Consider the following 70,891-nt stretch of genomic DNA (forward strand, 5'->3'; position numbering starts at 1 on the left):
CTGGACTTCAAGACAATCTCCTTTCGAGGGAACCTGAAGCTCTCCTGCAGCACCAGCTGCAGCCCTCTTGACAACCATGTAGAACTGTGTGATCATGTGGCGATATGTAATACGATATGATAAGCAGTAAAGATAAGAAGAAAATAGGCGGCTCCACGGATCAAAGCCAGCCAGCCCCTCACATGTGAGACAACACCTACTCTCAGCTGCTGGAAAGGCCGGTATTAAAAGATTTTACCTGTAATCACAGCACTTGTGGGAGGCTGAGGAAGGAAGACTGATTTATAGTTCAAGGCCAGCCTGGGCTACTTAGGAAGAACAGGACTCAAAAAAAAAAAAAAAAGATAAAAAAAAGAAAAGAAAAAAGTCACTCAGCAGGGGAGTGAGGGGCAGATGTGGGGGGGACAGTTGGGGTGACTGTTAGTTAGGATCATGCTTCCATCTGTTTCCATGGCTGGGCAGATATAAGGCTGACGACCAAGGACGCCTCAGAGCCAGCCAGCCAGAAAGCAGCCAGGAGCAGGGCAGCTATGTACATGTTAGAGATGATGTTTTCCTTTGACTTGGTTCTGAGACCTTTGGCCCAGTTTTCCCGAAGCAGGCAGAGGCCTCGATAAGCTGAGGCGGAGCTTCCGGAGGCTGGAGTCCTGGAGACTTATAAAGCCCAGCCCACAAGTGCTGGGCATCTCTCCCAAGGTCCCCGGACTGCTACTGGCTCTCTGCTGATACCCAAGAGATGCAGCGGCTTTTGGCTCCAGCCAGGAGGGTCCTCCAAGTGAGAAGAGTGTTGCAGGAAGCTTCGCTCACACCTGCTCACCCGCTCTCAGCAGCCCAGCAGAGGTGAGTCGCCTGCGTTGAGGGTCAGACAAGCAGGCAGAGGACCTGTCGGAGAAAAGTCACTAGAATCCCGGGCAAAAGCTGGTGAGGCTTGCACTGAGCCCTAAACACACAAGTTGGCTTCAAATGAGCTCTGTTGCCTCTGTACTAGACAGCGCTTGCCAGCTGTTGAGCTGGAAGTATCCAAACCAAAGTCTCTGATGCAGGTTGTTTAGGAAAAACAGCATCCTTTCCTCTGCCAGCTGCACAGGGATCCCGCGGCTGCAACTGGATCCCCCAACTGCAACCAGATCCCACAGCTGCAACCTTAGTTCAACTGCTCACTTTAGCTCAGGGCAGCAAGACCTAAAACGTACCAAAAAGAGGAAGCTGTGTTTCTCCATGCTTCAGTTTTATGAGATGAAATATAGAAGGTGGGTGTGTGTGTGGGGGGGTGGGGATGTGCATGTCCTTATGCAAGAACACTCATGCCTCGATTCTTTGTAAACACCCTTTAGTCTGGTCCAAGTACTTGTGGTTGCCCAGAACTAACGGGATACAGCTGTGCTTCGTGCTTTGGGTTCCCAGCTGCCCCTGAATTATTTTCTCCTTTGCTCACTGCCCACTGAGATCATAGTCCCAAGGCTTCCCTTCACTTACACTCATGAACACGAAATATTTGGGAAAGCCCTTTGCTCTTGTGTCTTCCCTTGCCTGCTCTCCAGGAAGCCTGGTATAGGTGTGGAGGAGAGGGGACAGACAATGCCCTTCACCTTTTTTCTTTTCTTTATGACTCAGCCATCATCTCCACTCTCCCACCCCTTGCAAAACTACTGGATTTCAATAGAATATTCCAGTTCAGAATCTAGCTTGTTTCTGCATGAGGAAGTGGTAGACATGATTTACTAATTTCAGGTCTGAACAATGGTGATCATTCCATGCCCCCCCCCCACTTTTTGAGAAAGGATCTCTCTATGTGGCCTTGACTGACCTAAAAACTCACTATGTAAACCTTGACTGATCTAGAACTCAATATGTAGAAGAGGCTGGTCTTGAACTCATGCAGATACATCTTCCCGTGCCTCCAGAGCACTGGGATTATAGGTGTGTGCCACCAGCCACCACACCTGGCACAGACTTTCCCTAAGCAACAGTGGACCACTACCCAAGCCTCCTTCCTCATCAACGCTCTGTGGCTTCCTTGGTTCATGCTCTGGAATCCTTGTTCACATTTCCCTTTTGGTGGCCTCATGGTTAACCCCAGTGCTGGCTGCCTGAACTACTAATGCCTTTGTAGGTCATCTTTGCTGTAGCTCACCTCTAATCCAACCAGCATCGGTTTTAAGTCCACCCCAGAATAATCGCCACCCCCAGCATCCGCTTCCCTGCCCTGATATTAAACGCCCAGGTCTTCATGTTTCTCACTCATAACCACTACACACCCTCCTCTGTGAAGGCTTCCTAGCCTGCTCACACAGCCCCACTGTGGCCACTGCCCTTTCACCCCCTCCAGTCCTTCACTGACAAAACGCCACTCATCTGTCACTGACCTTGGGAGCTGTGAGGTAGCTCCTCGGGTAAAGGTGCCAAATCAGAGGACTTAAGTTCAGTCCCCGGAATGTTCATGGCAGAAGAAGAGAACAAACTCCCGAAATTTGTCTTTGGACTCTCACACATGTGCTGTGGCACATGTAACACCCCCCCCACACACACAACATTTGAAAAACGTAAACAAAGGAAACAAGGTTGACCTCAGATTTAGCTTCTTCCATGAAGCTTTTCTTATTTTGCCTCTCCAGAGAATCTCTAATTCCCTTGCCCTACATGATATTTCCTGTATCCCTTTCATGGTCCTCATCCCCCTCGAGTCTTGGCAACTGAACTACAGCCATGCTCCTTCCTGCCATGTCCTCTTCTCTGTGTAACGCCTTCAAACAACACCACCCTTCTCTGCACAATGGGTGCTGACCATGGATGCCGACCATGGGTGCCGAGCATGGGATAGTTAGCTGTGAACCCACAGGGAAGCAGGAAGGATGAAGTGAATTAGAGCTTGGTGCGGATTCTTGTGTTAGGCAGCAAGAACAAGCAACTTTAAATTCAACGCAGTTATCATCCTTGGAGAAAGCACAGGATGGGGACTCTTAACCAAGTGCCCGGATGCTCCTGGAAGCCTTTGTGCAGTACTTTAATCTCCAAGACCCTGAAATCCACGTCCAGAAAAACCTCTTCCAAGAAGATAAGGATAGTTCCTAGTTCTCTGAACTCCCTGGATCTTGTCTTTATGAGAAGCGAGGCAGGCAGTCAGCCCAGATAAGGCAGAAAAGAGACACGAACCTGAAGGGAAAGTAGCCACGCTGGCAGCACCAAACACTAGCTAACCATTAGCTCTTGGTCCTGGGGACGCTCCCCCATAAATATTTGAAAGTTCAAACTCCAGTTATTTGGAGGGCACCAAATAATTAAGTTAGCTCCTGCCCTCTTCCTGTCAGAGACCAATGAAGGGAATCGCTCTGCTTTGGTATCTCTTGACTGTAGGATGCTCTTTTGTCTCACTGGGGTCCTTAAAAGTGACTCCTTGTGGGAGAATTTGGGGACCACAGAGGTGCAGGTAGGGAGGAGCACTCAATAAGAGTCAGAGCCTCTGTGGTACAGAGAAAGCTTTGTAAGCCAGGTGCCCAAGGCGACAACTAGACAGTATTCCTAACACTGGGGAATCACTTCACTGGAGTTTATAGTGAAGAAGGGCACTGGCTTCAGATCCTGTAGGAAGGGCGCTTGCAGCTCAGAAGGGAAACTGCACATTTTCACCAGAGGAGGGACACAGGAAAGAAAAAAAAAATCTCTCCTCCCTCTTCTACTGACCCCCCACCCCCATTCTCTCTGATCTCAATTTAAATTGCACTTTTGATCCTCAGTGCTCCCACGGGTTGGCCTGCTCCACTCCACAAGGAGCTATAAAATGTCTGCCCCTCTGTGGGCACAAAGGGTGTCTGCCTTAGTCTCTGGTAAGTCAGCTTTGCGTGGGGAGTGTCTGATGAATACTGAAAAGTCCCAATCAGAAGAAAACAGACAGACTGGAAGTTAGGGAAAAACTTCCTTTACAAGTAGGAAAATAACCTGGGTGTACTGGCCCACATTTGCAACCTCAGCACTCCAGAGGCTGAGGCAAGAAGGTCATGAGTTCAAGGCCAGCTTGGGCTACGTGGTGAGACTTTGTCTCAAAACAAAACAAACACAGCAACAAGTGGGAAAAGAATCTGTGTGTTCATGTGTGGTAGAAAAGAGGAGAGAGGAAGACAGCGAGAGAGGTACACTGTAAAGACCGTCAAGGTTTCTAGATTATTCCAAGAGCTTTTACCATATGTGAAAATAAAACATCAGGATCACAACAGCTCGAATGGATGGAGACGGTAACAGAGCCGACCTCAGAATGGGATTGCGCCTTTCTCCAGGTAGTTGGGTGTACTATTTTTAATAGGTACACAATAACTGTTCATACTTACAGGGGTGGTGTGACATTTAAGCATTCATGTGCGCACGCGCACACATACACACACACACACACACACACACACACACACACACACACACAATCTTGCAATGACCAGATCAGGGCAATTGACTTATTTATCTTTACAGACTTTTACTATCTCTTTGTGTTGTGAGCATTCAAAATCTTCCCTACTTACTACTTTGAAATAATTAATTACTGTCAATCATAATGATCCTGCTTGTATCATAGGGCATTCAAAATTACTTCTGGGACTGGAGAGATGGTTCAGTGGTTAAGAGCACTGGCTGCTCTTCCAGAGGCTCAGGCTACAATTCCCAGCATCCACATGGCAGCTCACAGCTGCCTGTAACTTCAGTTCCAGTTCCAGTGACTTCAATACCCTCATACAGACATATATATAGGCAAAACACCAATGCACATAAAATACAAATAAATAAATTATTTTTTGTTTGTTTGTTTGTTTGTTTTTTTGAGACAGGGTTTCTCTGTGGCTTTGGAGCCTGTCCTGGAACTAGCTCTGTAGACCAGGCTGGTCTCGAACTCACAGAGATCCGCCTGCCTCTGCCTCCCGAGTGCTGGGATTAAAGGCGTGTGCCACCATCGCCCGGCTATAAATAAATTATTTTAAAAAAAGAAAGTTACTTCTGGGTGAGGATGTGGTTCAGTGAGTTTGCCTCAAATGTCCCATATTTATGTCCCAGCACCATGGAATAAATCAAAACAAAAACTGAAACTTATTTCTCCCATGCAGCTGCACCCCTGTGCACGGCAGCCATGCTCTCCCTGCCTCTCCTTTTCCTTACCCTGCCCCAGGCTTTTGTATCAGTGTTCTAGTCTCTACTGCTTTGAGGCTGGTGTCTTAGCTACCACCTGTGAGCAAGAACATGCACTATTTGACTTTCTCTGCCAAATGTATGTCCCATCCATGTCACTGCAGCAGCAGAATTTAATCTTCATGGCTTAATCATATTCCAGCATGCATATATGTTTGTGTGCACGTTCATCTGTCAGCAGACAGCACAAAGGATTCTCTATTGTGGTTCTTGTCAATAGTTATGCAATAAGTGTGCAAGTGTCTAGTGTGTGTGACATGAAAGATGTTTGTTCAGTTCAGTTTCTTTGGGTATGTACCTGGTATTAAGATTCTTGTTGTTGGGGGAGCCTTACTAGACCTGGATAGAGATGGGCGGTCCTTGGGCTTCCCACAGGTCAGGGAACCCTGATTGCTCTTCGAGCTGATGAGGGAGGGAAACTTGATCGGGGGAGGGGGAGGGAAATGGGAGGTGGTGGCGGGGAAGAGGCATAAATCCTTAATAAATAAATAAATTTAAAAAAGAAAAAAAAAGATTCTTGGATCAGGTGGTAGTTCTCTTCTGTGTTTTGGTTGTAAAACTGTACAGTTTCTGTGTGGCTGTATCAATTCACACTCCCATCATCTCTGTATGAAAGGTTTTTCTTTTTAAAAAAAATTGTGTGTGCGTGTAAGACACACGAGAAGGTGTGTGTACCATGGCACACATGTGGAGGTCCGAAGGCAACTCCCAGGGCTTGGCCTGTGGGTTACTGCCGAGACTGAGCACAGCCTGTCTTCACGGGAGAGGCAGAAAGGCACCTTCCCCCACCCACCGAGCCATCTCGCCCGCCCTGAGAGTTTCCTTTCTCTGCAGCCCTCCCTGCATTGGCTGCTCATTTCCTTATAGAGCCATTTTCACTGCGGCGAGGCTCCATCTTGGACCTTTGCTCTGCATCTCCTTGCTGAGGTGTGATGTTGCGTGTGTTTGCACCTGTTTTCTAGCTGTACATCCTTTCTCGAAAAATGTGACTCAGGTGTTGGCCTATTTAAAAACAGAAATATTTGGATTTTTGTTGTCAGGTTGTTTCAGTCCCTGATATGTCCCGAGAGTTGCACCCTTCAAATGAACAGATTGCAAGGATTCCCTCCCATAGGAGGTTGTCTTTAGTCTCATATCATTCCTTGTGCTGTTCAGAAGCATGTTCCATTTTAAATAATCACATTTGCCTTGCTCCGGGACAGGGGTTCTTAAAAAGTATTTGAAGGACTAGCGAGATGGCTTGGCAGGTAAAGCTGATATGTCTGATGACCTGAGTTCCATTCCCAAAGCCCACATTGCAGAAGGAGAGGACACTCACAGTTGCCCTTTGATGCCCACACACATACATAAGTCAATACGTAAATAAATAGATAGGTCAGTAATATAAAAGCAGGGAAAGTGAAGGGAAGGATCATGAATTTGAGTTTGATCTAAGCAACCTAGTGACTCCAGTCCAGGCTCCATAGTGAAATCACGTCTCAAACAAATCAAATCAAAACAAGACGAATCTTTACCCACCTAGATTAGCATGTGTCCTGCATTTTCTTCCAGTAGATTTATGATTCAGGACTCTCACCCATTTTCAATTTATTTTTGTATGGAGAAAGTCAGGGCTCAGTTCTACTGTGGGTAGATAGCTCGCTTTCTCAGCAGCACTCATGGAGAAGTTCATTTCTTCAAGGTGTATTCTTGACACCTTGGCAAAAACTCAGCTGGCTAGGAAAGTGTGGGTTTATTGATTCTGAGTTCTTTACTCTGCTCTGTTGGTCTATGTGTCTGTTTTTATTTCAGGGCTGTGTAGTTTGAACTATTATATCTTTTTAGTGTGTGGTTGTTGCTTTGTTTGAGAAGGGTTCTGCTATATAAGAACTGGCCGACCTGAACCTTGCTCGGTAGCCTAGGCTGGGTTCCTACACACAACCTCCTGTCTCAGCTGCCCATGTACTTGGATGGTGGATGTGCACTTCAATGCCCAGGTTTGTACCTTTTGAAGTCAAGTCTCCTAACACCTAACACCTTTGTTCATGTATATACAGATATATACATATATATAGTAGGAGTATTCTTTTTTCTTTTTTAAACATTTGTGAGTGTGTGAGTTTAAATGCTCACATGTACATGTGTGAACACATGTGTGTGTGCATGTGCATGCACGCACACACTCGCACGTACCTTATAAAGAGGTCAGAGGTCAACACTGGGTGTCTTCCACACTCTCCATTTCAGTTTTGGAGACAGCATCATTCCCTGAACATGGAGCTTTCTGATTGACTAGACTAACTGGATCATGGGCCCCAGTGCTGCTCCCGTACTCAACATGCTTAATTAATTGATTAATTAAGCTAACGGCCTATCAGGGTGATTTATTATTTCAAGGACTACTATTTCATTGTTCCTTTCATTGCTTTATTTTCTAGTTTGTTTATTTCTGCTCTGCTGCTTGTTATTTCTTTCCTTCTAGTACGTTTGAGTTGGTTCTTACTTTTCTTGTTCCTTGTATTGCATCATTAAGTTGTTTATTGCATTGCATCATTAAGTTGTTTATTCGTAATCTATTTGTTTGGCACAGACATGTTGCCATATGCTTCCTTCCAAGGGTTGGTTTTGCTGTGTCTCGCGGGCTTTGGAATGTAACAGTTTCACCTGCATTGAGATTGTTGTCCAGAAACAGCAGCTGTTGGTGGAATGTGCTGCCAACGTGTTTCATTCGCTTGGTCTACAGCCCAGGTGAACTCTATTGTTCCTTTGTTGACTGTCTGTCTCAATGATCTATCTTATCTATTGATGAAAGTGGTGGTGGTAAAATTCCAAGTTATATATTAGGATCTGTTTTTCCAGTTCTATCTGATGTCTTGCTTTATAGAATCCATGCCCCTGCACTGAATGTATATGTATTTACAAGTATTTCCTCTTGCTGACTTTATCTATTATTTATTTATTTATTTATCTATTTATTCCTCTTGCTGTCCATTTATTATTAGACAGCAACCTTCTTCATCTCTTTCTGTAGACTTTATTACAGTCTATCTTATCTGACATGAGCATAAGTACTCCTGTTAGCATTGGGGGTTCTTCTTATGTATCTTCTCCATCCTGGCACTATTGGCTTATGTGTATCTTCAGTAGTAATAAGTTTACTGTAGAGAGTGTATCAATAGGACTTGGTTGTAGTCCAAAGCCAATTTATATCTTTTAGATGGGATATTGGAGTGTCTTTTATTTTTTTTATACATGTTTTGCTGGTCATTTGTATGGCCTGTGATCCTTCCTTTTCTTGTTCATCAATGTGGTTTGATGGTTTTCTATTCTGATAGATTTCTCTTTCTCCTTTTACATATATCCACTCTGCTATTGTGTTCTACATTTTCAGATGTCTTCATAGTTTGGTCATTTTTTGTCACCTCAGTATAGAATTTCCATAAACGTTCTTTTAGAAGTTATTGGTCAGTGATGAATTCCCTGCTTTTTCTTATCTTGCTAAGACTTCATTTCTTCATCTCTGAAGAATAGCTTTGCTGCATATAATATTCTTGGTTGGCAGTTCTTTTCTTTCAGAACTTTGAATATCACCCCATTCTCTACAATCCTGAATGGTATCTGCTGTTGATCTAATGGACAGTTCTTTATATATAACTTGAGTTATTTCTTTTGTTGTTTTGGAATTTCTATCTTACACTTTTCTATTTATTTATTTACTATGTGCGTACACATGTATATGTGTATGCTATGGCCGTGTCTGTGCCGCAGTGTGTGGAGATTAGAGGACAGTCTGAAGGAGTTGTTTCTCTCCTTCCACTATGTAGATCCTAGGTCTTGAATTCAGGTCACTGGGTTGACAGCAAGTGTTCCTACTTGCTGAGCCACTTTGGCAGGCCTGTCTTAACTCAGCTGTGCTTTGCTAAGTCTCATAGGCTTCCTTTATGCATTTTCATCTCTTCTTTTTTTCATTGGATTAATTTTTAAAAAGCATGCCTTCTTTATGCTCAGAAGCTGTCTCTTTTGCCTACTCAGTTGTATTTTTATGACAGTTATTACTATTCTCCGAGCTGAAGAACATAATAACTGCCACTCCCTATGACCAAGCGTTCAAATATATGAGCCTATGTGGGCAATTCTTATTCAAACCACCACCCCTGCAATCCCAATACCTAGGAGGTAGAGTCAGGAGAATCCAGAAAAACTAGCCTGCCTGGCGTAAAGTGAGAGACCCTGACTCACAAATCTCAAATCCAAAACAACAACAAAAGACACACATGTAAACAAAACAAAACAAGCTCTTAGAAGTTAAAATAATAAACAGAAGCCGGGCGGTGGTGGCGCACGCCTTTAATCCCAGCACTCGGGAGGCAGAGGCAGGCGGATCTCAGTGAGTTCGAGACCAGCCTGGTCTACAAGAGCTAGTTCCAGGACAGGCTCCAAAGCCACAGAGAAACCCTGTCTCAAAAAACCAAAATAATAATAATAATAATAATAATAATAATAATAATAAACAGAGAAAAGGTATAAAGGCTTTTGTATTTGTTACTCTTCCTTTTGCTATGACAGGATATCCTAACAGAAGCAACTTAAGGGAGGAAGCAGTTATTTTGGTTCACATTTTTAGGGTTCAGTTTATCATGGTGGGGAGATCACAGTGACAGGAGCTTGAGACAGTCAGGAGTCAGAGGACACGGAGTAGTTACGCTCAGCTTGCTTCTTCCTCTTCATACAGCCTAGGACCCAACCCAGGGTGAAGTGCCACACTCCTCCAGGGTGGGCTGTTGGAGCCTGCTCCAACAAAGGCAGCTAGGGTACATGGAAGTGGTGTGAGGTTGAGGAAATGGCAGATTGAAAGAAATTGAGACAGAAAACATAGGATAGATTTGGGAGGTTGGTTTGATAAATACCAACCAGCCCAGAGTTTATTTTAGAACTTGCTCTTACACCAGTTAAAGGCAGAAGGCAGAACAAAGAGCGGTACAGTCAGTCAACCCCCCCACACCCTACCCCCACCCCCGCGCACTGTCCTTAGAGAAAGCTCACGCAGTTTTTTATCTGGACGTGCCTTGGGCTGGTACTTACCAGCCTGTGTCTTGTTAGATAATGTGTTCCTTTTTATGGGCAAAATGCTCTTTCCCATGGGCTTAATCAAAATGTTTTTTACAGTTCTCAAGGAGAGTGAAACAAGCAAGCTTGAACTCAATGACTTATAAGTCAGAAATAGACTCCAGATGGAAACTGAGTCACATGTGGGTTACTACAGTGGGCCTTCCCATCTCAATTAAACCATCAAGATAATCCCTCATAGGCAGGCCTGAAAGCTAACCTACTCTCAAAGATGGAGGCTTGTCTCCTAGGCAATCCCAGATCCTAAGGACTTGATCATCAACACTGACGTTACACTCTGGGAGTCTAGACTGCCATTCAAAGAGCGTGGAATGTGATTAGGATTTAGGATAAGTTAAAGGATGAAAGGGTCAAGTCAACAGATACAACTACTAAATTTTCACTCCCTTGCTAACACAGCTTTAAAACATACCAAAACATGAATGAAATAATTACCCCATTGCTTTCGCGGCAACTGTCGAAAGGCCATTAGTGGATTTACAGCTGTTATTTTAACCACAGGTTTTTCACAATCCCTCCTGCTCCCCTGGCTAAAACAGACACTTGGCCGAAAGACGTGGGCATCCTTGCCCTGGAGGTCTACTTTCCAGCCCAATACGTGGACCAGACTGACCTGGAGAAGTTCAACAATGTGGAAGCAGGGAAGTACACAGTGGGCTTGGGCCAGACCCGAATGGGCTTCTGCTCGGTCCAGGAGGACATCAACTCCCTGTGTCTGACAGTGGTGCAGAGGCTGATGGAGCGCACGAAGCTGCCGTGGGATGCTGTGGGCCGCCTGGAAGTGGGCACGGAGACCATCATTGACAAATCCAAGGCTGTGAAGACAGTGCTCATGGAACTCTTCCAGGATTCAGGCAACACTGACATCGAAGGCATAGATACCACCAACGCCTGCTATGGTGGTACTGCCTCCCTTTTCAATGCTGCCAACTGGATGGAGTCCAGCTACTGGGATGGTATGTGTTTCTGGGACATTACAGAAGTTGGGTTCTTAGAGTAGAGGCTGAACGCTATGTTCTGCTTGTTAGCTCTCCAGAGGGCTTTATCCTGGGAAGGAAGGGAAAGGCAATTTATTTCTACAGCTGCTGCTATTGCCCAACAAAAACAGTGAGAACAACCAGGTAGATGTTCACGCGGCGGTTCATTTATTCTGTGCATTATCCCGTGGCGTGAGTCCTGTACCTGATCATAGAGGAGAAAATGAAATGATTGGTGTCTTACTGTTTCAGTTGCTTGTCTCGTGTCTGAGTTTCAGAGATTTTAGCTAATTGCCATCATGGCAGGAAGCACGGCAGCATGCAAACAGACATGGTGCTGCAGTTTAGCTGAGAGTTCTCCATCCAGATCTATAGGCAAGAAGAGACTTGGGGCTTAGCTGGAGCTTTTGTAACCTCAAAGTTCACCCCCAAAGACTCTCTCCTCCCAAAAGGTCATATCTCCTAATCCTTTCAAATAGTGCCACGCCCTGGTGACTAAGCATGCAAATACATGGACCTATAGGGTCATTCTTAGTCAAACCTACACATTAACCTCCCAGAGCCTCCAAGCTCTTGTTTGCCTTTCTGCCTTTCAGGGCTGAGGGAAGGACTGAATGAAGTACTGACTGGGGTGTGAGGGGCCTTGGCGGTCTCCGTAGTTACTGAGTTCGAAACTAGGCCAAAAAGCACTGAAAAATAAAGTGAATACTAATTACAAAATTAATTTTAAGGTCCTGATGTGGTGATGGGTCCTAGGAAATATACAGCCCAATATTCTTTGCTTTAAGTAAAGAGACCAGGACTGCAGAGAGGGCTCAATGGTTAAAGTACTTGCTTTCAGGGCAAGCACGAGGACTGGAGTTTGGATCCTGGATCCCAAGTTAAAGCTGGGCGAGCGAAAAGAGAATGAGAGTATAAAAATGAGGGGGCTGGCAAGACGACTCTTTAGGTGAGGGTGCTCGCTGCCAAGCCTGGTGATCTGAGTTAGCTCCAGGCTCCACGAGGTGGAAGGAGAGAACTCTATCAAGTTGTCCTTTTATTTCCTTTTGGCGTGACTTTTATAAAGGAAGGAAAATAGATTTTTGAAGAACTTAATCATTAAAAAAAAGTTGGCATTAAAAGGCACACACTGAAATGAACCAGACTCAAAGGCTATTCAACTCAATGGAGTTCTCTGTAGTTAGAAGAGCCACTCGGAACAGCCTCTGTAGATTTTATACTTCCACAGTTGAAAGTATGCTTATGCATGTATCCACCACCAAAACCAGAAACTCCACGAGAGAGTTAGAACTAAAAAAAGAATTTGCTTTGTAACTCATGACCAGCACCTGCCTTCAGTCCTTCTTCATCTGCCGCAGAAAAATCGTTTTGTATGCTGTGAATCTTTTTGCACATTTGTTTGCATATAGACCAATCTTATTAACTAAATTCCACATCTGAGAGAAAACCTGAAAAGGTTTGCATCCCGATAAACCTCTCTACCAATGCAATAATCCAAATCAGACTAAATCAAACCAAATTAGAAAAAGCCCAGGTTTAATGGATGCCAGCGCATCTGGGTTGGCATTCTAGCCCCAGAGAGGAGATGGGGAAGGAAGACTGGGAAACCGCGTGCTAGTTCTCTGTGGGGACAGTTTAAATACCCTGTGGGAGTGGTCTTGAGCAACTCTGGGAGCAACTTTGGCAGGGGGTCACCATTTGGCAGGCTTTCTTGGAGGTGGAGTCTGGACTGAGGCAACTCCCAGGGGAGGGGCTAGGGATGAAACTTTTCACCCAAACATCCCAGACTCTTTGGATTTATTGATGCCAGGGGTTGGGGGTGACACTTTCAATCAAACAAAAACGTGTCTTTTTCTTCCTGAAATTGCGTGGCCTTGCTTAATATTATACATTTTAAGTCCATCCGCTTTCTTGCAAACGTTGTGATTTTGTTTTTCTTTTAGGCTGAACAATGTCCTATTTTATATATAAAAATTTCCTTTATCCACTCAGCTCTTGAGGAATATTAGGATGATTCCTCTTCTTTGCCACAGAGAATAATGCAGCAGTAGACATGGGGTGCAGATACCTCTGTGGAAGGGTGTGGGGTTCTCTGGGTATACGGTCAGGAGCGGAACAGTTAGGTGATATGCTAGTTCTGTGTTTACTTTTTGAGAAATCTCCAAACTTATTCCCACAGCAGCTATATTCATTTGAAGCCCTGCCAATACTGAATAAGAGTTCCTCTCTCTCCGTGATGTCTCCAGCATTTATTGGTAGATTTATTGATGATGGGCATTATGACTGGGGTGCTAAGGTGGCATCTCAAAGCCGACCTGATGGCTAGGAATATCAAACACTTGAAACAACAAGTGGTCACTTGTGCTCCTTTTTCACCTTTTTGAAAAGTGTCTATTCCATTTATGTGCTCAGTTGTGGACTGGGGCTTAATTTCCTTGGTATTTAATTTCGGCATTTTTTTTTTTTTGGTAAATTCTTGATAGTGGCCTACTGTCTGGAGCTTAGCTGGTAAAGACCTTCTTCCAGGCTGTGTGAATATTTTAGGTCATTTTTCTGTTACACAGCTTGTCTTTTTTAAATGAGACTTTTGTAATGAAGGGAAATAGATTTTTTTCTTGGTTATACATATTGTAAATACTCTGGTTTGTCTTTTGATTTTGTCTCTCCCTAGAGATTTGGTTTTTATGGTTAAATTTAAAGGTCTTTTCCTTAATGATATGTAAGTGCTTTTCTATAGTTTTTGAAATTTTCATATTGAGAATGAAAAAAATAGATACATACAAAAATGTTATTTTATTCTCCAGTGGCCCACATGTACAGTGTGAGGGAAAACCCTAATACTTTCTCTTAGGGTTGTTACAAGTAGTGAGAGGAGGCCCTGGGACTTGAAGGAATCTGAGTTGGCCTCCTGGTCCTCAAAACTTCATCCTACAGTTTAATATCTTAAGTTCTGTGGGCCTCGGTTTCTTCCTTCTTTGAGGAGGCCGTGGCTAGGTTGTGACTCAGTGGAAGAGCGCTTGCTTGCCTAGCATGCTCAAAGGCTTGGCTCAACCCGCAGCAGTGCCTGGGGAGAGGGTCTGATTGATATGGCTTAGGAGTCAGTCAGAACAGGGTTTGAGTTTCAAATTCCACATCCCCTAGGTCGGTGGTTCTCAACCTTCCTACGGCTGTGACCCTTTAATACAGTTCCTCATGTTGTGATGACTCCAACATGGTAATTTTTGTTGCTATTTTATAACTGTAATTTTGCTATGCTGTTATGAATCATAATGTAAATATCTGTGTTTTCCAATGGTCTTAGGTGACCCCTGTGAAAGGATCATTCGTTCACAAAGGGGGCATGACCCACAGGTGGAGAACCACGGCATTAGTTGAACACTCCAGATAAGTTTCTTAGGAGGCCGTGTCTTCAGACATGTTAGCCTAGCCTCCTCCCTCCTGATGCCTTGTCCTTCTATGGTTTAGCAGACACATGAATATGTAGGTGCTCTAAGTTGGTTGGTACAAACCTAAACTGTCCCCACACGTGCCAATCAACAGAGCTTTAAGCAACTTTGGAAATGGTATCCTGACCAGACATGGTGGCTCTAATTTGTCATCAGCCACTTCCCGATGCAGGAGGATCTTGAATTTGATCCAACCTGGCGTATGCCATGAGACCATGTCTCCAAAACACTCCAAACAGGTATGGAGAACGAATGGCTGAGCAGTTAAGAGCGCTTGTTATTGCAGAGGACCTGGGTTCAGTTCCCCATTCCCGCATGGAGGCTCACAACTACCCGTAACCACAGTTTCAGAGTGTTCAACCACTTCTTCTGACCTCTATGGGGACCAGACATACACGTGGTGCAGACACATGCATGCAGGCAAAACACTTATACACATAGACTAAATAAATCTAAAAAATAAAGCTTAAACTCTAAAAATAGAAACAAAATTTTGAAAAAAATAAATAATCCTGGGGACCAGCAATATGGTTCGGTGGGTAAAGGGGCTTGCTGCCAAGCCTCATGACCTGCGTTCCTTCGCCAGCACCCATGCAGCGAGGCCTGACTTCACAAGTTTTTCTCTGACTCCCACGTGGTTTTTGTTCTGTCTTCTTGTATGCATGTGAACGTGCATTCACTTAAAAACTACATCGAAAGTCTGGAGGTGGTAGCTCACACCTTTAATCCCAGCACTTGGGAGGCAGAGGCAGGTGGATCACTGTGAACTTGAGGCCAGCCTGGTCTACAAATAGAATGCCAGAACTGTCACACAGAGAAACCCAATCTTGAAAAACCAAAAAAAAGCATAAAAAAGTTTTAAATGTAATATATATATATATATATATATATATATATATATATATAATTCTGAGTGAGTTAGGATTCCATAGTGAGACTGTAGGGGCACTAAGCACTGAATTTATATTTCAAATACAAATGGATTGTGGGTTTTACTAGAGTTTATGTGTACTATTTATCTTTTTTTTTTAAGGTCTGGTTCCATTTATTTCCAGAATACAAAACTGTGCTCGGCACACAGCTGACCTTCTCTACTCCAGGTTTGGCAGTGATGTCTGAAGGTCTGTTTTTGCAGGTCGCTATGCCCTGGTGGTCTGTGGTGATATTGCGGTCTACCCAAATGGTAACGCCCGGCCGACAGGTGGCGCTGGAGCTGTGGCGATGCTGATTGGGCCCAAGGCTCCTCTAGTGCTGGAGCAAGGTTCGTAATTAACATTCCCAAGAGGCTGCAGGTGGTACGGTGGTACGTTCACATCAAAGATCCTAATCCCAAACTGTCGCGTGCACTCCTCAGGGTCGGGGGATGGTGGTGGCTCTCCTCTCAAAGTCTGCTTAAGGGGGAGAGAGAGAAGCCAGAATCTGTGGTTTCATCATGCCTGGGGGTGGTGGGTGGGGCGGACAGTGTATGGAGTGGGCCTGCCAAATGCGGGTTCGGAACCGTAGGGATCCATGGTGAAACTAGCGGTGAAAGACGACATTCAGCCATAAAGTCTGGTTTGGAGAATTCTGGCATAGGCGACAGAACAAAGCCAGGAGTCTCTTTTCTCACTGGTCTCACCCATCCTTTCGGCTTGAGGCAGCCTGTGTGAGAAGCGGTCTCTGAAACCGTCTGTGCCTTTCCAGGGCTGAGGGGAACCCACATGGAGAACGTCTATGACTTCTACAAACCAAACTTGGCCTCAGAATACCCACTGGTGGATGGGAAGCTTTCCATCCAGTGCTACATGCGGGCCTTGGATCGGTGCTACGCAGCCTACCGCAAGAAAATTCAGAACCAGTGGAAGAAAGGTACGGGGCTGGGAGGGCAGAAAGCGGGGCTGCTACTCATGGCCGAGAGTCTTCCTTTACCTTTCCCTGGGGGGAGCACTTTGTAAGGCCTGTGGGACGAGTGAGACAATGTGCGGAGGAATGAATGAGAGAGCCTCCCATGAGTCTGCTGGGAGTGGAACCCACTTCTTAAGGAAGCTGAGCCGCTGGGCATCGTCACATCTGGGAGGGAGGATCTTCCTAGCTGGGAGGGAGGATCTTCCTAGCTCATTGTCACACCGCCTCTCACCTCTTCACCTTCTTTTCTAGCTGGAAATAACCAGTCTTTCACCCTCGACGACGTGCAATATATGATCTTCCACACGCCCTTTTGCAAGATGGTCCAGAAATCCCTGGCTCGGCTGATGTTCAATGACTTCCTGTCATCCAGTGGTAACACACAGAACAACTTATACAAGGGCCTGGAGGCCTTCAGGTGGGTCTTCTTTAAGTGGAAGGCTTGGGAAGTGTGAGCGAGGAGGCTCCCTCGCACCTCGGATGTGGACTTCAGTCCTTCACAAAGCAGAAACGATGCTTTCTTTCAGTAGAGGGAAGGGATGGGGCAGCTGTGCAGGGCTCTCCGTGTATTAGGTGAGGAGAAGATAAAAAGAAAGAACGAAAGCCAAGCAGGGTGTGTGGTTATGGATTTGGTTTCTAGTTTTCTAACAGACTATGGAAGTGTGCATAGATGCCACAATGAAGTGTGTGTAAATGCTGTCTCAGTCGACAGGAATGTGATGTTGAGGTCTACAGACGTTTCAGTTTGTAATAAAAACCATGCACCCCAGAGCTTTCTCGCCTGCCATGTTCCTGGCCTTATTGTCTTGTCTACTCTCATGTGACATCTTGCTCTGCCTCACAGGGGTCTAAAACTGGAAGAAACCTACACCAACAAGGAGGTAGACAAGGCGATTTTGAAGGCCTCCCTGGACATATTCAACAAGAAAACCAAGGCCTCGCTTTACCTGTCCACGAACAATGGGAACATGTACACCTCGTCCCTCTACGGGTGCCTGGCCTCCCTTCTCTCCCAGTGAGTACTGCCCCTCCCACCTGCTGTTTCCCATTTGTAAGCTGATAGCCCAGCCAACACTTGCTCCTTTCCATTGAAACTTTTGGTTTGTTGATAGACTTTTACAATAAAGGGGGTGACAATGGATAGAAAGGTTACAACTTGTCCCAGAGGTGGTTGGGGGGCAGGTTTGCTAGCTGTGTTGAACTTCCCTGGCATGAACATATGTATACTGGGGTATGTGCCAGATTTACCCAGGCAGGAAGAAAATAGAACTTGTGGGGGGTATCTTTATTTCACCAATTTAAAATCTCTATACTTAATACAGCATGGTGGATTGGAGTTATGGACCCCATAACTGGTTCTAGCCTGTTTACCACTTGTCTTGAAAATTAACTTCCTGGACCTGTATGAGCCTTGCTTTCTGTACCTGTGAAATATCTATGTAACTTTCCACAGTTCCTTTTTATCCTTTGGTAATTTCTTACAGTATAAAATGTACTTAGATGTATCCTTCCTCCATCACATACTGCAACTCCTCCTGGACCACCACTTAACTACCCCTTTTATTTTATTTTTATATAACTCACTGAATCCAGTTAGTGCTTCCTATATCGTATGGGTATAGGGTCATCCGCTGGAGCATAAGCAACCTACCAAGGGCCACACCCTGAAGAAACCGACTCCCCTCCCTCAGCAGCCATCAGCTACCAACAGCTCTGCAGTTAGGATGAGGCGGCATGAGCCGTCTCTACCCATGCAGGAATTGTGATGGGCTTGGCCGAATGCAGGCAGCCAGAGTTGCAGCGTGTTCATGAGTGCAAAGGCCCTGACATGTCCAGGAGGCACAATTTTGCCGCAGTCTAACCTGACTTCTGGATCTCACAATCTTTTTCCTCTTTTGTGATTGTCCCTGAGGGGTGTGTGTGTGAGATACAGATGTCTTCCCATCAGTGCCATAGTGACACAAATGTTATTGGAATAACCAACAGCTTTCTAATTGGATTTGAGGTCAGCTCCGTAGGAGGGAACTCATGTCTGGTATTGTAAGCCTGTCCAAGAACCCATGATTGGGTAGGTCTTAGGTCCTACACGAGAACCTACGATTGCTTTGCTAAATAGACATGGTATTGAACATTCTTCTAAATACCTATCCATATGCTCATATGTTAGTACAGCTCTCGTCCCTGCCTCTTTTGGCTGTGGCTAGTGAGCAATACAGAGATTAACAACTGGTCAAAGTATGGAGGATGAACGACTATGGAATGCTTTCCAGTTTTCATGAAAATTGCCTTAAAACATTACGATGCTCAGAAAGCACTCAAAGGCTGTTACCTGTACTGATTTTTTCCTGTTTTGCGGTGTTTATAAGGGAACACTGCATATTATATAGAAAAGATACCTAGAGGTGAACTTGATCAAATTACTGATGGGGGATGCTCAGAAAACTGAGTCAAAGGAATGTGTGCTAGCAAATGCCTGTACTCCCAGAACTGTGGAGACCTGGGGAGGGGGACCGTAGAGATTAAGGTCAGCCTGGGCTACATAGGTAGGTAGGTACACACACACACACACACACACACACAGTCAAACGATTGCAGTTAATTTGTAATCCCAGTGAGTAGATACATAGATCCACAACACACACACACACACACACACACACACACACACACACACAAGCTGAACCATTGTAGTTTGGGAGCCCTAAGGGTTAGTCCACTGGTCTAATCTGCTACACCTGGAAGCCTCTGCCCTCACAGTTCTGCCTTCATGCTTTGGGCTGTGGCCGCTCTCATTTTGGCAAAGCTTCTTCTTGTTCCCACATCTGGATTCCACCAAAGGTCCCTCTTTGTGCAGGGCACGTGGAGCATACTTCTAGCTGCGTGAGGTGGGCAGTGGTGAGATAAGGCTGACACACAGAAGCTTTATGTGAAATGCAGAATACTGATGTGGATTTTTTTTTTTCACTTGCAGACACTCTGCCCAAGAATTGGCTGGCTCCAGGATTGGTGCCTTCTCCTACGGCTCAGGCTTAGCAGCGAGTTTCTTTTCTTTCCGAGTGGCCAAGGATGCCTCTCCAGGTGAGTCTCATCTTGTAGCAGGTACTCCCGAAACGGTGCCTCACCCTGTGCTTCACCCCAGCTGAGGCTGCTGTCTTAACTGAGCTAAACTGGGATTTAGAGCAAAGAAAAGTCCTGTATACGGTGAAATGCCTGCGAGCACTTCCTCCACAGCAGAGCAGACACAAGGAAGCCTGGTAGACAAGGCAAGGGGTCCTGAGGAATGGGCTGGCCACCTAAAGAGAAGCTGATGGCCCTGAAACAGCCAGTGTCAGCTGCCTGTGGTGTGACTGCTGTGACCAAGACCAGGCACCTAAGCACCATAGGGAGGGGGTCAACCCCCAGACCCCGGCTGCCTATTAGCACCAGCGACGATGACAACAGGACGTTTTAATATTGCTTCTGCTTCCCAGGTTCCCCTCTGGAGCAGCTGGTGTCTAGTGTGTCAGATCTACCCAAACGTCTAGACTCCCGGAGGCGCATGTCCCCTGAGGAATTCACAGACATAATGAACCAAAGGGAGCAATTCTTCCACAAGGGTAAGAAAGGGGGCAGGAAGAGAGAAGAGAGCGATTCACCCCAGACAGCACATCAGTGAACTGTACTGGGGGATTCATCAGACCTTCAGGATGTGATGGGCCAGGGTTACAATTTTTATGATGTGCTTATGAGGCGAGACCTTGAGCAACTGAGCCATCTTCACAGACGGTCTCTAACAGCCATGCAGACCTCAAGCACCAGACCCAAAATGGCGGCTCCTCTGGCCCCTCTTCTATATGATTCTACCTTCCATATGGTGTTCTAGGGGTGGTTTACAGCCCCAGCAGCTCAGTCCGGAGTGCTTCCCCTGCATCTGTGGGCATTCCTACTACTCCGCTCTTTGCTGCATGCTTGCATCTCTCTTTCTAAGTCCTGCTTCTTCTTCTGTGTCCCACAGTGAACTTCTCACCACCCGGCGACACAAACAACCTTTTCCCAGGGACTTGGTACCTGGAGCGAGTGGATGAGATGCATCGCCGGAAGTATGCCCGGCGCCCCGTCTAGAGGAGGTGAGTGAGTTTGTCGAGTTCGTAGCCTGAAGGCCTGGGGGCTTCTCTGTAGCAGACGCAGTTCTGAGTCATTAATCGTGTCAGAGACGGTCATAACTTAAGAGGAGTTACAAACTGTGAGCTTCAGGACATGGGTGGGAGGGGTCTCTGTCTTGGAAATCTGAACTGTGAAAGTCAGATCTCTTCGAGTGTCTAAGTCTCCTAGAAGCTTGGTAAGTCAGAGCCCACAGGAGGAAGCAGCCAGCAGCAGCCAGAACTGCAGCATATTGTTCCAAAGCAATGAGAATCAGAACAACAACAACAACAAAAAAAGACAAGAGAGAAGGCAGATCAGCCCTTTCCTTCCTAAGAGCTGGCAGCATCATGCCACAAAGACGGAGCAGGGCTCCTGAGCCGTTTGCACTGAATCAAGAGCACCAAGCTGGACTGATGTGAAGAATTAAGGTTGATATAGCAGGCCATGGAGCCAGAGTTCCGGCCAAGCCACCCTGACCTCTCATCACCAGCAGAGCATGTGACAGGGACCTGCTTGTCCCCCAGTCTCGGCTCCTTAGCACCGGTTGACAGACTCCCCAGGCATGGCGGCTCACAACTGGGAAGACAGCCAGGGTACCAGGATCTCATAGAACAGGGGTGCTTTCATGCATAGCTGTCTCTGGCAGGGGGCAAGGCCTTGGGGCTGGGGAGCCCAGGGTGAGGGGTGACCAAATCTGTTTCTCCTCCCTACAGATCCATACAACAGTTCCTCGGGAATGGATCTGAGCTGCTGCCCAAACAGTGTCTGCATAAATTTCCACCCACGGCTAGCTGTAAATAATGAATAGACACGGTAGCCCCATAGGATCTGCGGTGAAGAGCCACCAGGCTCAGTGGCTCCTTCGTGACTCTCCCTGATGCCACCACTGCCACAGGCTCATGTTGCTGTGGACCAGAGCTCCCCTGTGAAGAATATGGGAGAAAGGGGGACTGCTGACCCCCATGGAAGTGGATCAGTTGTCTTTTCCCACATTCAGACAGCCCCACCATTTGTTACGGCTCGTTATCGGACTTCAATGCTGTTGCATTTTATGCTCATTACTTAAAAGTTTCCCGAGAATGTCTAAATTTTGTATCTTGTCCTGAAATAATGTATGGCAATAAAAATGAGGGAAGAGACGATGCACATTTTCTAGAAGTCAAGAGCTTCGCAGAGAGCAGGGCACGCATCCCTTCACCCCACCCCTTCCACTCAAAGTCTGTCCAATTCCGCCAAGGACTACGGCAGACACCAGGCAAATAAAGTGACATGGAGCTCCCCCTCCCCTGCTCACTTCTCTATCCTACAGACACCATATCCAGGCAGGGCCAGCAGGTGCTTGGTACATCAAACCCCCCTTGGCATATGTGGCCAGTGTTATCTAGACCAAACATAAAAGCCATAAGATTGGTCAGGCATGGTCACACAGATCTTAGCACTTGGGAGGCCAAGTAAGGGTGAGTTCAAGGTCAAAACCGTGGTGTTCCAGGTCATCCAGGCCTGTCCCTTTCCAGGTCTGGGGCAGAGACGGGAGCAGGCCTTTGCTGCTGGAGCTCTGGCCTTGCAGGAAGCCAAGGCTGAGAGGTAGCCTCTCTGTGCCAGGCGGGCTGGAAAGGAACCCTTCGCCACTGATGGACTAATGGGGCGAGAAGCTCTTGATAGACAGTTGTTTGAATGGAGTTCATTCTGCCACCTTCTGTGAAAATCAAGTGAAACACTACCCAACTCACACTAAGCTTGCTGTGTGCAGCTACTAAGGAAACATGTTCCTTTAGCTCACAAAATCTGTCCAAAGCAACTCCCCAGAGACCAGCATCCTCTGCTCAGAACCAGGAGAATCCCTGCACTCCCACAGCATGTGAGCTGTGTGTCTAGCCACACCCACAAGACTTCTGGTGCCCAGCTGTCCACTTTGAATTCTCTGACGGCAAAGCACCAGCCAGGGCCTGGCATACACCATGCTGAATTTTACTCCTTAATTGCACCCCTAACATGAGAGGATTCTGAAACACTGAGCTACATTCCTGTGAATAATCTTTGAAAGGAAAGGAGGGGCTATCTTTAGAGCACCCAAGCTCAGGTTTTTTTGTACAACCCAACCTTCCACTACATAGTTACTGGTCAGCTGCCAAACCTCCAGAGGCAGCCCATGGGTGCCCTCTGCTGGCTTTTCAGGATAATGACCGCACAGATACCATGTAGTATTCGACTCTTTACTAGATGTTATTTCAGGCAGGTGCTTGGGTTCTGCCCCAGGAACGTGGATCTCCTCTCCCTATAGATCACAGCGAGCAGGTTTCTCAGAAAATCCCGAGGAGCTGGTGCCTCCGAGTCCCAGGTTCAGAAGCAGAACTGGAAGGCTTCAGACACGTGTGGCTTCCATGCGTCCAGGCTGGGCAGCAGGGACGAGAGGCCCATGACGTGCCAGGTCTCTCCGTCTGACACCTTGGAGGTTTGGTAGGAAAGCAGCTGTACACCTGCCTCTGCCAGGAGGCCTGGGGGTGGGCAGAAAGGAAAGCCTGGGTTAGCATGGCACATGGTGGAAGGGGGGAGAGAAGAGGTCGAAGTAGTAAGATGTCAGGTTTCCGTGACCCAGGCCAAAGGGCGGAGGATGGGAGGGGGCGGCACTGATCTAAACAGTAAAGAGCTGCTGCGGCAGGACAGGTGACTTTCCTCTACACCGGCCTCTTCTCAGCCTGAGTATCAGGTGAGGTGGGGAGCTCATACCCTGATGGGAGCTATGCCAACAGCGAGGGAACAAGATAATCAGAGAACTGTCCTCTGGGCAGCTGGCAAAGATGATGAAATAAAGTCCTCCCAGGGTCTGGGGACGCATCCTCTGCCAAACCTGGATGAGATCCAGAACCCTCAGAAGTCCAGGTCCTGGGAGACCTGGGCTGCACCTCCTGTACTCTGACACATTCTGTTAGGCTGGTCACCAGAGCCCGTGGAAGAAATGATCCGTGAAGAGAGTGTGCGGAGAACATGGAGAGTGTGCGGGAACATGGCGAACTTGTGCCATGGCCGGGGGTAACTGGCACTCTGCCCACCTCTGCCCATACTACTCTGTGACCTCAGATGAGCTACTCTCTTTCCCTGTCTGAGCTGTTTCTTTCTAATATTGTGGAAATGGCTCTGCAAGATCCTTGGTGAGGCACATATCGACATGCCCTGAGGCACGGAGAAAGGCCCGATCCCAGGGAAGACCCCATCTCTGCCAGCCTCCCCCGCAAAGCCTCCTCACCAATCATAGTGGGCAGCATAACAGGGTTGGAGGGCGGAGCTCGGAACATGAGCAGGGGCTGGCCCCGGCGCAGTGGCACCTCTGGCCTGAAGACAGCTCCGTTGAGCATCTGCAACATTGGGGTGGTACCCTGGACCAAGCCCACAGCTTGGTAGGGGGCACCTGCCAGGGCGACAGTCAGGAGGCCTTCCCCGCTGCCCTGCTCCCCTGAGGCCCCCGGACTGTGGGAGGTGGTGACCTGCAGTGACAAGACAGGGGCACAGTTGAACAGTCCAATCACACCCAATTGCAGGGAATCAAGCCCGGCCACCAGCTCAGCAGTCTGGGGACAGGAACAAATGGGGAGAGACTCATGTCTCCAGACTTTAGCTTCTCGGGACAGTCAAGATGCCCCATAAAGGGAGGAACAGGTGTCTGCCTGGCTGGCCAGGAAGGGTGGGAAGTGGGAAGCAGAGGACCAAGCACTGCGTAGCTGACCAGCCTGGTCCTTTCTGCACCAGCCTCTTAAGTCAATGGCCTGACTAGGATGCAGGAAAGGGGGTAAATGTGGCAGGGCTGGGAGAACACTGTTCCTAGGACTCCGGCCAGCTTCAAATGGCCACCACATAGTCTTTGATTTCAAGGGGAGTGAGGGAGGAAGCCAATAGAGGAAAGCTCAGAGGGTGGAGGAACCTGTTACCAGGGTTTGCAAGCATCTCTCGGCTCCATTAGATGCAGCCTAAGTCAGCTTTTTTTCAGTTGTGAAATGGAGGTGCCTTACACCCCCCATTCAGGCCATTTATCCATCTATCCATAGTTTTGTGAATATGAGTTCACACCATTACACTCAAACATATGGTCACTCCCTTCACAGATGAAGGCATTAAGGCGGGCTCTCACCAATGGGCTAGCTCTCACCGATGGGCAGGCAGGTGGCAAGAAGCAAACCCAGAGCAAAACTGGGAACAGGCTCTTAAAGCGCAGGGTAGATAGAGCTAGGCACAGGGGCACACGCCTGTAATCCTAGCGTTTGGGAGGTAGAAGCTGAAGGATCAGAAGTTCAAGGACAACCTGGATTATACAAGACTGCCCCCCACCAAATAAAAAGAGGGGTGGCAGAGCAGTGCCCAGAGTAAAGAGGGTGCGCACATTGAGGCCAGCCTCTTTCACTAGTAGCTTAGCGTTCACCAAATTCACATCTGCCTGCTTCGATGCTTCCCTCAGGAGGCCGACAATGACCGCAGGGCTCAGGCAGTTCCCAGCGTTCTTCAGAGATGCTCCTGGGGATACAGAGGGTTACCCCAAAGTTAGTTGTTCACTAGGCACCACTTAGCTCTCAGCAACAAGGCTCTTGTTGCCCTGGGGACCCCAAAGGCAGGCTGCAATGGGCACTGTAATTCCTCAAGAGTGTTTAAAAGCCAGCTGGGGGTGCTGAGCCCAGAAGCCTAGGATATTTTAACCAATTTGAGAAACTCCCCTCCAAAACTGAGACCATCCCGACTGGTCTCCTTGGCCGGCTTGTCTTCCCAGAAGATGCTTGGAAAACTGTGTGCTCCCCACAAGTGGCTGGGGATGGCGACCCTTGCAAGCTCAGAAGCAGAAAGGTGATACTCAAGTAATCACGTGACCAGCGCCCTGCTATGTTTCCTCAGGGGCTTGGGAACTCAAGGCAGTGGGTGTGGCATCCCCTGGCTCCGCCTATCCCTGATAACCTTGGCATTTTGGGTTTACCTGCTCTGCCCAACCTCATGATCTCGCCCCAAGTGTCAGGTGCCAAACAGGCAATTGGGGGTGCGGGGGAGGCCCTGTACAGGATAAAGGGAGGCACCGAACCCTGTCTGCAGAGTGGTGGACCCAATACCAAGGCAACCGAGCCATACACAGTCACAGGTAAAACCAGACCCACATGGTTTTGCTGACCGATTTAGATTCTCTTAAAGATTCCAATATCTTTTACACGAAACTCTCTGGTCTTGCTTGCACGGAGAACTTGTCTATCCTAAAAACACTGCATAAACATGATCTGAGAAAATTAAGTACATTTTCCCAGGGAACTTATATTCTACTTACATACATATTTTTTGTCCAACTCTGTCGTGGGTTGAGCTGTACCCAGAGCAGGGCCCAAGTCCCCTGAGTCTGCCACTAGATCTGCACTGAGCACTGGACACACCCAGCAGATATGAGTCCACAGTCCCTACTCCCCGTCTCCGCAGGACCCCTAGCTCGTGCCGTGGGCCCAGCCGGACCTGGACTCAGCAGATATGAGTCCACAGTCCCTATTCCCTGTTTCTCCGCAGGACCCCTAGCTCGTGCCGTGGGCCCAGCCGGACCTGGACTCACCTTGTGTCACCACCTGGATGGTCCCTTTAGGGGAGCCAGCCCAGGCATGCATGAGTGTGCCCAGCGCTTCTGCCAGACCAATCCAAGGCTTGGTGTGTGGAGAGAAGGCGCTGGTAAGGGCCTGGGCGTTTACCTGCAGAAAGAGGGGGACAGGGTGAGGCTGAGAACCTGCTCAAAAGAGGAACTAAATCAACACCACGTGGCCAAGAGTCAGCCTGCCATGGAGGGGCAACTCAGGAGAAAACAATGATTTATCCCCGTAGACCAGAAGAGCTACAGAGCCCAAGGGCACACAGAGGAAAGTTTCTGCTGCACTATGTAGCCAGAACACGGGCTGGAAGCCTAGCTTCTTCCACTGAGCATACTGGTACTGGCACCCTCTGTGGGAGACGGACTTCCTGTGTGATGGACAGGGGTCTGTCTGGACAGCTCAGTAAAACACGGACATCACAGGTATACGGAAGCAGAGTGATGGTTCTTAGGGAGGGTGATCTAATTTGCCCTTTTTCTGTTGTTTTGAGACGGGGCTTCACTCTATAGTCCAGCCGGGCAGACCTCCCGAGTGCTAGGCTTACAGGGTGAGCCACCAAGCCTGGCCTATTTTATTTTCTATCTGATTATTTGAAGCGACTGCCCATATTGGTCACTGAACACTATGCTCGGCTACCATAACATATAAAACCAGATTCAGACAGTTCCAATGAGCCTACAGTATGCTTTAAACAGCCATCTATGCTGAGTATGCAGAGGCATGCTGGGAAATTGAGCAGCCAGAGTCGACTGGAAAAGCCCTGGACATCCCAAGTACAGGGTCTCAGGGCTTGGACCTCCCTTCTCCTCCTAGAGATCCAATAACAGAGCTTCCTTGTTCTGAGGTAAAATTCCTGCTCCCTTTTGTGGCTCCAGATGCTTTGGCTCCCAGTCAGGCATTAACAATTTCTTTGAGGCGACTTAGAAAGAATCTATGCAAGAAGGATTTAATTAGGAATCTGGGCTTTAAATTTGCCTGCAATCTCAGCCCTAGGGGGGGCCAAGGTAAGTGGCTCCCCCTGAGTTCCAGCCCAACTGTAACTACAGAAGAAAACCCTACAAGTCACATCCTCACCCCACTGGCAAGCAGACAAAAACTTGGGTTTGATGAAAAAAAAATCAAATAAGCAGCTATGAGATGGGGAAAATGTAATAATTCTGTTCTTGTTTTCATAGTTATCACTAGAAGAGTCAGAAGCTGTAGCGAGACATGGGAAGGAAAAGCAGAGGACTTGGAGGACTAGGAGCCAACTCAGAGCAGAAAGGCTCAGCTAAGTAACCCCAAAGCAGGCCTCACAGCTCAATGGAGGCCACACAGCCCAGCCCAGGGAAGGGCTTGCTTCTCTGTACTTCTGTGAAGTGAAAGGGTGTGCAGTGAACCATCTTGAAAAATAAATAGCAAGATGCCAGGGCAGAGTCAGGTGCCGCTGGAAACCGGCCCGGCCCCAGGGCTCATCTGTGCTATGGTCAGAGAACCGGAGAAGACTCAGGACGAGTGAGGGAGGAATTTCATTTCTTTCCGAAGACTATCAGCAGCTGGGGTAGAGAGCTCCATTTGCTAACTTGGTTGTGAGACGGAGAGAATTCCTATCTTACATAGGATGGCAGCCCTCTGTCTTTGTATCCTGTGGAGCTTGTGGGAAGCAACCTGTCAGAAATCATGTGATCTCACCGCCACCTCACGATAGGTGCCTCCCTCAGAGGGTTCCCATGGAGGGGGCAGAAGCCCGCCTTTGAAAAACTTGAGCGGGTCAAGCTCTATCAGGTTGCCCAAGAAGGGGGATATTCATTAGCAGGGCATCAGCTGAGGCAGGAGAGATGGTCTATTTTGTTCAGTCTTCCATTCTCTGGTTGGAGAGTTCAGCCAGGACCCCAATCAAAGTCACCTGCTCAGAAACTCACTGGGCAGCCAGATGGGTAGGAAAAAGTGCTGAGGCCTCAAGGAGCCAATGCAGTGTGCAGGGGAAAGAGAAGACGGGCTGACCGGTGTCACCTGGTCGTCATGGGCTCTGCAGGCTCTCACACCACAACTGGCCCTCAAGGAACCCCCTGATCACTATAGACCAAGTGGCCTCCTGATTGTCTCAAGACACAGAACTGAGCCATCTAACGAGACATAGGCCGGCTGAGTGAAACTGTCCTTCCTACCACAGTTCTGTCCCAACCAGTGACTCTCTCTAGGTTGTGAGGCAGCCAGGAAGGCACGAGCCCTCTCTCACTCATCCGCTGTTTCTTGCAGAGTATCAGTTACATGTCTGGGGCATTCATATAGTTAGCCTGTTGGTCCTCAGAGATCTTAGAATTCAGCATTAACCAGATAACAAACCCATGATAGCCCATAAGAATGTAGTTAGTGCGTGTGGCAGCATACACCTTTAGTCCCAGCACCTGGGAGGCAGAGGGATCCCTGAATTCAAGGCCAGTCAGGGCTACTAGTAAGACCTAGCCTCAAAAACAAACAAACGAATAAATAAAAAACCCCAAACAAATAAAAAAAAAAAAACTGAGGCAGAGCCAGGCGGTGGTGGCGCACGCCTTTAATCCCAGCACTCGGGAGGCAGAGGCAGGTGGATCTCTGTGGTCTATAAGAGCTAGTGCCAGGACAGGCTCCAAAGCTACAGAGAAACCCTGTCTCGAAAAACAAAACAAAACAAAACAAAACAAACAAAAAAAAATGAAGCAGAGCAGCAAGGGCCCAGAAAGTGTTGGTGAAGGAGGGGAAAAGGCTCCAGGAAGAGCTGTGCTTTCTTAGTTCTGTGTCCTCTACTGGACCCCCATGTGTGTGGGGGAGCAGGGGGCGCTTGGCATTCACCAGACTAAGCAAGGGGGCTAACTAACACAGCAAAAGTTTTAGAAAGTAGGAGACTGGTTGGTTATGGCAGGGTGAGCTCTGCCCATGGACACTGTGCTGCAGTGTTGAGCATACCCCCTAACAAACATACACACACACACACGCACGCGCGCACACACACACACACACACACACACACACACACACACACACACACAGTGGGCCCTTCTCTGCTCTCTCACCCCGGCAACACACCCTCCCTCCCAAGGCATGTGAACAAACACACACACACAGTGGGCCCTTCTCTGCTCCCTCACCCCGGCAACACACCCTCCCTCCCAAGGCATGTGAACAACAAAGGAGCCTTTCACTGGTGCTGAGCCTGGGAAGGCTCACAATCTCTGCAGCGGGGCTACAATATAACGGCTCAGAACCCAGCTCCTGGCTCCAAGGCCTTGGCTATCAAGACTATAGAAGAGCTGCTCCTGCCCATCCACCCTGTGAGCCAACTCAAGTTCAGCCTTGGGCTCCATTCCCAGGGCTGAGACTGTCCACCCGGAGCTGCTGTGTCTGCTCTCTTCCCGGACTCCTCCAGACCCCAGACCCACGTAGAGATACTTACAACCCCTGCTAGAGACTTCCCCTTCACCATGTCCACAAACTGGATGGCAATTTCCTCCCCACAGCGGCTCTGGGCCTCCTTGGTGCTGGCACCCAGGTGGGGACAGCTGATGACATTCTCATGGTCCACTAAGGCCCGGTCCCGTGGTGGCTCCTGCCCGGAGAGAGACCTTTAAATTGACCATGGACTAGCTATATTATAAATTCTCTGCTGTTGTTCACACTGAATTTTGAGAATTGCAACGATTTGAATCCCAGCCTCCTAACGGCGGGAGAAGATGGTGCATTATCAAGAAGATGGTCATATACAGGGGAGCTGGTGATACACCATGCACCCTGGCTGGGAATAGACAAATGCCATGGGGTTCAGAGAGGGCCAAGTGACCTGCCACAGTCTCACAGCTAGAACCTGCATTCACGCCAAAGGCCATGCTATTTCTCCCGGGCCACAGCGAGGAGCCCTGATGCTGAGATAGGGCCAAGGGAATTGGTGGAGGTGTGCACTCTGCACTCTATATGCTGGGGCTGAACCTTTGCACATGCTGGAAGAGCGGTCCACACTGGGGACTGCCATCACCCCTGGGTTTCTGACCCTTTCTAGGAATGAAGAGAGAGAGAGGAACACTAATGGGTACTGGGCAGGCCATGTCATTGGCCATGGGGTTGACTAAAGTATCAGGAATGACACACTAACTCCTGTTTTAGTCTAGAACCCCTAGCCTCATCAGTTTATCTTGGTCTTCCCCAAGTTACCAGTACAGCAAACAGCCTGACCAAGAACGGGTCCTATTTTAAGACCCAGGATTTGCAGAAGACAGCAGAGAAAAGACCTCCTCAGAACTACAGGTGTGTTTCTTGGCAGCACAGCTTCCGCTGTGCCAGAAACAGGGAGCTACTGTGTCCTGTGAGATGCTACCTTTCCTTGCCTGTGGCCTCTCAGCTCCTCACCTTTCCCCTCCAACTTGGCACTGAGGCTGCACTTACCTCTGTGAACACATCCAGGGCGGCACCAGCGCACTGACCAGACTGCAGGGCACGGAGCAGGGCACCTTCATCCACAATCCCTCCTCGAGCACAGTTCACTACTCGCACGCCCTTCTTGCACTGGGCAAAAGTGCTGTCGTTCAGCAAGCCTGGGAGAGAGAGGGGACGTCACCCACTGTGGCAGTTCCTGACCCGCTTTCTCAGCACCGGTTCCCAGAAGCCACCTCTCCCCAGAGGTCTCTTCTGCTGGATAGGTACCTTGTTCTCACCTGTCTTCAGAGATGCTCTGAGATCATAGACTCTGTAGCAGATATGGGTTAGACTCAGGCAGTTCTGGAGATGAGCGTGCTTTGAGTAGGCTCAAGAACCAAAAGTACCCCTGCAGGGTGCCATGAAGCCTCCACATGGGACGCTAGTTGCATCTGTGTCCCGCACATTCCCATAACCTTGCTTTTTCAGTTAGCTCAGCCGCCTTCATCGGCGGCAAGCACTTGTGACAAAGAGCCACTGTGTTTGGCGGGTCCTCGCTAAGTCCCTGTCCACACTTGCTCAATGGTACCTGCAGAAAACCCACACTAAGAGCCTACCTGTGGTGGAGGGCAGGAGGGGAGTGTGGACAGTGATGAAATCACAGAGAGGCCAGATCTCCTCGAGCGGCAGCTGCTGGACACCAAAGGAGGCCGCGACTTCTGGAGAAATGATGGGGTCATAGCCTACAGTCTGGTCCGAAGCAAGAAAGGGGAAGAGGCACCTTTACCATCAATGTTGGTATTGTCTGTAACCACACCATTTGCCAGTAGTGGGTACCACATTAAGCCTAACTGAATCCTCTAGTCTAACTCTCAGAACAATACAGGGCGCTTAGGGCTACTCTCCTGCCTCTGTAGGCCAATGGGAGGAGGCTTGCAGAACTAGCAGGGAGCACAGTCAGACAAGGGAAGGCTGCCTGTCACCAAGACCCAACTGCAAGCAGATGAAGAAGCAGCTCATGTGTGGCTGGACAAAGCGGAACTCGGAAGCTGAGGTAGGAGCGCTGGTGAGGAAGGGCTCAGGGATGACCACCAGGCCCTCTGTCCACCAGCAGGTGCCTGGGGTTGAGGGTGATGGGCCGGGGAAGGAGTGAGCAAGCATTGTCCACAAAGGCCAGAGAGCAAAGGTTCAGCAAAGGTCATGCCCTAGCAGCCATGCAGATGTAGGAAACAGGTATGTGGGGGTGGTTTACAGTAACCAAGATCTAAGCACTTTCTGCCTGATCCACCCAAGAGGCCATCCCAGGCCTCCCTCCTAAGCTCAGCTCTATGGGCAACTCTGACTTTGGAGAAAGAGGCACCAGAGCCCTAAGAACAAAGGCAGGGCAGTCCTCGGAGGCAGGTGTGCCTGCAGCATCCAAGAAATGGCTGGAGCCAGAAGTCCTTCCTCAGCTGCTGCCAGCCGTATGTCAGAATCCCCTAGAAGGGTGAGGACCCCCATATAAGAGCCGTTGGAGAGATGACTTCAGTCACTCGCTGCTCTACCATGCACTTAAGCAAAACTATTGAGAGAATCCCCTGACCTCTTCAGGAATATTTCCATAGTGGACCCAGGGAAGGCTGGGGGAAAGACATAGCTCCTTGGGGCCCTCTAAGGAGCACAGCACGGAGCACCAAGGGCACACATATTTCGAAGGCCTATTCAGACATTTTTATTGCCCTCCGATGGAGCCCATTCGCTTCCGGACAGAGAAGGAAATGCTCAGGGGGAGAGATGAATCCCTGGCCTCATCCTCACAATTCGCCTTTGTCTGCTGGCGCCAGAGACGACGAGAACAATGGCCCCGTTCATCTCTAATCCAGATGTGTTTTCTTCTCATGTGCAGTGAGGGTAGAAACGAACACCAAGAGATCACAAAGCCATGCGCGACTGAGTGAGCTCACAGCACTCTGTGGTCTTTTCTACTCTTGGGGACCAAGGCTGACCACTTGTTTGATCCCTAGCACCCCCATGGTAGAGGGACAGAACCAACTCCCTCTAACCTCCACACACTATAACGCACGCATACTCGCATGCACACACAATTTAAAAAAATGCAAGAGTAAAAATTTAAAATAAAATAGCAATAATAGTTTTTTAAAGTGGCTGTTGTTTGCGTCACTGAGCGGTGGCCGCTTAGGGACTTAATGTGGGCCACGAGTGGAAACAGTGGTGGCCCTGTAAGCCAGGACATGTGCGTGGACTCTCACTTCCTTGTCTTTACTCTTGAGCCTGTAGATGACCTTGCTGGGCCTCAGTTTCCTGTGAGTATCGCAACTGACGCAGCCGACCTTAGCAAACAGAAGCTAGCCAGAAACGCCAACAGCCACTGGACCTCGGGTCCTGAGGACACGGGTGGCAAAGACCCTGCTAAGAGATGCTGATGGGACACTGGTAAGGAAGCACAGGGCTCAGCTCTGAGCCAGCCGGGGCCCGGTTACACACCCCGAGAGAGATGCCAGCATAAACAAGGTGAGTCAATCACTACAGCTCTTATTTAGCAACACACTGAAGGAAAGTTCAAGGTAACAACAGAGTGTAAGGTCACCAGCGGGCTACAGGCTGACCTAGGTGCCATCCACCTTGCCCTGGAATCGTTCCTCTTTAATGCTGTTAAAGTCATATCACTATTTGTTTGCTTCGCAAAGGTGTTTTCCAAATGTTTCCAAAGTCCAAATCTGTCTAGTAGCTTTTTAGACCCTCACACAGACACGGAGATACATATTCTAGCTAAACTTCCTGATAGGTTGGCAACCATTCCAGCCTTCCTGTGTTTTAGGACTTAATTCTTCTCTATACTTGAGGCAGGATCTCAGGATGCAGTCCAACCTAGCACTGAGTTCTTGATCCTCCCACAGTCTCTTGAGTTCCAAACATGCTCCACCACACCTGGCTAGATTCTAACTACCTTCCTTGCTTTCTAGATTCCACAAATGATGCCTGGTCCTGGCTATGGGTGAGAATGGCGGCTAGGCAGTGCTCTGGGCCACCATCTACAATTTTCCTCCCGCCTGATAGGGGCCTTCCTCGAACCCTACACATTGTGTGTGTTGCAGGGAGGGTGGGAAGGTGGGGGATGCAGCTTATCCCCACAGGGATTACGGAAGAGGCCTTTGCTGAAACCTCAGTGTGCCTCTCTGGTGGAACAGCCAATAATCCATACCACAGTATTCCAACCAAGCTTGGAAACTTTTTACCTTAGCACCATATGCAATGTTGTGTTCTACGCAGACCTGCAACCTTCTCTGGGCATAGTACACAATCCGTGTACACACAGAGAATGCACTCTGGGGTGGCAAATGCCAAACTAGTGCCACTAAGAGAAGGCTCGTGCTGGGAGGTTGATGTGGGAGGCCGTTATCTGTACGAACACATTCATTTATTACATAATTAGAACGGTGCTTTAAGCTGGTCATCCTGGCGCATGTCTGCAACCTCAGCACTTAGGAGCCAAGGCTAAAGGATCCTAAGTTCAAGGCTACCCTGGGTAAATCAGCAAGACCCTGTCTCAAGAGAAAATAATGAAAGGGGCTGATGATGTAGTTCAGGGGTATAGCAACTTGTCTGCTTCTGTGAGGCTCCAGGTTCAAGGCCCGGTACCCCAAAACCAACCCAACAAAACTCCCATATTTAAAAATTGTCTAGGTAGCGAAATAGTTATAAATCTCCATGCTTTACCAGTTAAATTATTATTTTCAAAGGGAACAAGACTAGTTTGAAAATGAGCTTAATAAGGATTGGTCTCAGAGCTGTGAGATCACTCTGTAGGCACTGGCACTTACTACCAGGGCATATGCCCGGAGTTGGATCCCTGGAACCCACATGGTGGAGAGTCAGGTCTCACACTCTATCTGACCTCCACATGTGCACCAGGGCGCATGTGTGCATTCTTGTGAACATGCGTATGCACATACATGCACACACGGTAATATAACTTCTTAATGTGATCATTGTTTCCTCCTCTAGATACTTAGAACTAAGCTATCTTGTTTTCTGTGGCTTTGAAGACATAGACAGGAGCTTAGGTGGTGCAGAATCTCTGTTCCAAGATGACACCCACTAAAGCCCAGGAACATTGCCATTGCCGGGTGGTCAGGGGGCTTGACGAGGGAGGGCACCACAAGCCATGTTTTAGGGGTTTACAAGGAATGGTTCAAAACCGAGACAGGCAGGAGTGACCCTTCAGAGACATCTAGACAGAAGAAGCCCCAATAAAGACAGCATACCCTCAAAGTCCTGGTTGTAGTTAAACGTGGCTAGATATGGCTGTGCATACCTGTAATTCTAGTACTTGTAAGTTTGAGGCTAGCCTGAACTACACAGTTAGACTCTATCCTAAACACGCTCAAGCATGTTGTGTGTGATACAAAGCTACAGACCAGCAGTAAAGTGAACAGGTTCTAGAGATCTCTTTGAAACAAACACCTGTCTGAGAAGAATCTATTATTTCTTGACATGGATGCTCAAGGCCCCACATGGCCAACACCTGTAGGTGGGGGAGCAGCTGGGCATTAGCAGGTGGCTGCATGGGCTCCCCTCTCACCCCTATTATTTAGGAAGCAAAACAATAGGGCTCTTTGGCTAGATTCAGCTACTGCCAAGGCCTCTGTTCTACCACTAGAAAAGTCTGGGTGTTGACGCCCCGGGGAAAACGGGAGTCACGGGGTGGTGGAGAGCCTTACTGCCGGTCCCCAAGCCACCGCATGGCAATGAAATGCTTAGTTGGTTTGTTCCATACGTTTAGCACTGCTGAAACATGATCCTTAGTCTTTAGTTCAGAATTCTTCATGGGATAAATCTGGACCTTGGAAAAAGTATTCTTAGTAACTCATGGCCCCCTCTGACCCCTCCACCTGGCAGGGGCCGTGCTGAGATTTCTCTTCACCGCCAATGGATCCTGCTGAGCTGGCCCGTGTCTCTCAGGGACCTAATATATATACCTGAGGCTTTAGGAAGGCGTGCGATTTAAATAAATATGACACTCAGTGTGGCAGAAGGGGATGCTGCCCTGGGGTCTGAATCACCATCCCTTCAGCGAGTCCTTAGGCACACACTTACAAATTGTGGGTGTCAGTCTCAACCTCTAACTTCCGTTCTAGCGCTAAGGTAGAAGGGGTACGAACCATGGGAAGAGCGAGGAGGGGAGAAAGGGAAACTCTATAACAACTCTTTGTAAGGTTTCCTAGACCTGGAAGGACTGATTATTGTCAAAACAATTTTCTTAATGTTAACTAAAGCCTCTGGCTGCTGCATGCCCCGCAATCCCTGTAATTCCCTCAACAACCACATTAAATGGTTGACGGTGCATGCCCGCTGGCACCCAGTCAGCTGCCTTTAGCTGTCTGGCCTATCTAAGCAGACCTGTACTGAACACCAATCTTCATGCAGCCAGGAACTTCCTGGCTCCCAGAGTTGGAAAAGAGAGGACCAAAATGACTTCGGAGACAGCACGGAAGCTGTTTAGTCATTTCTCATATCAGGACATGCAAACAAACATACATGCATTTTAAAGAAAGGAGCTTGCTATTCAGGCTGGCTTTGAACTCACGAGCCACCTGCCAGAGGCACCTAGATGTTGAGATTATAGACACGTGACACTATGCCCACCTATTAGCATCTTTAATCTTTGCTGGGGTAAGTGAGGGAAATAGGAAGGTCAGAAAGCCTTGGCATTAGGCTATAAGTCTGTTTTCTAAATTGTCAGAAAGGAGACACAGCAAAACCAGGAGGCCCTGTAGCATGATGGGAAAGGATGTGTATCACAGAAGAACATTTGCTGGCCCATTGAGACTTGGGGCTACCGATACCCAGGAGCTGAGGGACTGTATTAAGTACTCTCAGCTTTTGAGTTCAGATGTCCCAGCAGAGGCCAGTGATCCCTTCCTCCCTGACTTGACTGCTTATCTGATAAGGAGTCCTGGAGATCCATGTATAGATCTTCCCTCAAGCCTTGCTCTCTCTCCCAATGCTGCTTCAGTCTGGAAGCCTCTCACCTTCATCCCAAAGGACTGCATTCGGGTGGCCACCTCTCTTCCAATTCTTCCCAGGCCGAGAATTCCCAGTGTCTTTCCATTCAGCTCTGTCCCCATGAACTGCAACCAGACAGGCAAAAGGCAAAGATGCCCAAGTCAGGACCAAGAGTGGGGCTTGGGAGCTGAGCCCAGATGGGCGAGCCAAGGCAACAGCTCACCTTCTTCCGGTCCCATTTGCCATCTTTCATCGAAGCCGCTGCCTGGGGAATCTGCCTGGAAGAACACAGCAGATTCAGTGGGTCACCCTGAAGAAGGCACAAGGAGAGCACAGCATAGCCACCATCTGCCAGTCATTCTCCTGGGAACCACACTCACCAGGGGCATGGGGGCTCAGGTTCAGGGTCACTGTGTGTAACGGGAGCTGGGACAGAAAGACCATAGGACATCTGTCTCCAGCCAGGAGGCTGGCAGAAGAATCTGATCTACCTCCACAAGGAGAAGGAGTGAGTTTGGCAGGTTTTTGTCCTGTAAGTAGTGGCCAGACTTGCACAGTTTACAGGGACACATGCTCCAACGATGGCAGGAACTCTTCCCGCCCTCATCAGGACCACTCTCGATAACTTCTCTTGCTTCTAAGGAAAGGGCAGCTGATCTTTCCTTCTTAAACCTCAAGAGAGCTAACCTGAGGCAGACGGGTGCCACTGTCCAAACCCTTCCACTCTGCCCCAAATGATCTTAATACGTCCAACATGCCCACCACCATCCTATCTGCTCCCCCACGACGCTCCCACACACTATCCCCTTCTACTGGTGCCTGGCCAGGTCTGAGTTGCTGTGTTTTGTGTTGTTTTGTTTTCTGGACCAAACAGAGAAAGTGGCAGTTAGGGCACTGTTAGGATTTAAGGGTAAGACACGGACTGTAGGACATGTCACCAAGACCACATCTGGGAACACAGACCTTCTCTAGGCTGGACGCCCTGAGAAGTGCTCAGGCCCACACTACTCATGGTGCTCATTCCTGCATGCAGGAGGCACTCAGCCAGTCACAGGGGAGCAGCCTCAAGAGCAGAATGCCCATTAACCTATGAGTCAGGAGCCTCCTCCCCAGCAGGGTAGAGATGTCATGGTTCATGCGCATCCTCAATGAGGGACATCAGCAAGGGAGGCTGGGAAAGGGCAGCCTTCTTTAAATCACAGTGTCCTGCCTACTCCTTTAGATAAGCTGGCCCTGGCGGTGGAGGGAAATCAGCACCTCAGGAGTAGGGGCAAGAAGTGGTATTGGGGGATCCTTCTTTGACTCCAACAGATAAATATACCACCAAGATTAACAGCAGAAACAAAACTAGTGTCATGGGCCTGTACTATCCTCCTGGGAAGAGACCCAGTTCGGACATCCTGGGAGACCTGGGGACGCTCCTAGCTGAAGCTTTTCTGATGTGTCTGCAGTCCTTGCTGCTCGCTAGCCTCATCCTCCCGCACTGACCAGTGCAAAGTCTGCGCTGCTATGAAGGACTCCTGGGAGAAGTAGAGCAAAGGTGAACTCCTCCAGCAGGAGGGAGAAGGTAGGAAAGAAAGAACTTTGTAATCACAGCAGGCCTCAGGCCCCAGCAAGAGTGCTAGCTGCTGCCTGGCTCTTCAAAGGGACTGGTAACAGCTTCAGGTCCCATTGTACTACAAAACCCGTGTCACAGAAACAGGAGAAAAGCCTGTTAAGAGTGTGTGTCCTGTCTGCCAAACAATTGCCTGGAGCCGTAGGATGAGTTCATACTATATGCGCCAGCCATCTACTTGGTCACTAGACTGTCCCCTCCAGGAGGCCCACACATCCAGAATCCTGCCAGAAGAGCTCCCTGAGATAGGAGTTCACAGGGAGGCACAAGAATGATGATCAGGTATTTATTGCATATGTTACAATATAGGCCTAGAGCACAGAGTCATATCAGCGCAGGGGGCCATGCCCAGCTGTTCAATCCAGAGTCTCTTGAATGAATTAACAAGAGTTAAACCCCCAAATCTCAATGCTTAACGAGTTGGCAGTAATCTGGACACACATGGCACTTGAGGTTATAGGGTACGGAAAGCACCTCAAGGTTTGCGGACTAGAGAAGGCACAGCACCCAGTGGGTGTGAGGCATGGTCGTGAGTCGGAGGGAGGGAGGGAAAATGGTGTGTGCACTCTCTGTCCGCTTGGAGTTAGCATCCAGCCTCCCACGCCTACTTCCGAACCACCCGAGAAGCTCCAGGGCATCTGCGTACCCCTGCAGCTGTATCTTTTCCCTACCTCTGTTTGCTTGTGGTAATCATTGACCTACCAGAAAGTGTCTGGGTCACATGAGAAGTCAGGGACTTACCTGGCCAGGCACATGATCATCCCACAGGTGAGTTCCGCGGCACTGAGGCTGTTTCCGTTAGGGGTGCTAAAGACCCAACAGAAGAGAGGTCAGTGGGCCCAGACAAACCCAGTATTCTAGGCTTCCAGCCCCAAGCTCCCACGCTGGCTTCTCTGATCCTCTGTGGCCCTGAGAACCAGGCTACCTAGGCCGCCCTGCAGGGAAGCACCTCACGTGATGGGAAGGTGGGTAGGTGGTTCGGCTTGGTAGGCTTTCATTTCAGGGCCCATCCATCTCCGTGCCCCTCTGCTCCTTCCTAGGGGAGAGCCCTGAGCAAACCTCCGACTTTCAGGTCAGCCCACTGTCGGGTGCCCTCCTCACCACTTCTCCGGGCTCGTACTAGGAACAAAGCTCCCGGCTTTATTTCCACTTGGTTGGTTTCTCCTTTTCAATCTATTTTGAACTGAGAAAAAAGCCTACTCCTCAAAAGCAACAAACAAAACAAAACACCAGAATAATGTTGACAACTCCCCAGACCTAACACGGGTTTACCCTCCTGCTTCCTCTACTGGGTGTGTTCATCTCTAAAAGGTTAGGGGAGTTAAGAGACGCTATTGAAAAAAACAAAAGGACTCCAAGAGCTTGTCATTGTGAAAGACAACAGAGCTTCCAGCTCTCCCCCTAGCAAGCAGCCAGGTCAGGGGAAAAAGCGGGACTGGAAAACTGCAGGGACCGGGTAGAATGGGTTATCCTTTAACATCTCCACGTGAGGTACTGACCTCTGTCGGGCATACGGGCCTACAGACGGTCAATACACCCCTACCCTCCTGGGGGCAGGGGGAGGCACAGGAGGACTGGGAGTCAGCAGAGTGGGCCTGGAATAGCTATACTACCAGGAGCCTGATGCAAAACAGTGCTGTAGTGGCGTGCTGGCCATGATCTTTGCCCCGTGCTTCTACAAACACAGCGCTAACAGGGACCCCTCTCCTCTGGGGCCTAGAGTGCTAGAAGAGAAACTGGGCTCTTCACTTCAGACCGGTGCAGGAAAATGAAGGAAGAGACAACATGAGACGTCACTTTACCAAGAAAGTGCATGCATCTATACAAGGGGCAGGACCACAGAGCTAGCAAAATGGAAGAGCCAGGCTGGGGCCGGAAACCAGGAAATCTTGACCTACGATCTTCCGATTCCTACCCTAAGCTACAGATGTGTGGGTCTCAAAGCAGGGTGAGTTCCATATCCAGAGACTGCAGGCCACAGCCTTGGAAAAACCAAGCTGAACTGGTCACCATCATAGGGACCTAGGGCCCAGCTCAGATAGCACTCCGAAAGGCCTAACACCTGGCTCTCATTTCAGCATTTCTTTCCCTCTCTTTTTATTGGTCTCCGCACCCACCCTCAGGTTCCACAACTTACTTCATGACTAGGACGCCCTTCCTCGTGGCGGCCTCCAGATCCACATTGTCCACACCTGTGCCAGCCCTGCCCACCACCTGGAGCTTCTCGGCTGCGTTGATGACATCAGCAGTGACCTTAGTGGCTGACCGAACGATAAGGCCTTCGCAGTCCTGGGTAGGGGAAGAAATATCCGGGTTTCCGAAGCTGCTCTGTGAGGTACCTGAAGCCTCTGATGCACTCCCGGTGGGTATGAATGCCACTCATAGGCAGCTCTGCCTTCATGGTGTACTGTCGGTGATGTGGTGATGTAGATTACACCCTGCACAGGTATGATGTGGCGTTGACTCTACCTGTAAGATACAAGCGCCTTGCCAGCACACTCCAGCATCAGCCTGCTGGCGCCAGGCATTCAATTCATTTCTCCCTAGATGGTACTCCAATAAGTACCTGTAGCCAAGGGATAACCCACCCAGTGTGACCAGACACGTGCCCCAGTCAGCACCACACATGCTAACCCTCCTGGATGCCTCTTTGCTCCAAAGGTGAATTCCAAACAAAGAAAAGGCAACGTCTACACACATCGGTCTAGCCTGGGCTCAACTCTAAGCTGTGTTGATCCGAGAGGGATGTGGGTTCCAGCCTCAGGTGTGCGAGGCGCAGACAAGACAGGCAGGTAGAGCACCTGGCCATCCCTTTCTTCATCGGACTGCTGAAGAGAAGAGCAGAAGTAGAATCCAATTCCACGCCTCGAGCCTCTGGGCCAGGCAGCTGGAAGGCAGTCTGTGAATGCTGAATGAGTAAGCAATATGAATGGAAGACTTGCCTGCCGAAAAGAAAATGCTTCCTGAGACAAGAACCCACAGGGAGGGGGGGAGGGGGGATTGAACCTAAGTGACGCCCTCTGCAGCTGCTCAGAGGCTCAGTCAATAGCACACTAAAAATACGCATGCCATGAATTCACCATCGCAGCTGGGCCAAGAGACCCCCGACTTGGCATCATTCAGAAAGACGTGCTATCTTTCCCGAGGAAGAACATTCTCTGACCAGACAGGACGGGAAGCCCCAGGAGAGGTAGCAGGTGAAAAAGCCGGAACACTCTGTCCTACATGGGTGGCCTCAGGCCAGCACGAAATGATGTAAAGGCGCTAAGCCGCTGGTTATGGGGGCAGGCGCATGTCTGTCACCTCAGCACGTGAGGGCCTGAGGCCCGAAGAGCATGTGTTTGAGCCAGACTACCTCTAATTATTAATTAGTAAGTAAAAATAGATCAAACAAACAACAAGAAGACAAATGTCAATAAAAAAAAAAAAACACCAAGAATGAAACACCACGTCCCAGAGGCCAAAGTTCAGGCAGGTCACTGTGACAAGTCACCCTGTTCCTTATCCCAGACCTCCTCCACAGGTCATGTAAGAGGGCTGGAAGAATGGCCCCTCACATCCGGTTTCCCCAGAGGCGTTCTCTGCCAGGTTCTATGGAGACCTTCCTGCATCTCTCTTCCACGCATGGATTCTGAAGACAGAGACAGGCCCCCAAAGCCGGCCCCCGAGGGTGAGCCCCCACACTGCATTGACTGTGTACAAGCCTGAAAGTGAGGGAGGGACAGTGTGGAGAGGTTAAAGGCCAGAGCTATGTTCTCTCTGCTGGGAAGAGAGGGGTGAAGCTTGTGCTGTGGCAAAGGGTATTGATGCTGGGGGTGGGGTGGCTTAACTATTGGAATGGACCGACTGCTCCGGAGTCCAGAGCAGTCGTAGAATCTATAGTGACAGAATCCAAGGCCCGTGCAGGCAACATGAGACCCGGCTTTAAAAAAGAAAAAAAAAGCATAAGAATAGTTATAGAATCACTTCTCTGTAGCTATTGATGCTTCAGGTACCCACATTGGTCTGGTCAGGGCTGTGCCTGCCCACAGAGCTCCATAAGGCCACCTGAAGGGCACTTCAAGCCCTTCAGCGGCTGTGCTTTAGATAGAACAGAGAAGGAGATTCGAAGAAATCTTCCCACGTGTCCCAAGTTCATTGTGCAAATGAGAAACACACACCCAGCCACACCTGATCCCCTAAAACCCAGTCAGTTCTGTAAACCTCCAGCACCATCCCCCGGGTCCCAGTGTTTTCTTTCTTCCCCTGGCTTGGTCACTGGTAGGTAAGACAACCAAGAAACCATCCAGACCCAAAAGTTTAGAGACAGATACACCAAAATCTGCCAGCACTTGCCCTAATGGTACACTCAATACCAGCATGGGCCCAGAGGGTGTCCCAACTTCTCTCTAGCACCTTAGCCCAATACTAGCCAGAACCCAGTCAGAAAAAGCACACTGCTGCTGGCACACAGACCTGCCACACTGGCTCCAAAGAAAAGGATTCTCCTGCCTCCGACTGGATTTGACAGATGTCTGTTCTCTAACACTTAAGTTCAGAAGAGCCATCTCATCCTCCCTGCTTTGTTCTGAGACACGGCTTCGTGAGATCAGGCTGACTCAAAATGTAGCTGGGGATGACTTTGACTTTGAACTTCTGATGCTTGTCTCTGTTTCCTAAGTGATGGGATTTCCAGCGGTCACCACCACACCCATTTTATGACATGCCGAGGATGGAGCCCTGCGATGCTAGGCAAACTCTCTACCAACCAAACCTCCATTCCCATCCCCAGGTGCCCCATATTCAGCTGTCCTTCCCCTGATCTACTAGACCTAAAGATCTCTGCTCTTAAAGCAACGTTTTTCAGTTGAGCATTTACCTATAATGTTTTTGGCATCCTCCCCCCTTTTCTCCACAGCCCCATTGTGGGGCTCGGTGCTGCATACGTTAGCCATGTTAGCATCTCCAGGGGCTGCTTCACATTGCTCTCACCACAACACCAAGAACAAACCCTGTCATCCCTATTTTCCAGGTCAAGGAACAGGCTTCGAGAGGTAACCTGAACTAAGTCACTGTTACAGATCTAAAATCAGCCCCAAGAACTGGTGGGCAGACAAGATGTCAAAACAATAGAGTCAGAGTCACAGCCAGGGAGGGGCAGAAAACAAATTGGAAAATACCTTGACTCGGAGGAGTGGGGAGTTGCTAGTGATGATTTTTTAAAAAGGGTACTTTACGCCGGACGCTGGTGGTGCACACCTTTAATCCCAGCACTTGGGAGGCAGAGACAGGTGGATCTCTGTGAGTTCGAGGTCAGCCTGGTCTACAGAGAGTTCCAGGGCAGCCAAGACTGTTACACAGAGAAACCCTGTCTCGAAAAACAAACAAACAAAGAGGGTATTTTACATCAAGCACTGGGCTTCTCAACAGTCTAGTTCATGGTCTCCATGTCATAGACAATAATCCAACCCTAGAAGAAGCTGGGTCAGGATCAAGCCTCCTTAGAGTCCAAGTTTGCAGCCACTTTCCAAAGGCAGCATCCACAGAGACACTGTCAAAATTCTATGGTTACTTCAGGAAAGCTGCTGAGGTTCCCAACAAGGGTGTAGGGTCTTCAACTACTCAGCTAGTCAGGCTGCCATGAAGGCACAGTTACAGAACAAAAACAAAACAACAACAGAACAAAAAGAGGTCTCTAGGTCGTGGCCTCTAGGTCAAGGACCAGCAACTATTGATGATGAAACACTTGTTACATCAACTTGATCAATAAGAGTGACTAAGGATCTCCAGTAGGTTTTGGAAAAGAGGAAAAAGTTGGAAGGATCGGGAGAAATATAACAAACATGCTGGGAAATCAACAGAAACAGGCACCTAGACAAACAGATCCATGGTGTGGCAAGGTGACGAATATCCAGACACTGGGAAGACTAGAGCAGGGCGGTTGCGAGTTCAAAACCAGCCTGGTGACAGAGCAAGCCATTGTCTTCAAAACAAACAGCAACACTAACACTCACAGAGCAGGAACTTATAAAGGCAAGAACCAAGGAGATGGGGAGAGGAAAGACTGAACAGCAGTACTGAGAAGATTTAGAGGGAAATGCTTAGATTTTGAGAATCTAGATGAACTAAAGAAATTTAAAATAAAACACTGGAGCAAAGTGTATACTGGGTTTTCTTAAGCTCTTGGGATGACAGATTCTTCTATTTTAAAAAAGACACACATTCAGAAACTGTAAGATCATGGCCATGTTCTAAATTTAAACCTCTACATGGAAAAATGTCTCATAAAAAGAATGAAAGACAATGGCTTTGACATGGGAAGAAAATCCAATGCACCACTGAACGTAACCACGTGCCTTCAGAGCAGAAGAACTCAATAAAACACCCGTGAAGGCACAGGCTGGCAATGCAGACCCGTGCAAAGACCTGGCAATGCCTGAGAGTAAGGGGAGCGAAGCCGAGCCACTGGGATTTGCTTGACAAGTCTCGCACATGGGAGTCTGAAGATTGCCACAGATCTGAGACTAGCCTGGGCTACAGTGTGAGATCCTGACAGTAGAAGAACCAAACAGGAGGTCAGCTGGAAAAAATGCTTGCTGGGCAATCCTGGGATGCTGTACCCAGGTCCCTTGCTGGGAGGAAAAAAACTGACCTCTGAAGGTTGTCCCCTGCCTGCCCCTCCCCCACTCCACACCTCCAATCTCCCGCGCACAGGGAGATAAGAGATAGAAAGATAATTTTTTTTTTTTTTGATTTTTCGAGACAGGGTTTCTCCGTAGCTTTTGGTTCCTGTCTTGTAAATTGAGCAGGCACTTGGTGAAGCCCCGTCTCAAGAGAGGAAAAAGGTGAATTTTAAAAGTTAATTTCATGTGGCTGAAGAGATGGCTCAGCGGTTAAGAATATTGGCTGCTCTTCCAGAGGACCTGGATTCCACTCCCAGAACCTATGTAATGGCTCACAAACACCTGTGACTCCAGTTCCCAAGGATCCAATACCCCTTTCTGGCCTCCTCAGGCACTAGGGCACCCACACAGTCCACAGCCATACAAGCAGGCAAAATAAAATACACATAAAAGTAAAGTCTGGAATGTTCATTTCAGGTTTCCTATTGGTAAAGAGAAAACTGATCACTCCCTGATGGTGAGCATGTGGGGAAAGGAGGTTGAACACTGCGCCGCAGCCTTTTCAGAGGGCAGCTGGGCAGCGGCTGGAAGCTTAGCGTCCTCCTCTGCAGTCAGCAAGCACACTTTAGGTAACTGATAACACCAAATATTAAACCTGCCCTGGAACTGGCCAACCCTGGGAGAAGGATCCAAGTTCAACTGACAAGCACAGATAAGGAACAAGTAGGGCAGAGACCACCCAAGGAATCATAACCTTCCTACCCATAGTCTTTTCTGTGATCCCAAACCCAGGCCCTGCCCTGTTCAAGGTAACCTGCCCAATCTTTCCCCCGGGTTTCGGTACTCCCTCCAAGGTAGCCCCAAATTGAGGACCCCCCCAGGAAACAGCGGCTGCAGAGGATGTAGGGGTCCCAGTGGTCTGCTTTCTCTGACAGCCCCCAAGGACAAGCAGAGCAACAATGCTCTCTTCTCGCTGGCTGGGTCTGTTCTGTGGGGCTGTCACCCTGTGCCAACCAGCTTTTGGCTCTGATGAACCCAAAGCTTCTCCGGTAGAACTGGCACACATGTGCATCCAACAGCTGGCATGTCCCAAGAGCCCAGAATCTACATTAGAGCCAACACTGGTCAGAGTTTGCCTCCTACAACACCAGCTAGAAGCCATTTCTTTGGCTCATTCAGTACAAACACAGGGAGGCCACCAGTCAACCCACCTCGGGCTAAGTGCTCACCACCACCCTTGACCCCCGGCACTCCTGAACACCATCGACCCTTCCTTAGCACCATAGCTCAACCCTCACAGATCCCTCCGGGGTGTTCCTCCCTCGTCTATGTGTATAAACTACTGGACAACCCCAAGGTTCACACCTACCAAACTCCTAGTGTAGTGCTGGCTTAGAATGCTTTCCTTCGTGCATGCCTGTAATCCAGGACTCTACCCCAGGGCTCCAACACTGGGAAGGGGCAAAATGTAAGGTTAAGGCTCTCAAAATCCTCCTACCCTCCCCCCCCCCTCATCCCAGTGTCTGCTCTTTCCTCTCTGACTCTCGCCAACTGGGAATGCAAGCACCCTGATAAAAGTGCCTCCATGGCTCTTTGTCTACATTTCACCAGAATGCGCACGCTACACATTCGCCTACATATTTCATCACTCCCAGGCTTTAGTGCTAGGAAACACTGGTCTGCTTGATTTATGTCTGTCCCAGAAAAAAAAAAAAAAGACGACGCTAACTCAGTGGGAACCTAGCCCCACTCCCTTTCTTCAAGTTCACACAAGCTTCCTTTCCCACGAGCATGGGCTTGGCCTTGTGGGTAATTCTATTATTGTTACCACTTAGTGCATAGGGTACAGCAGCTCTCCAGGTGATTCCCCTGTTGGGTTGTAGGGAATACAGGTATGCCCGGGCTGGCTTGGAGCACAGAGATTCATCTGCCCTGCCTTCTGAGTGCAGGGATTAAATGCAGGAGCCATTATCCTTTGCCACCCTTTTTTCTTTCTTTTCTTTCCTTTTTTTCCCTTTCTTTCTTTCTTTCTTTCTTTCTTTTCTTAAGATAGTCTTGCAGCAATCCTGATGTTCTGGCTTCTCAAGTGTGGGAGGATTACGCAGGCATGCTCACCACAGCCAGAGCACACTGTGCTTCACTGACACCCAGCTAAATTTAACCATTTACAAAGGACTCAGTTGTATGCATGTGCGCGCGCGCGCACACACACACACACACACACACACACACACACACTGTGAGACCCTGTCTCAAACAATGTTGACGTTAACTCGATTCAGGAAATAACCAGGCTAGCTAAAAGATAAAAAAAGATTCCCCATCAAAATAATAATGATGTTATGTTGATGGAAAAAAAAGCCAGCCTCTAATCTGTGTCTTTATATTCATATATTCACATACACACACGTGTCTGATACCCACATATGAAGAAGACACCACCAGCACTGCAGCCTCTTGTTTTCTACAACACTGATCATGACTTAGGGAAACTCAGTGCTCCGCTGTGCTGTGATTTGATGACAGGCAGTATATCACTAGGGGAGAGAGAGACTGGTCCTCCTTGGGCTGAGGGCAAACAGCCTGCCCCGGATATGAAGCGGCACAGGCCAGCTCCAGCCAAGGGGCTAACTCTTGCTTCTCACTGCAAAGATTAAGATGGGGGAGGACAGGAGACACTGCCAGGAGGAGATATAGTGAGGAGGGAGGGTGGAAGTGAGGGTCCTTCTGCTATGTAGCCAAGATTGATTGGCATTCTGAACTGGGTATTTTGCCAAGGCGACTGACGGCTGAGAGCTCTTCCGGGGGCCAGCCAGTCAAGTCAACCGGCACCCACCTCTTCCTGCCTGGCAAGTATCTCCATTGCTTGAAAGCAGCCTGCATTTTTAGCACTATTCCCTCTCCCAAGCTTCCAGGTTTTTGGTGAGGCCTGGCCAGCCCTTCCCCCATCTCACACCCCCCCCCCCCTTCCTGCCGCTTTATTGGCTATAACATTTCTCACAGCCTCTGGAAAACAGCAAAGCCTTCCAAGTGCAGCCAATGGTTCCGTGAAAGCCTTTCCACAGCCTTCCTGGCCGCTGCTTAGATGTTGAGCCAAGGTCTCTGACACCAGGCGAGAAGGGTGAGCTTGCAGTAATTGCTCCATTGACACTACCTACTCTCTAGAGTCGCATCCTGAGCCATGCCCACCCGTGCAGTCCCAAGCAAGTCCCTTCTCCTGCACTTCCCATTCCAGCAGGTGCCACCGCTTGTTGTCTCAAAACGGTCACCTGAGCAGCCGTCTCAGTGTTGGGCCCTACTGGTCAGGAAACCTACAACCTTTGCTTTTCTCGGCATGCTTTCCAGACACGGGCTCATTCTATAGCCCAGGCTGGCCTCGAACTCACAGAGATGCTTCCGACTCAGCCTCCTTCATGCTAGGCATGAGCCAGCCAGCTCTTTGTCATTTTTTGTTGTTGTTGTTGTTTTTGAGACAGGGTCTCAGGCAGCCCAGAGGATCCAACTTGAGGAGCCTCCTCCTTCCCTAGGCTTCCCAAGTGTTGGGGTTACAGCTGTGTGCCACCTGGCCTAGACTCCTGAAAGTTTCTTAACGACCAGGACCAGAAAAGTATGCGAATAAGGGCCGCTGTTGGGCAGGCAATTGGATAACAGCTCCACAGAGGAAGGGGATTGGAGGCGGGGCAGGGTCCTGGGAGAAACAGCTCAGACAGTTTCCAGGGCAGCCAGAGCAACCCCGCTTGGTCCCTGCGGTTTAAGGCCTCTCAGCCTGCCCAAGGGGAGGTGTAACATTCGCTCTGGCTGCAGGCCCTGAACAGAGCACGTGGAACTTGGGGCATGGGGCAGGACAGCTGAGAGGCATCAAGGAGACAGCATACCTGGATGGATCCTATCCGCAGAAAGGGCAGGAACTGGAATAAGGCGCCCCCAAAATAAGCCCTCTAAATCTGAGCAACGTCACCCAATTTACCAAAGCCTTCTTGCAAGTAGGGGAAAGACTAAGTTATAAGGATTAAGGTTTGTTCCGAAGACTTGGTAGAAGTTAACCCTTCGCGATGGTGCATGGGACGAGATTCTGATGAACTGAAGTAGGTCCTGATCGGCGATGAAGCCGACGGTGGAGGCAGACTCCAGGCGGGCGGCCGCGTGGGCGGCACGGGGCTCTAGTTGCTCCCTCGGCCGGCCCCGAATCCCGCGAGCGCTCCCCAGAGGCCCAGGGCCCCCGGAAAGCGCGCCAAGGTCTTGCATCAGACGAAAGGCAGTGCGAGTTCGCTGCCACAGATGCCACGGGACGGGCATTGGCATAGCCAGCGCCTCCTGCCCCCACCCCAGCGGCCTGCCCCGGCCGGGGGGAAGGGTCCCCATGCACGAGTCTCCGCGTGCAGCACCCCGAGCCGGGAGCCCGCAGCCTGGGCCGCGGGGCAAGAAGGCTCCGGAGAAGTTCTGGCATCCCGCGGTACCAGATGGGAGCAGCTGTACTTAGCAGCGCCGGCGAGAAACACGGGGTTGCAAACAGCACGCAAAGTTTGCATCTTGCAGCCCCGGGCCGTTTCATTCCTCTTCTCCTCTCCTCCCTCCCTCTACTGGTTCCCAATCTCTGAAAGCCTCGGAACCAACAGATATGACAGGGGAGGACAGCCCTGGCACCCGTGAGGTCAGCCGGTTTGACCATCAAGATGCCCGGTGATTTTGCTCGTCTCCGGCTCGCCTTACCTGCAACTCCGCTATCAGCTCCTCCTTGCTCAAGTTCTGCTTCTCCACTACCTGCAGCCCTCCATCTTGCAGGATCTTCCGGCAGCAGGGGTCCAGGCTGTCACTGATGAGCACTTTGCGCAGATTTGCGAAGGCCATTGCTGGAGCGAGGCCTCGGAATCAGTTGCTCTGGGTGGGCAAAAGCACTTAGGTCAGGAGGCTGCCGGGAGGGCTTCTGGCTCCAGTGACTGGGCAGGGTTCTCGATCTCCCGCTCCCCCTTTACCCACCCCCTCGCGCCAATGGTCTCCTTTTGATTGGTCAGAAATGCTTAAACTCTGCCGACTCCGCCTCCCCGGGCAGAACCTCCCACTTTTTTTTTTCTTTTGGCTCTTTCCCTGACTATTTTCTGTAGCAGCGAATCTCTTACCTGCACCTGGTTAGCTTTAACACGCACGATTTACGCTGACTAGTTGATTTATATCTGAAGTAAACGGAGAACTACGCGGTCTCCACAAGAGAGCTAAGGGCTCACTACTCTGAGTATTTATAGCTCTGTGGTTAAGCATAGTTAGCATGTGCAAGGCCAGGGGTTCAATTCCCGGCAACACACACACATACACACTAATCTCACAGCGTGTGTGTGTGTGTGTGTGTGTGTGTGTGTGTGTTTGTGTGTGTTCATGAGTTCAGAGGACAACTTTTGACAGTTGGTTCTTGCCTTCCACCACGTGGACTCGTGGAATTGAACTGTTGATTTAGCCTTGCCTGAGCCCTTTTAAGCATTTTTTTTCCCTTTAAAGTCCAGGAGCAATGTTAGACATTAAAAGGTAATGCAATACATCTGTTAGGCTAACAGAGTCTGGGACAAGCACAGACAGGTGCGAACTTAAATAATTAAAAACAACGCACAGGCCGGGCATGGTGGCACACACCTTTAATCCCAGCTCTCAGTCAGCAGAGGCAGAGGATCTCTGAGTTTGAGGCCAGCCGGGTCTATAAAGTTCCAGGGTAACCAGGGCTACCCAGAGAAACCCAGTCTGGAAAAACAAAACAAAGAAACAATGACAACAACAAAAACCAGTGCCAGAAAGCCGTCAGCTTTAAATCGGTGGTGGAATGAGGAATAATTAGTTTAGTTGTTGATAATTCTTTTTCTTCTCTAGTTTCGGTGCTGGGTGGGCATAACACAGGCCACCTCACAAGCTTGGTGGACGCTCAGTTAGTGAGCTGCCCCCCTGTCCGTTTGTAATTTTTAAATTATGCTCTTTTTTTCTTCTGAGGAGTCTGTGTCTTAACTGTCAACCTCCCCAAATGTCAAAGCACATTACCAAGCACACAGTAGGTGGCTTCATAAGTTAGCTTTTGAACAAACCACCTCCTGAACACTTACGATATAAAATAGCTGTGTGAGGTGCTCTTGGTGGGAAGTACAGACTTACTGCCTGTCCCCTTTTGCCTTTTTATTGCAGTATGTTGATGTCATAATTAATTATATAAATAAGGTGTTTCGTTATGACATTTTCATACATGGGTACTGGGTACATTGGTTATCATGCTCACCCTCTCTGGTCTTAGCAAAATGAGACTACAGAAAGAAATAAGATGCAAAATGTTGATGGTTTATATTACACAAGACTGTGATATAACCTGGATTGTGGGCGGAAGCCGCCATGCACGCACTGCAGAATCAGGGTGGCCCAGGCTAACCTAGAACTGGCTGACTATGTAGCCTAGGATGGCCTTCTGTCTCTGCCTTTCAGGAGCTAGAATTACAGACCAGCGCCCCCACATCCAGTTTATCTGGTGCTGAGGATTGAACCTGGGTCCTCATGCGTGGCAGGCAAGCACTCGATCACCTCCAACACAACCTACTTTGAAGAGGACTCTAAGTCACACAGGAAAGAAAACAAAACAAACGAAAACTTAAGATAGTTAAGCTGGAGATGTAGGTCAGGTGGTAGAGTGTTTGCTTCAAATGATAAATCCCCGGCACCACATAGAACAAGCTGAATGTGGGCTCTTGGGCCCTGTCTCAAAAAAACACAGGAGACCCTGTCTCAAAAAAAAAGTATAAACAAATATGTGAGATATTAAAAATTAAAAAGGAAAATACCACATGATGTAGGTGTGGAAAGCTGCCTAAGTTGTTGGTTCAGATAGTATCCAGAGAGTTTGGTTTTGTGATTGTTTGTTTGATTTATTGTTTTTCAAGATGGACTTTTTCTGTCTAGCCCTGGCTATCCTGGAATTTGAGGTGCACGCCACTGCTGCCCAGTTTATTTTGGTTTTGGAGACAGGATTTCCCTTATCCCAGCCTAGCCTAGAGCTTGCTCTGCCTCTGAGGATGACCTTGAACTTCTGATCCTCCAACCTCCAGAGTGCTCAGATTACAGACCCAGTTTTTGGTTTTGTTTATATGTGGTTCTGGGTATCAAATCTAGGGCGCTGTGAATGTTGGGTAAGTACTAATATCAACTGAGCTCCAACCCCAGCCAGAACTCTAGAAGTCCCATAGCTTCAGCACAACTATGGGCCCTTCCAGTGGGAGACCAGAGACAGGGCTGGGAAAGACAAGAGCTGCCTATGCCTACGCCTTGCCCTGAGAAAGAGTTTAAACTTTCGGTCTAGGTGCAGTGTAGGCTAGGGATGAGGCAAGAGGATCACTTGAGCCCAGGAGTTCCAGGCTGACCCAGGCTGGGGCACGGTGTGTATAGGCAGAGACCGCTTGTTTGTTTCCAGCTGCCCAGACCCAAATAATGACACAAAAACTTTACTAATAACAACACTATTTGGCCAATAGCTTAGGCATAGTTTTAGCTAACTCTTACATCTTAAATTAACCCATTTCTATTAATCTGTGTATCATCACAAGACTATGGCTTACCATATGGCTGGCTTCTGTTGTCTTTCTCCTTCAGTAGCTACATGCTGTCTCCCCAACTCTGCGTACTTTCTCTCTATATCTGTGTTTGAAATCCCCACCCCCCCCCACCCCTCCGGGTTTACTCTACTAAGTCATTGGCTTCTTTAATAACCAATGGTAATAAAACATATTCATAGCATACAGAGGGGAATCCCACATCAGGTGGAGTAGGGTGGGGTGGAGGTTGAGGTGAGGTGACCATATCTATTATAAACGAAGTACAATGGTGGGCAGTGGTTTATTCTTTAGGAGTTAGAAGACTAATTTTTTTTTCTTTTTAGAAATAATTAAATCTGTTGAGGAAGCCGAGCTATGCTTATGCTATATGCACATATATTATACTTATATATATATATATATATAATATATGCATATATTGTACTTACTATACAATACCCCACAGTCTTACGTCAAGGCAAGTACGAATACCTTTCAGAGCTGCACCCAGGAAATTCTTCTGCTTGTGGTGTCATCTTCCTCCACAAAACAGGAACTTTGACCTTCTTGGAAGAATCAGGGAAGTGGTGCTGCCCTTTTCTCTAGACTTCCACTCCTTTCCCTCCCCTGGCCCCAGTCCCTTGGGAAGAGAGACTCTCCAGGAACTAGAGCTGCCCAGCTCCACTGCCTATGGCTCTCGGAATAAGACTAGCAAGGCTATGCAGACGAGAGGAGGGCAGTAGCTTTAATTTGCTCTTTGGAGTTCAGCTCTGCCCTGCAAACCTGCGCGGGGAGAAATAAAACAGCTAGTTTGAAGGGTAGAGTATACAAGATAGAGCAGGGTTTGATTGTCAGCTTCTCAAATGGACAAGAAACTTATGCTAGCTGGGCAGTGGCAGCGCACCCTTTAATCCCAAGCACTCGGGAGGCAGAGGCAGGCAGAGCTCTGTGAGTTTGAGGCCGGCCTGGTCTACATAGAAAGTTCCAGGACAGACTCCAAAGCAACACAGAGAAACCCTGTCTCAAAAAACCAAAAGAAAAAGGAAAAACAAAAACAAAACAAAACAAAAAAAACCCCTGACTCTGAAAGGGTCTCTCCAAGCATTTGCTTTCTCATGTCTGCAATGTGGAAGCATTTGTCTGGGGGATGAGATAAAAAGGCATTTGAATTAGGTATAATGTGCAGGACTTTGCTCGCAGGTAGCCAGTCAGCCAGTTGGTGAGGCAAAGCTTACTTGTTGAAAACCGCCGAGAATGCTGGAAATGGAAGTTCAGCGGAGAAAAATCTCATGCCAAACTGGTATGTGTAGGTGATCTTAGGACTTGGGAGGTAGACACAGGAAGATCAGAGTCAAATCAAAACCAATTCCAGGGCTGGTGGTGCACGCCTTTGTTCCCAGCACTTGGGAGGCAGAGGCAGGTGGATCTCTGGTCTATAGAACTAGTTTTAGACCGCCAGGGCTACACAAAGCAATCCTGTCTTCAGAAACCAAAACGAACAAACAAGCAAAAAAAAAAAAAAAATCAACCAAACAAAACCAAAATCAAAAATCAAAACCAATTAAGCAAAACCAAAACTAAACCACAACAACAACAAAAACCCCAACCAATTCTAGACTGGCCCGGGCTACAGGAGATTTTGTCTCAAAATATAGCAAAACAAGAATTGACTTCCTGTTTTCTGTGTGCCCTTGCACTGAGGTTGGAAGCCCTGGTGAAGATCTTGGGCATGTTGTAGGGGCCTCTCTGATGTGCCTTTCAACCTGGCCCCAGTGAGACCTGCAGCTTGGCCTGGCTAACGCTATAAGCTATCCCACCTTCTTCACTGAGTGGGCTTCTCTCAGTTTCTGTCACGCCACCATCGACCCGCAAGGATGACGCGACCACCGGAGCTCTTCTCACTGCAGTTTATTCCAGGACTTTATTCACTTTCTCTCTCTTTTCCCCTCTCCCTCCCTCCTCTCTTCTCTCTTCCCTCTCTCTGTCTTTCTTCCTCTCTCCTCTCTTCTCTCTCTCTCTCTTTCTCTCTCTCTCTCTCCTCTCTATGGGCAAACCTCTCCCAGCCCTTAAGTAGGCATGGGCTGCCAACCCCGAACTGCCAGGTGGGCACTGCCCATAGGTTCACGCATATGCAAGCAGCTGATGATCATTGTGTTATCATAGCATAAGTCAGACTTTAGCCATCTCAGGAGTTGATTATACATCTCCATCAGGTGTGATTCCATGCAGCTCGCTACAAGTTTCTTTACATTCTATCCGCTTGTAGTATCGGGGTTCATGAATGCCCCCCAGCTATCCTCATTGAGAAGTCAATCATGTAAGATCTGGTGTGTTACTGGTCATATTCCAGGGTCATGCTATATTCTTTTTTTTTTTTTAACCTGGTCTCGCTGCATAATTTTGACTAACCTGGAACTCACTGTATAAAGCAGGATGGCCTCAAATTCACAGACATCCACCAGCCTCTGCCTCCGGAGCGCCGAGGTTGTTAAAAATGTGAACCATAATATCCAGCTCGAGCTATATTCAAAGAAGCTTTCCAACTAGATTTGTGATGAGAAGGGGGGAAGGGAAATGGGTGCTATTCTAACAGATTGGTGGGACAGGGGTGTCCACTTTCTCCTGAACTTAGGAGAGTTGCCCGGGACTCTTTACCTGGTTGGAATGGGGCTTACTCCTTTCTATTCTGCGCAGAATGTAAGCTACGATGTGTGGATGGTACCTTACAATCCGATGCACTGGCTGGGGGAGGGGGCAGAGGGAGGAGGGAGCTGCTGCTGCTTACAGTGGGACTAATGCCTGGGGCTGTCATAATTTGCCATTTTCAGTGGAATTCTTTTACGTGAAGAACTTGCCATGCTGCTCATGTTTGCGAATACACTGGGTGGGATCCAGGGGTCTCTTAGATCTTAAATTGAAGATACTTAAATACAAAGTGCTGCAACCCTAAGGAGGAAATGCTTCTTCGTGTTTATATTCTGCTGAGGACAAAAAAAGGTAAAAAACAATGCCCTGCGGAGATGCTGAACATAGCGAAGAGGATAAAGTCGGGCGACTTGGCGGGAAGGGTGGGGAAGAGGCGCTGCCGTTAGACTTTGCGTTCAGGGAAGGCCTTCCTGAGGAGATGGTGCATGGGTTGCGATTGATAAGAACTTAGTTCTATAAGGAACTGAGGGGGTGGGGACATATAGCTCAGTGATAGTGTCAGTGGTGGGGAGACGCTACCCAACCCTGTCTCCAGCAACCGAAGGAGTCACTTCCTTCCCACCTAGGGACCCCCACTCAAAGACAGTGACTCTCCACCTCCCTAACGCTGCGACCCTTTGGTGACCCCCAACCAGAAAATAATTTTGTAACTACTTCATGTCTGTAATTTTGCTACTGTTAGGAATTGTAATGGAAATATCTGATATGTAGGATAGCGTGCCCCACAGGTTGAGAACCACTGACGTAAGGAACTCTGAATCCTTGACTAGGCTGCAGATAAGAGTTTAAGGGCAAGATAAAGCGAGGCAAAGTCTATTAAAATTGGGAAGAGTATGTGTTGAAGCACGAGTGTTGGGGGGAGGGATTTAGGAGCATCAGAGTTCACTAAAGTAAACATCAGTACATACCAAATATATGGTTTCTTCTCTAGAGAATAGCACTTAGGTGTCTTTACAATGGCCGTTCATATATGATCCTGTGGCTTTCTAAGTAAAAATTCTCAAGGGAAGGAATTTACACTAAGTGTTAAGGGCAAAGCTAAGCTAGGGCTGTGGAGCTGGCTTAGCAGTTAAAGCTCTCATACTCCTGTAGAGGACCCTAGGCCTGATGGGTCCTAGCACCGACATGGCAGCTCACACTACCTGTGACTCCAGTAGCAGGAGACCCAACGTTCTCTTTTGCCTCCAAGGGCACTGTGCAAACATATGTGGTGCATGGACGTACATCCGGGTAAAACACTCGTGTACATAAATATTCCGGTATCGGGGACCCAATGCCTCTTCTGGCCTCCAGTGGCGCTATGTAAACATATGCGGGGGGCATGGACATACATGCAGGCGAAACACACGTCTACATAAATATTTCTTAAACTTTTGATTTATGTGTATTTACCTGTAACTCCCTATAAGATCAAAATCGGAGAGCAGATCACATACTTGCAACACACAGAAGCACAGACTACACGTTACCATTCCGAAAGGAAGGAAAGCGAGCATAGTGAGGAAATGCTGGACCAGCGCAAGGCCGGAACACTTATTCACGAAGCCTATTCTCTGGCCTCTTAGGACCCAGTGAGCCTCTCATTGTTAAATCATAATTTTGTATGCAGAACAGTTATATGACAAATATTGATTGGCCACTTGGAAGATAACTACAACCTGCTAAGTCTTCCCCACTTTGTAGTAGATGGCTTTATAATTCTATTTATAGATGGAAAAATCGAAGCGACTTTCATAGCTACCCATTGTTGGATGGCAGCCTATAAGTCATTCCAGTAAATTCACACACACACACACACACACACACACACACACACACACACACAGAGAGAGAGAGAGAGAGAGAGAGAGAGAGAGAGAGAGAGAGAGATTCATCCTAAGTTCTGTGATTCTAAAGAACCCTAATATACACTTCCTTAGACTAAAGCTTTCTAGGTAGATTGCAATCTATATGGGCCTTCATTGGATTATTTAATGAAAAATCAAGCACCTGGAAACAGGTGTATGCCTGTAATCTCAGAACTTGGAGATGGAATCAGCAGGGTCAGAAATCCAGGGGGCCCCTCAGCTATATGAGGGGTTGAGGCCAGCAAAGCAACACAAAATCCAAGTGTTCCCAGTGGTACAATGCCAGAGGGTTTTTGCAAGTCAAATTATCTTGAGGATTTAGAAAAGAGAATATTCTGGGTTGTGTGGGTGGGCTCAAAACATAACTACAAGAGGACAGAGAAGAATTGTAGATGCCTTGGCAGAAGGGAAGATAGCCTAAAGAGAGACCATTGTGCCCCCCTGTGGTCATCAGACTACTGAAACATGTGGACTCCAAAGAATTGGCATTTCCTCAGGAATGACATGCCAGCAGCCCAGTGATGGCCAGAGGAAAAATATGGTACCGAGGAAGAGACTTCACACACTTCTGGCAACCGAGCAGAACACCTTGCAAGCCCAGACAATGAAAGCCAATCATGGGCCATACAGTACCATCCCATCACACTGGACAGTACCATCCCATCACACTGGACAGTACCATCCCATCACACTGGACAGTACCATCCCATCACAGTGGACAGTACCATCCCATCACACTGGACAGGACCATCCCATCACACTGGGCAGGACCATCCCATCACAGTGGACAGTACCATCCCATCACACTGGACAGGACCATCCCATCACACTGGACAGGACCATCCCATCACACTGGACAGGACCATTCCATCACACTGGGCAGGACCATCCCATCACAGTGGACAGTACCATTCCATCACTATTCTTATACATAGCTGTTGCTTTCCGTTAAACCCAAACATCATGTTAGCACCCCCATCACGAACTTGGGGCCACACAGAGCTACTCTTTTTTTCTCCCCTTTCCACTATTCCTGTTTCTCTGATGCCATGGACGGGGTGCTGAGTCCAGCTCGTCATGGCTGCCGAGACCCAGGCCTTCACTATTGAAGCTGGAACAGCAGCAGGCACAGAGAAGGAAATATGATGATGGAGGTGGGGGCTGAAGGAGTGTGCCAGGCAGGTGGAGAAAGGGGGCTACAAACCACAGTGCACAGATGGCGTCTAGAAAGAGGAAATGGCAATGAAAAGGTCTGTTTCCTAGCCTCAAGAAGGACCAGCTCTAATGGCACCTTCGCTTCCCTCCAGTGAGACTGGTTTTGGGTTTCTGTATCATAGAACTGTAATGAATATATGTTTGTTGTTTTAATTCACTATTAAAATAGGCAACAGGAAACCTCCTACTCAGAAACAAGGAAAGGATGAGAAGAAGGAATTATGTCATAGATGGAAGCTAAGAGTACCTGAGAGGGATGGCAAGTTTAAGAGAAAGGAAGGGTGATGGGAACCATGGGCTCTTCTGCTGTTTCTCATTAACCACATTTGCAGACACAGAACCATGGGGCTGAACTGGATGCCGTGGCTCTCTGCAATCCTAGCACTCTGGAAGCCGAAGCAGAAAGAGGCCAGTCAAGGCTACACTGTGAGTACCAGCCCTGCTTCTGCTTTAGGATGAGCTCCTTCATGAAACAAACAAACACCATCAAAACAAACACAAAAGCAGTGGAGCTGAGAGTGTGGCTCAGTGTGAAGCCCCTGCCTGGTACCCAGAGCACTAACAACCACCAGAGGTGAAAGCTAGGTGGGTGGATGGGAGCCGGAGGAGAGCTCTTCCCCACCCTGGCATCCTTGCTCCTCAAGCCCCAGCTTTCTGGAGTGTTTGTGGATGCCAGAGGCCAGAAATGAAAGCATTCACTTGGTGGAAAGACTTGAGTTTTAAGCATTTTGCATGCGGCTGTCTAGATAAATTTTAAGGAATGTTTAAGGGTGGAGGGGATGTTCTTGAGCCTCAGGGAATGCTACTTATGATTCTAGGGGATGAAGGGGATAGATGAGAAGGGGTAGTTTCTTTATTCATTCCCTCTTGGCATTAGCTCTTTCTCCGTATACCGTGTGCTTAGATAACTTCTAAGACTGAAGGTGTGGGAGTCCTTGTATTTGTAGCATGTTCTTCTAGTGGAAGCAATGTATATCAAATAATTACACAGATGAGGATCTGATTATAACCTGGCTTAAGGATAGCCTAAAGTTGGTTCTTTGAGAATCTTTCATTTAAGAGCTTAAGCACTGTTGGGAAAGAAGGTTTCTTTGAAAGCTTGAAGCTCTGATGAGATTAGAAGACAGAACTGATGTTAACAGTCTTCTGAGCTTTTCAGAACCTCCAAGCAGAGGGAGCCCTGTGGGTGCCCTAAGTTTTGGAACGGGGGCGGGCAGCAAGCATGTTCATACAACTCAATGAAGCTCTGTGACCAGGGTCCAGACAGCTAGGCAAGCCCAGAACATCCTCTGTACCCTCAGGACCATCCTCATACATGGAGTATTCTGTGCTAATGCGGACGGTGGATCTGGAGAACTGTTCTCTCCTGTCATCTTCCCTATCAAGCACCTGCTTCCTGGAATGGTTAATCGAAGCCAAAGATGCTGGGCAAGGTTGTCCACCCCTGATAGTTGCAGAGGTTTGGGTTACACTTCTCGGAAAAGCTTACGAACTGCTTGGTCACAGCTGTGATTGAAGAGAGACGGCTGTTAAGCCATCTTAGGCCCTTTTAATCGTCAGTTACTATCAACTCTGTATCTAAGCCAATGCTTTCCCATTAGATAAAACTTGTGGTCGCTATAATCAACCCTGACAGACCTCTAGGCTCCACCAGCCCCAAAGCCAAGAACACAACAAGATGTGTGTTTATATCTGCATCCTTCCTGGCTTTCCTGATACGGTTCCTAAATGCACTGATTTAGAATGGTGTTTGTTCTGTGACTATTAAAGTTCCTGTGGCTGCTTCCACCATGGAGATGTCCTTCAGGGCAACTCGGGAAGCTGAGAAAGGAGGATTATGGGAGAAGACTCGCCTCAACTACACAGCAAGATTGTGTGGTCTGTGTGTGTGTAGGGGAAGCAATGTTTAAGGCAGACACTGCATGGGATAAACAGCAGATTAGACAGAAGACAAAATAAAAGACATTCATGGTGATCATCATCTGTATTCCTAGCTTGGGTAATATAAGTTAACATGAATACATGTCAAAATTTTAATGGAGGAGGGGGAGGGCGCTTGGTCATTTCTGACTGCTCAGCCCCAAAATAATCACACAGAAACTGTAGTAATTAAATCACTGCTTGGCCCACTAGCGCTAGCTTCTTATTGGCTAATTCTTGCATATGAATTTAACCCATTTCTATTAATCTGCATATTCCCATGTGGCAGTGGCTTACTGGCAAAGTTTTGGCATGTATGACTCTGGCGGCAGGAGACCCTCATAGAGGGGAAAAAAACCAAATCATAATGGAGTGCTGAAAGACAGGTAGGGATATAGTGGGAGAAAAGACACTTGAAGTAAAAATGGCCCCAAATCTTTCCAAACTTGAGGAAAATTTCCAACCATAGAAACTCGGCCCAGGCCAGGCGGTGGTGGCACACGCCTTTAATCCCAGCACTCGGGAGGCAGAGGCAGGCGGATCTCTGTGAGTTCGAGGCCAGCCTGGTCTACAAGAGCTAGTTCCAGGACAGGCTCCAAAACCACAGAGAAACCCTGTCTCGAAAAACCAAAAAAAAAAAAAAAAAAAAAAAAAAAAAAAAAGAAAGAAACTTGGCCCAGGCACAAACTAGCCAAAAACTACTACACCAACTAAGGTAGTGTGGTGGTATACACACCTGCAATATCAGCTCTTGGGAGCGGCTAAGGCAGGAGGACCATGACACTGAGGCCAACCTAGGCTACAGAATGTGAGATTCTACCTCAAAGAAATGCAAACAAAAACCAAACAAACAAAAAAAAGATAGACGAGTAAAGAAAGCAAAGTCAGATCAGCTAGGCATGATGTCTCTTGCCTGGAACTCCCTGCTTGGGAGGACCAAAAGCTCAAAGTCATCCTTGCATCCACACCAAGCTTGAGGCCAGCCTGGAGTACAAGGGACCCTGACTCAGAAATTTTCTTATTACCACATATTAATTATGCATAGGCATTGGTTTCGTTAACTATATTTTCATTCATGTGTGAATGCACTTGGACACTGTTCAGCCTTACTCCTTCTCAGGCCTCCCCTCCCATGCCCTTCCTCCCATCCAGCCTCTGTTGGCCTTTCACATCTTCTGCGGGAAGTGACCCAACGGCTTAATCTAGGTTGTTTAGACGAGCATGATGGGCATGGGCAACTCACTAGAAGCTGTACTCTGAAGAAAATCTCCCTCTCACTAGCAACCGTTAGCAGCTAATAGCTCCTCACTGACTGTTAACTGCCTGTAAGCCATCAGTGCGGGTGGAACCCTGGGAATCTCTCCCCATATTCACTCGCTGAGAATTCAAGAGGGCAGTGGCCATGCCATGCCAGCAAGACAGCGTTCCACCACGCCCCTGTCCTTTCTCCCCCTTACATTCTTTCCAACCCTCTTCTGTGATGTTCTCTAAACCTTGGATGGGTGACATTGATGTCTTCACTTAGGGGTGAGCATTCCCCATCGTCTAGTCTCCTCCTCTGGAGAGTTAAAAGTTTCTGCAGTAGCTGAAGCCCATTGCAGACAACAACACTAATCTACAGACATTACTCTACGGGCATAAACATATTTGTTTAGAAGGTGATTTGAGAGACACCGTATCATTTTTTAAAAAAAAAATTAAAAGAAAGCAAAAATAAAAATGTCTCAAAGGCAGCTGGAGTGGGGGATAGAAATCATGATACACACAGAGGGACACAATAAAACATGGAAGGATGGAGAGGAAAAATCCATCAGTCCAAAATTTTATAAGCAGAAAATGCATCTTTTAAAAATAAACCACCCCCCACATAAAAAAAAAAAACACAAGAAAAATGAAGGAATTAGTGTGGCATCTTACACCTATCGTCATCCTGGGTCTTGCAATTCTAGTGTAAATGATTGCCACACTTGGAGACCGGCCTAGGCTGAGGATGCCTAGATCTTTGGGGACCGGTATTCCCAGAAGACTGCATGGAAGACTGGACAGGCATTCCCTAAGGATAGACTGAACTAGATGCTAAAGACCCGTGAATACTTCCAGAAAGTCTGAAGAGTGGGTGTAGGAGCTGTAATCTGCTTAGGACGTTTATGGAGGTGAAGACGCCTGGACAGCTGAGGCAGAGCTGTGTGTTGGGGCAGAAAAGAAAGGGCACTAGGTTGGGAAACGTAGGTTCTAGAAAAACCTTTCATGTAGATGAGTGATTTTAAGTTTTGATTTTTGTTTTGTTGGTTGAGCTCTCTGTAGACTTTACTGGCCTGGAATTCTAATGCAGCCCATTGTGGCCCTAGGGGCAAGCTTCCTCCCTCTACCTCCAAAGTCCTAGGGTTACAGGTATGAATTATGACCCCTGACCTGGATAGTGTTTGGTGTAGAGATTGACAAATTAGTAATAAGGATGTAAGACAGACTAACAGGTGATCTCAGCAATTAAAACATGATCGTATTTCATTAGCAACTTGCCCCAAGTAGTCAGGTGTTAGGGAACGTGTAGTGTGCATGGGAAACAGCAGGTTTTTGTGATCCCTGGGGCAAACAGGTATATGGAGAATTAGATGGACAAGTACAACATACACGACTCAATTATAAATGTCACGATCAAAAGCCACTCTGTCAACTCGTCTCCAGGTTGGGTTGATGCATTTTTACTTGGTGATGTGTCTATCTTTCTTCTGCTCCTGTGTCTTCCTTGCTTTGACCATCTGAACAAGGTTATAAGACGCACCTCAAAAACAATGAAGCTTATGCTGTGAATTTATATGTTCACTTATATTTTTATTTATTCATTTTATTGTTGATTTACAAAATTGTCAGAAACTGTGCAAACATGAAATGCCGTGGGAAGTCCTTCAGCCATTAGCCTTTCAGACACCAGCCCACTCTGAGCATGGTCTCATGTGCCATAAATGCAGATGAAACATGTGTCGGGGCCTTTTGGCTGCTGGAGTCAGTTCCAGTTCCCAGCACTCACAGAGGACTGCAGATTACTACTCTTTCTGTGAGTTTTTTCCCAGGTAAATAAACCTTTGTCATACTCCATTCCAGGCTATTGTGGAACTCGTTTGTACGTCAACAAATTGGCACCCACCGTCAAGGGCATGGATCCACATAAGACCTAAAAAAGCCTAAGGAAAAAAAAAGAGGGCTTCTAGATCCACCAAAATGGGAGCCAAGAGCAGCCTTTTTTTTTTTTTTTTTTCTGTTTTTTGATTTTCGAGACTGGGTTTCTCTGTAGTTTTTGGTGCTTGTCCTGGAACTAGCTCTTGTAGACCAGGCTCTACTCACAGAGATCCACCTCCCTCTGCCTCCCAAATGCTGGGCTTAAAGGCGTGCGCCACCACCGCTCAGCCAGAGCAGCTTCTTACTAACCACCTTTTTTCAGATACTCTCTGTTTGCAGTCTTCAAGCAGTGGTGTGGTTTCTTTAAAAGGCAGCTTCCTGGTTCACACTGGCATCATGGACTGGCTCTGGCTCCATGGAGCATTTAAATGGAGTTTGTGAGCAGAATGCTACAAGTTATTTAATGCGACATAGACTCACTGCTGGGACAGTGAGCATGGCTCGCAGAGCTGGTGGTGAACATACCGCCACCATGTTGAACTGGGTGGAGCCAAAATGCAAAGCAGTCTTAGTCCTAGCCATGCTGCTTAGCATTTTAAGAGGTTCCCCAGGTCAGGAAATGATTACAGATATGTAATAAAGACAAATTCAGACATAAAAGACCTCTAAATGAATCACAGTGTGTTTAAAAAATGTATATAGGCTTGGAAGAGAGAAGAAAGAGTATAGACAGTCATAAGAAGTAATAGTTTTAAAAAATAAAACAAAGTCTTTAAAGAAACAGTAAAAGTAATATAAAAGAGTACAGATAGTCATAGATTAAAGGAGTAAAGAAAAATTAGCCATGTAAAGATGGAAAATTCACAGAGTCTAGATTATGCATATTACTGTGTTTTCTTTAAATTTTTTGACTGCATAGAAACATTTGATTCTGGGGATTGCTAATATATATTTTGAAGTCAAGATTATATAATATTGACTTCAAAATTTGAGTCTACAGATATGTTACTTTGGAAAGGAGGTTCTGCTTTTGTTTCCACAGAAGATGAGAACCTGTGGATTCTAAGCTAATGTGATTTCATGGAATAAGACCACCCCTCCAAAAGGCTGAACCCCTAAAAATACTTTGCCCAACAAACAGCAGGAAGCAGTTTGGAGAAAACTACATTCAAATTCACAAAATGGTTGTTTATAAATGTTTGTTTTAATTTTAAAAGGGTTGGTTATAAGTGATTAATGGTCACAATCAATTTATAAATAAATAAATAAGAGGAATATGATATATAGAGATGAATACTTTACATTGGTATGGACTTTGGTCTATTGATAAAAATTTAAGGTCGATTTGCCATACTGTGTATATGTATTTCTGCCCTTGTTTAATGTATTGTGCTTGTGCAGCTCATTTCAAAATGCAAATGTATAGTTAAAAATGCAGATTAATAGATAGTCATTTGTAATAATCAAACACTGTAATCATGTAAGTTAGGTTTTCTGGATGTACAGAGATATATTTCACATAGATAGGTAATCTTTAAACTCTTCAAAGAACTGTAGAATATGGCATTTAAATAACTCAGGATTCTGTTGATGTGAGACACGATTGTTCCTGGCAGTACTGACTTATTCCCGAGGGAATGTTAGGCATAGAATATGCTCCCGTTGGAGCTTGTTTTCCTCTTGGCAAAACTGGTCTTTGGCCAAAGAACTGCACCTGCCTCAACCACTGACAAAATGCACGGTATCTAGACTGGACAAGCAGGATACAAGCAAAAAAGACTGCCAAACCTTGCCATGACAGAATAAGACAGTTTTTCAAATTTTCCTGCCTCTGAAAATGGTCTGTCAGATACTCTAAGGCCTTAGCCAAAGTTGGTTTCCACAACATTGCAAATGAGACTTTGGGTGATTGCCCAGGTATCTGGTTGTCTCTGTTACTTCCTGCACCATTTTAGAAGTTGCTTGATTGCACTTCCTGTTTACTCAAGTAATATTATTTTCCTTCTCAGGTCTTTGATGGGGTTGAAGACTAGATAGTCATGTTTCTTTCCTCTCATGACTTAGCCAAGCCATTTTTAGCATAGGATAACCATTGAAACATTTAGCATATGTTTCTTGCTTGTTGTTGCTCAAGCTGGTTGTAATTCTAATTTTTACGTATGTTTTTTGCCTCTTTTCCCTGGATAATATTGATATTTGTTCTTACTGTATATAGTTTTGTAGTAGGCTTGGAACTCTCTTATTTAGACAAAATGGGGGGCATGCTGTGGGAACTCCCTCAGGGGATAGCCTTTAAGATACTGGTCCACTTTAGGCAAAGTCTCATTGTACCATACATGCAGATGAAAAGCATGTGCGGGCCTCTTGACCCAGCTGCCTCAGACTCCTCCCACCATGCCTTCCCTGCTGTGGTGGGACTACAGCTCACCTTCCCTGTTATGGCAGACTGTGTCTTTTGGTTTCTTCCTTAAGTTGCTTCTTGCCAGGCATTTGGATACAGCATCAAGGAAAGTAAATGATGCAGCTCTGTGTTCAGGCTTTGGGAGGCGCTATACTCGTGAGGGTTTTCCTTATAGGATGCCTCCTAGGGGCTTCTGACCAATGATTTAAGAAAAAATTCCCATAACTGTAGCCAGGCTAAATCAAGGGATCAAACCGTGTGTGTGCGCGCGCGCATGCATGCATGCATGTTGTACATTAGGGTTGAATGCAGACCCTGGTGCACTATATACAATATCTGTGTTTTGTTTGCGCATTTATAATATACTGAAGTCTTTATTTCTACATCAACCCTATCTTTTTTTTGTTCTCTCCAACATAACATTTCTCTGTGTAGCCCTGACTGTCCTAGAACTCTCTCTGTAGACCAGGCTTGCCTCAGACTCAGAGATCTGCCTGTCTCTGGCTCCCAAGTGCTGGGGCTAAAGGCATGTGCCACCACTGCCCACTTCAAACCTCTTTGTAAAAGTCCAACTAGCTAAGGAATTCCTTCGCTTCAGCACACATTGCTTGATTGGAATTAGCTGAATGGCACAAATGAAAGCTGCCCATTAAAAAACCCATTTCAATGTTGAGAAACTCTTTGATTTCAGAGGCTTGGAGTTGTTCAAGTGCCCAGAGCAGCAGACTGCGATGATCAGAAGCTGGGAAACACAAAGCCGAGGCCATGGCTGTGGTGGGGGCACGTTAGAGCTCTAGGAATCATTTCCCTTCAGAGAAGAAATGCCGTGGTCTTCCTCTGAATAGGAGTTGATTGTTCTGGACCTTCAAAGGAAGAACACTCCTGCCCTCTGGTCCTCGTTGACCCACAATTATCAACTGACCTTATTTAAAAGTTAGCCATGCATACATGTAGGCAGAGCCGCAGTGTATGGCCAGGAGTGGAGCCAGCGCTGATCCTCGGTGAAGGCTCATTAACTTTTGGCCAGGAACACAGGGTTGTTTTTTTAGTTCATAGGTTTCAAAAGTAATTAGAGCTGACATTGTAAAATTAAAGAATGTGTAATAATTAAGATATATTTGTGTGTGTGTGTGTGTGTGTATGTGTGTGTATGTGGGCACTGGCATATGGGTACACTTGTACATATGTGCATGTGGAAGCCAGTACTGGAATTGCATGTATATGCCAACATACCCAGCTTGGTTTTCTTTTTTTTTAATATGGGTTATAGAACAAATTCATGTTCTAAAGTACTTTACCAACTAAGCCATATTCCTAATCTTCTTCTTATTTATTATTTTGAGATGGTATCACATATTCTAGGTCGGCTTTGAACCTACTATTTAGACAAGGATGGCTTTGAACGGCTGAACTTTCAGCCTCTACCTCCAAAGTCCTGTGAGTACAGGCATGTGCCACCACGCCCAATTTATAAGATATTGGGGACTGAACCTAGACCCGTGGTGGGGATCAAACCCAGGGCTTCCAGCATGCTAGACAAAACTCTGTCTATCAAGTCATATCCTCGTGCCCTATTTTTCATTTTTTAGTACATTTATTTACAGCACGCATCTGGAAATCAGAGGACACCCTGCGGGAGTTGACTCTCCACCATGAGGGTCCTGAGGATAGAACTCAGGTCCTTAGGCTAGACAGCAAGTGCTTCTACCCACTGAGCCATCTTGCTACTCCACATTTTTCTCATTTTTTTTCTGTTCAACCCCCACCCCCACCCCCAGGTCTCATTACATGGCCCTGGCTAGACTGGAACTCACTATATGGGCAGGCTGGCCTGGAACTCACAGAGCCACCACCACCAGCTTTATTTTCATTCTTGAGGCAGAGTCTCACTCTGTAGCCCAGGGTGACCTTGAACTTTTAGTAACCCTGCTGCCTCTGCCACCCAAACGCCGGGATTGCAGCCACACAAGGCTCAACCTTGATAAGAGTTGCATTTCCATACCTCCGCGTAGCCACTGGGCTTCTCAGCTCAGGCTCTCCAACAGAAGGCAGATGCTGGCTGGTCTTCCGGGGTCTGCTCTCTGGGGGCTGCGACCTTGGAACTGGGGACCTGTGCTAAAGAGACACGAAGAGTTAAGTCACCTTGAGTTGCTTCGTTTGGGGAGAGGGTCTGGGTCTATTTCTTTATGAGACATTCATGGACTGGGTTCAGGGAAGATTCTGCAAGGGGCCCTGCATGACCTCTGGGAACCAGTGTGGGGTTTCAGGGCCTTTTGAGCCTGAAACTGATTTTCTGGCTCAGTTCCAAGGCATAGCTCTGGCTTTTACAGTCAGAAGAACTAGAAGTCCTGTTTCCAGCTTCTTACCTCACCTCCCGACATGTTCCCCCACCCCTCCTCCGTAGTATTTCACGCTGGACGTCCATGCTGTCGTCAGGGGTTTCTGGTTGCCGATCATGTGCTAACTGTGCAAAGCGCTGGGGAACTGAAACAAAACCTGATTCTCTGGGAGAGGAGCCCTAAACTGTGACGGGTGTGCTCAGTTTGCCATCCGATTGGGAATTAGAATCTTTCCACCAGAGGGCGCTCAAGAAAAGTCAATGTAACAATTATTTAAATATAATATTTTATATAACTATATAAATATATATTTATGTCTTATATATAAATTTATATAAATACATATATTATATGTATTATGTAAGAAGAGGGCCTCAGATCCCCTGTAACTGGAGTCACAGACGATTGTGAACCTCCATATTCTGGAAATTGAACCGGGATCCTCTGGAAGAGCAGCCAGTGCCCTTAACCACCGAGGCACAATTTTTAAAAAGCAGATTTAGCTCTGTGGAAGGATGAACAGCACAGCGACTTCTGCTTCACATGTGATTTCACATTTTATTAGTCGTTTTAGCTGTTTCCATTCCAAACCCCAGGCCTCACTGAAATGCCCGAGACAGAAACACAAACTTCCATGTCCTCTGTGCTGCTTATCAAACACACTCAGTTGCTAATTACACTCAGCATATTTTATAGCAGAGAATGAGCACAGCGAGGTGTGCCCTCGGGAGGAGATTCCTGTTTGGAAGGATGACTGGTTCTAGCTCATGGCCACTATGGCATCCTTCAAAGACATACACACCTCTCCTCTTCCAGCTGTGCAGCTCCTTCCCTGCCTGCTCGGTCACTGTGTAATTTGATCAAATATATCGATTTACCCCTAAGTCATAATGGAGAGGCCATGGTCCTGGAGATGCCGAAAAGTTAGGATGTCACCTGAGGAGACCTGCAGGCAAGCTGTGGAGCCCAGCAGGACTTGGTCATATCGCCGGCAGGTGGCAGGGATGCAGGGGCTGCAGAAGACTCCTTGGAGAGTGTGTGATGGCACTATGTGACCTGAATGCTGGACACAGAACTGCAGAATCTGGTGCTCACCCTGCTGGGTTGCAGTCTTTGACCCAGCCTTTCTTTGCTAGCTTCCTGCTCCTCCCTTTGGAATGTGATCTTTTAAAAATATATTAATACTATTATGATGATTGTTTATGATTGTGATTGTGTGTGTGACATGTGAGGACACATGCACACATGTTCACATGTTCACATGTGGCTGGAGGGCAGAGTTTATGATCCATCCTTTCCTTCCACCTTTTACGGTGAGATCCAGGGATCCATCCCAAGCCATCAGATTTGTGTGGCAAATACTTTTGTCCATTGGTATCCCATAGCCCAGATGATCTTCCTCTGTCTCTGCTTCCCCTCCCCTTCTTTCTTCTTCTTCTGCTCCCGTTCTCCTTCTTCTTCTTCTTCTTCTTCTTCTTCTTCTTCTTCTTCTTCTTCTTCTCCTCCTCCTCCTCCTCCTCCTCCTCCTCCTCCTCTTCTTCTCCTCCTTCTCTTCTTTCTTTTTTCTTCTTCTTCCTCTTCCTCCTCCTCCTCTTCCTCTTCCTCTTCCTCTTCTTCTTCTTCTTCTCCTTCTCCTCCTCCTCTTCTTTCTTTTTTCTTCTTCTTTCTCTTCTTCCTTTTCCTCCTCCTCGTCCTCTCCTTTTCCTTTTTCTCCTCTTCCTTTCTTCTGGATTTTATATGCCCTAGGCATGAAACAGCTTTGGTCCCCAAGCTAGGCACCAAACTAGGATGACTAAAGGACTGCCATCTGCCCTACCCTTGACTGATAGAAGACACCACCACCAAGGGGTCTCTTTGCCCATTACCAGGGTGTGGATGTGACATTTTTTTAAATTTTAGAGTTCTTCCCATTGTTTATGGCTTTTCTTTTGTGCTTGCGGTATATTCACATGTATCTGTGTACATGTTTACATAGGTGTGGACACACTTGTGTGCAGAGACCCATGTATGTGTGTGCATGGAGACACCAGAGGTTGATGTCAGGTGTCCTCCTTGATCCCTCTCCACCTTATATTTTATGGTCTCCTTTGGATCCAGAGCTCACCAATTGGGTTAGTCTATAACTAGCGTGCTTGCTGGGGAATGGGGTCCCCTGTCTCCCCCTTCTGGGCATCAGGATTATAGCAGTCTACTACATCCACTGGAAATTTCTACCTGGATTCTAGAGATATTAACTTGGCTTTTCATGCTTGCACTGCAAGTGCTTTTCCCACAGAGCCATCTGCACAGTTCTACCTTGAAAAAAAAATCCTGAAAAGCCTGGGCCTGTGGCTCAGCAGTGGAATCCTGGCCAAGTAAAACATGAGTTGGATCATCCAGCACCACAAAGCCAAACAAAAATCCTAGTATTATCTGGGCAGGGTGGCACACAGCTGTAATCCCAGACCTCCGAAGACTGAAGCAGGAGGAACACAATTTGATGGGCAGCCTGAGCTGTACAATGAGACACTGTGTTGTGTAGCTATTTCTTTGGAACTTAAGTGTCCTTTGCAGCGGGAGACTCATGAAGCCATCTCTCATGTTTATAAACAATAGGCACTGTGTTAGGCAGGGTTCTCTAGCATCGCAGAACTTATGGAATGAATATCTGCCCCAACTCATATGTGTGTGTGTGTGTGTGTGTGTGTGTGTATACACATATACATGTATGTATGAATTTATTGGAATGTCTTACAAGCTGCAGTCCAACAAGGCCTAGTTATAAATGGAAAGTCCAAGAATCTAGGAGCTGCTCAGTCCCATAAGGCTGGCCGTCTCAGCTGGTCTGCTGGGATCTTGAGAAGGAATGGATGGGCGACAGGTGAGGGCAAGCAGATGAAGAACAGCCTTTTTTCCCCCACTGTCCTCATG

General features: G+C 47.8%; 2 protein-coding genes and 1 non-coding gene across 3 annotated transcripts; 1 reads left to right on the plus strand and 2 right to left on the minus strand.

Annotated features, from left to right (window-relative positions):
* Positions 1–673: 673 nt before the first annotated feature.
* Positions 674–21,843, plus strand: Hmgcs2 (3-hydroxy-3-methylglutaryl-CoA synthase 2). Its single transcript, XM_041638255.1, has 10 exons — positions 674–840; positions 10,774–11,228; positions 15,831–15,956; positions 16,379–16,543; positions 16,832–16,997; positions 17,424–17,594; positions 19,551–19,657; positions 20,050–20,175; positions 20,574–20,685; positions 21,415–21,843. The coding sequence occupies exons 1-9, from the start codon at positions 737–739 to the stop codon at positions 20,678–20,680; spliced, it is 1,527 nt and encodes a 508-aa protein (XP_041494189.1). The 5' UTR covers positions 674–736; the 3' UTR covers positions 20,681–20,685; positions 21,415–21,843.
* A 1,057-nt stretch (positions 21,844–22,900) lies between these two features.
* Positions 22,901–49,834, minus strand: Phgdh (phosphoglycerate dehydrogenase). Its single transcript, XM_041638072.1, has 12 exons — positions 49,597–49,834; positions 40,422–40,573; positions 39,026–39,091; positions 36,893–36,947; positions 36,696–36,794; positions 31,281–31,413; positions 30,694–30,842; positions 29,711–29,863; positions 26,268–26,400; positions 25,074–25,204; positions 23,946–24,183; positions 22,901–23,196 (listed from the first exon to the last, which is right to left on the minus strand). The coding sequence occupies exons 1-12, from the start codon at positions 49,732–49,734 to the stop codon at positions 23,042–23,044; spliced, it is 1,602 nt and encodes a 533-aa protein (XP_041494006.1). The 5' UTR covers positions 49,735–49,834; the 3' UTR covers positions 22,901–23,041.
* Positions 49,835–69,714: 19,880 nt separating this feature from the next.
* LOC121438136 lies at positions 69,715–69,853 on the minus strand. The gene has a single exon (XR_005973077.1). It is a non-coding gene; the product is annotated as a small nucleolar RNA SNORA48 (small nucleolar RNA).
* Positions 69,854–70,891: the final 1,038 nt, after the last annotated feature.

The sequence above is a fragment of the Microtus oregoni genome, unplaced genomic scaffold, assembly GCF_018167655.1.
Source record: "Microtus oregoni isolate MIOR12 unplaced genomic scaffold, Mior012 000054F_ref0000373, whole genome shotgun sequence".
NCBI lineage: Eukaryota > Metazoa > Chordata > Mammalia > Rodentia > Cricetidae > Microtus > Microtus oregoni.

What these genes read in the sequence shown, in the direction of transcription:
- Phgdh (XM_041638072.1), bottom strand. Translation starts at nt 49,734, where the DNA reads ATGGCCTTCGCAAATCTGCGCAAAGTGCTCATCAGTGACAGCCTGGAC. An exon ending in GCAAATGGGACCGGAAGAAG is followed by an intron (nt 36,795 to 36,892) that starts GTGAGCTGTTGC and finishes GTCTGGTTGCAG; the next exon opens with TTCATGGGGACAGAGCTGAA. An exon ending in GGAAGTCTCTAGCAGGGGTT is followed by an intron (nt 26,401 to 29,710) that starts GTAAGTATCTCT and finishes CTCTTTCTGCAG; the next exon opens with GTAAACGCCCAGGCCCTTAC.
- Hmgcs2 (XM_041638255.1), top strand. Translation starts at nt 737, where the DNA reads ATGCAGCGGCTTTTGGCTCCAGCCAGGAGGGTCCTCCAAGTGAGAAGA. An exon ending in TCAGAACCAGTGGAAGAAAG is followed by an intron (nt 16,544 to 16,831) that starts GTACGGGGCTGG and finishes CTTCTTTTCTAG; the next exon opens with CTGGAAATAACCAGTCTTTC. An exon ending in GGAGCAATTCTTCCACAAGG is followed by an intron (nt 20,176 to 20,573) that starts GTAAGAAAGGGG and finishes TGTGTCCCACAG; the next exon opens with TGAACTTCTCACCACCCGGC.